This window comes from Pogoniulus pusillus, chromosome 37, assembly GCF_015220805.1.
Source record: "Pogoniulus pusillus isolate bPogPus1 chromosome 37, bPogPus1.pri, whole genome shotgun sequence".
Lineage (NCBI taxonomy): Eukaryota > Metazoa > Chordata > Aves > Piciformes > Lybiidae > Pogoniulus > Pogoniulus pusillus.
The window spans coordinates 2719691-2777502 of record NC_087300.1 but is presented as its reverse complement, the minus strand read 5'-3'; the positions used below and the strand labels follow the sequence as shown (position 1 = coordinate 2777502).

The window sequence follows — 57812 nt, the reverse complement described above, 5'->3', positions numbered from 1 at the left end:
AGCATCCGGACGCCTCCCTGAGCTCCGAAGGCTGCAGTAGCCTCCTCCACCCCCCCCCCTCCCCCAGGAATGGGAGCTGGAGCTCGGTTCCAGCTTGCTCACCCTCCCCAGTGGCATAGTGCCAGGGGTCTGGGGCGGGCTGCAAGGCTGATGCCACCGCAGAGGGGTCCACGTCCTGCATTTGGAGTCCAGGGCTGGTGACACAAAGTGCAGCTTGGAGAACCCAAGCATCCGGACACCTCCCTGAGCTCCGAGGGCTGCAGCAGCCTCCCCCACCCCCAGGAATGGGAGCTGGAGCTCGGTTCCAGCTTACTCACTCTCCCCAGTGGCACAGTGCCAGGTGTCTGGGGGGACTGCAGAGCTGATGCCAACGCAGAGGGGTCCACGTCCTGCATTTGGAGACCAGGGCTGGTGAGGAGGGTCTCTGCCCCAGGAAGAGTCGCTGCCCCAGAGGGGGTCGCTGCCCTAGGGTGGGCTGTCCCTCCTCTGCCTCTTCCGAAGTGTCACAGTGTGTCCCCAAGAGGGGTTAATGCCCTCAGTGCCACCCCGGGCAAGGTGAAGGTGCAAGACCACCTCCCCAGGAGCCACAACCCCTCAAGGGGTGGCAAAATCTTCACCCCTGTGTGCTGGGGATCCCACGGGGACAAAGAGTCCCCCAGGCTGCGAATCTTTGGCGGGGTGGGGGGGTGGGGGTGGGCGAGGGTTAGTCTCTTTCAGCACCACCCTGCCCCGGCGCTGCCTGGGGAGGAAGCCGAAGTTGGCCGCGGGTCAGTCCCTGCCTTTCCTGGCTGCTTCTGGTCAACAAACTCGCTCCTGGCTCTTCCCGGAACACTGCAGGGACTTCCCTGCCCCCACTGCCCCCACAGCTGCCCCAGCCTGCTGCGCTGGGGATCTCGGGACCACCTTAGCCCACTGGCATGTGGGGTGCCACAGCACTGGTGTGGAGTGGGGAGGGGGCTTTGGAAAGGGCAGCCAGGACATGGCAGCATCTGGAATGCCCAGAGTGAGTGCATGGCACTGCACCAACTTCTTGCCCAGCTCCTCCAGCCACCTCAGTGGCTTTCCAGGGTGGATTTGGAGGGGATGCCTCACCCCAACAGTGAGGTCTTCACCCTTGCATGGGGTTGGACCATGCCAAGGAAGCCTGTGGGGATGGCAGCACTGTGCAGTTGGGCACTGTGATTTCAGCAAAGCCTTTGGCACTGTCTGCCACAAGCAGCTCTTGGCACAGCTGGTAGCTCATGGCTTGGTCAGATTCACTCTGATATGGGACAAGAACTGGCTGGAGAGCTGGGCTCAGAGAGTGGTGGTGAATGGTGCCACAGCCAGCTGGCAGCTGGCACTGGTGATGTGCCCCCGGGATCAGTGCTGGGCACAGGCCTGGTCATTGTCTTCATTGATGATCTGGACCAGGGGATTGAGTGCAGCAGCAGTGAGTTTGCAGATGACACCAAGCTAGGAGCAGGTGTGGAGCTGTTGGAGGGGAGGAGAGCTCTGCAGAGGGACCTGGCCAGGCTGGATGGGTGGGCAGAAGCCAATGGGATGAGACTGAACAAGGCCAAGTGCAGGTTCTACACTTTGGCCACAACAACCCCAAGCAGCACTGAAGGCTGGGGGCAGAGTGGCTGAGAGCAGGCAGGCAGAGAGGGAGCTGAGGGTGCTGGGAGAGAGGAGCTGAAGAGGAGGCAGCAGTGCCCAGGTGGGCAGCAGAGCCAATGGCATCCTGGGCTGGCTGAGGAGCAGTGTAGCCAGCAGGACAAGGGAGGTTCTTGTGCCCCTGTGCTCAGCACTGCTCAGGCCACACCTGCAGTGCTGTGTCCAGTTCTGGGCTCCTGAATTGCAGAGAGATGTTGAGGTGCTGGAAGGTGTTTGGAGCAGGGCAGCAAGACTGGGGAGGGGCCTGGAGCACAGCCCTGTGAGGAGAGGCTGAGGGAGCTGGGGGTGTGCAGCCTGCAGCAGAGGAGGCTCAGGGCAGAGCTCATTGCTGTCTGCAGCTGCCTGCAGGGAGGCTGTAGCCAGGTGGGGTTGGGCTCTGCTGCCAGGCAGCCAGCAACAGAAGAAGGGGACACAGCCTGAAGCTGTGCCAGGGCAGGGTCAGGATGGATGTTGTTAGGAAGTTGTTGTGAGAGAGAGTGATTGGCATTGGAATGGGCTGCCCAGGGAGGTGGTGGAGTGGCTGTGGCTGGAGGTGTTTTGGCCAATCCTGGCTGGGGCACTTAGTGCCATGGTCTGGTTGGTTGGGCAGGGCTGGGTGCTAGGTTGGGCTGGCTGAGCTTGGAGCTCTCTTCCACCCTGCCTGATCCTGTGATTCTATGATCCAGGGACAACCCAGCTGGGGCTGGGTTCTTCCCATGACTGAACAACTGAGTGCCTGGTACCTGGGTGCTGGGAGCTGCTCCCTCCCCCAGCGTGGTGGCAGCAAGGACAGGGCTGCAAGCCTGCCAGCCCACGGCTCTCCGCTCCGCTTCCTGCAGCCGCATGTGCCCAAGGTGCCCTGGCTGGACTTTGTCCCCTGCCACCTTGCCTCCTTCACATGTATGAGAGGCTGGCACTCCCCAGAGCGGGGGCAGGCCTTGGGAGCAAGGACACGCATGGGAGGAGATACCAGCACCAGAGGGACAGAGTGAGCTGTGGCACTGCAGTGCCAGCTTGCCATGTCCTGCCAAGGGTGACGCCACAGGAAGGGGGTGAAGGGGGAGGCTTGAAAGCACTTGGACTGCTGCCACCCCTGCCTCCTTATCAGCTGGGGGGGGGGGGCGGCAGAAAGGGAGGTGGAGGGGGGATGGGGAGGGGACAGTCCTGCCAGCAGCACCCCATGACACCCTTAGGCACTGCCAGGGAGCTGCTTGGCAGGACAAGGGCTGGGAGCAGCGAGTGGGGAGATGTCCTTTTTGCCAGAGGCTTTTGCTTTGTCCCCGGAGGGTCCTGGGGAAACTGTGACTCACCCTGGGCTGTTGGCAGCCCAGTCATGGATAAGTACATGTGGCTGGACACAATGAGGCTCCTGACCGAACCCAGTTCCTTCCTGAGGCTCTCAGCAACCTCCAGGGTCATCCAGCTCAGCCCAAGGCCAGCAGGAAAAGCTCCTTCCGAGAGCACGGGGGGAGGGAGGGGGTCTCAGCCTATGTGGCTCTTGAAGGACCCTCATGTGGACACCCAGACCACCCAGGGCAGGGCAGGGAGCAGGCAACTCCATGGGGCTCTTGTAGCACCCTCATTTGGGCACCCAGGGAACAAACAACCCTCATGCCCAGCGCCGTGTGGTGCCCCTCAGCCCAGGCAGCCAGGGTGCAAGCACAGCCTCTCCAGGGGCTGCAGCCAGCATCCAGGAGCCCTCCAGCCCCTAAGGCTGGGCTCAGCTCCTTTCCTGGCTCCTGCTACCACCCAGGGAACCTCCCTCTGCCTTCCCTGCCACCCGTTCTGTCTGCCAGGAGGCATCTTCGGGGAGTCCTTTGGCAGCAGCCAGGAGATGCTGCTCCTCCTGGGCCAGAGGCAGGCAGGAGACCCTGGGCAGGCAGATGAAGCCCCGCGGTGGGTACTGGTACTGCAGAGGGGAACTGGGACCTGTGGGGTGGCCAAAAGTCCCCTGCAATAGGTGCCGAGCAGCAGGCTGGGTGCTGGCAGAGGGGATGTGGGGTGGCTCTAAGTGGCACTGACTCCGTGCCCTGTGCTGCGCTGGGTCCCCCCTTCCTCCTCTCTCCTTCCCACACCCTGGAAAGCCCCTAGACGGGGCAGAGAGAGCCGGGCAGGGCCGCCCGGACTCCCCCTCCGGTTTACAAGGACACAAACAAGGGGAGCAGGAACCTAAGAAGTGCCCCCGGAGCCCCCCGGGGATGGGGCGGTCGCGGTCTCAGTTCTTGCCCCCAGCCCCGCCGGCAGCCTTTGAGGCTCCGACCCCCGCCCGGCTGCGCTCTGCTCCGCCCGGGGAGGGGCAGCTGAGCCCGGCCGGATCGCGGTGCTCCCCCCCCCGCCTCCCGGGGCGCGGTTAAAAGGAGCGGCGGGGCCGGGGGAGGTGCTCGGCGGCTGCGGCGGCGCGGAGCAGAGCGGCGGCAGGTACGGGGCAGGGGAGCAGGAATGAAATGCACCGGAGGGGTTGGGAAGTGTCGGGGGGGGAGGGGAGAGTCCTACCTTGTGGCTTCCTTGGACCAGATTTCTACCCCCGAATACTCCTCCCGGGGTCCCCAGAGCTCCCCTCGACCCGCCGAGCTGAGACCTGGCAGCTCATCACACCGCCTGTGTCTCCACGGACTGGGACAGGGCACCCCAGGTGCCCTCAGCAGCACCATGCCGCTGGGGTTTGGGGTTTGCAGCAGGAAGTGAAGGTGTGGGTGGGCACTACTGGGTCTCCTTGGGCACCCAGGGAGTGGGCACCCAGCGAGGAGTGGGGGTTTTGGGGTGTCACTCTGCAGCTGTGGGCCCCCCCTTGCAGCCAGGATGGGGTGCAAAGGGAGTTAAAGACCTGAACATTTTGGGCATCCCGAGGCAGGGGAGGGTGGGGCTGAGGTGGGGCAGGGGCTGGTTTTGTGGGCAGCACGCTGGGTGCTGGCTGGGACGGGCATGGTGCCTGGGAGACAGCTCGGGGTCGTACTGGGTGCCTGCTGGGGTGGGCAAGGTGGCTCAGGGCTCAGTGGGCGAGGTGGCTTGGGGCTCAAAGGGCAGCACCCTGGGTGCTGGTCAACGGGGGTGACCCAGCAGGATGAGACTGGCATAAGGTGCAGAGCTCTCCTGTGCCCACAGGACCCCTGGGCTGTCCCCCACCCTGCTTAGTGCCCCCTCCCCCGCTCCCCCCGCAGCAGGTCTGGGGACATGGCCTTCATCACATGCCTGCTGCGGGTCCTGCTCTGCCTCTGGCTGCTGGCCCAGGTGGCCCTGGCCGCCCGGGTACGCACCCGCCGGGAGCTGGCACCTGGCTTGTACGAGCACGGAGTCTACGACGCGGGCGGCTCCTACTGCCAGCGGGGGGACGTCTGCTGCCACGGCCGGGACGATGCCTGCACCGTGCCCTACCACGACACCCTCTGCTACTGCGACCTCTTCTGCAACCGCACCGTCTCCGACTGCTGCCCTGACTTCTGGGAGTACTGCCTGGGCATCCCTGCCCCCTTCCCCAAAGCCGCAGGTGAGACAGTGCCCAGCTGGGCAAGCGCTCTGTGGGTGCCAGGGGGCCGGCCCTGGCGTGCCCGGTGTGGTACTGGTGCCTCTTTGGGTAGTGGATGAGGCCAAAGGTAGCAGCTCACAGCCCTGCCCTTTGCTGCTCTGAACCCCTTGGAGCTGCAGAAACTCAAACCAAGTGGCCAGGCTGGGGCTGGGGGCACAGAAGCTGGGCTGGGGGCAGCCTGTGGCCCTGTAAACTATGCCCTGAGGTACTTCATGGGCAGGGTTGTGGGGGGCAGAGGGGTCTGTAGCCCCTTAACCATCCCCTGAGCCACCCTATGGGCAGGGCTGAGGGGGGCAGGAGGGCAGAGGGGTCTGTAGCCCCTTAACCATCCCCTGAGGCTCCTCATGGGCAGGGCTGAGGGGGGCAGAGGGGTCTGTGGCCCTGTAACCATCCCCTGAGCCTCTCCATGGGCAGGGCTGAGTGGGGCAGGAGGGCAGAGGGATCTGTGGCCCTATAACCATCCCCTGAGCCTCTCCATGGGCAGGGCTGAGGGGGGCAGGAGGGCAGAGGGATCTGTGGCCCCATAACCATCCCCTGAGCCTCCCCATGGGCAGGGCTGAGGGGGGCAGGAGGGCAGAGGTGGCAGCTCCAGCTGCCTGTGGGGCAGAGCAGGGGCATGGTGGGAGAGTTTCATCCCAGCTTCCTCGGTCACGTCTGGGGCAGGCAGATGCTGGCCCTGACTTAACCCACCCAGCAGCTGGTGTGGGCAGGGTGGATGGGGGGGGGAGTGGGGTGAGAGGGGGGCATGGGCAGCCCCCACCAGGCAGCACAAGGCTCTCTAAGAAGTCCCTGCAGAGCAGAGCCAGCTCCAGGGTACAACTGGCCCCTTTATCCCTGTCCCGCCAGACTCTGCCTGGTGTTCGAGGCCAGCTCTGCTCTGCAGCCCTAGGGTGAACCCTCCTGGCACTGTGCCAGCCCCACTTTACCCGCCCCTCCACCCCCCCCATCCCCACCCTGCACCCTATGGCACAGGCTGGCTCCCTGTCATGCTTTAGACCCAACTCAGGACATCCTCATCCCAGGTCTGAAGGTGCCAAGATGCAGCTGGGCATCCTGCTTCGGCTTTCAGGACCACATTTGTTATCCCTTTGGTGGTTTATCTCCCCGGAGCCATGGGGGGTGCTGGTGGGACACCCCCAACCCCCCCTCTCCATATAGCCAGGGGCTCACTGGGGCTCTCCCTCCGTTTTTGTCCCCCCCTCCCCCCAGGCTGTGCCCGTGCTGGCCGCACCTACCCCACCGGAGCCACCTACCAGGAGAACTGCAACCTGTGGTGAGTGGCTCTGCACTCCCGGTGCCATGCGGGCACCACCAGCTTGGTGCCAAGGGGGCATCGAGGTGCCCGCAAGCAGCTCGGCAGGAGCACGGGGCCCTGGCTGGCTGGGTGGGGGCTGCTGCCAAATGCTTTTGTTCTGGCATCTTCCAAGCAAAAATTCCCCGAGGTTTTGAGCCACTCCCAGATTTCTGCACATGCCCTTTGTGGGAGCCAGGTGAGCACACGGCCAGGCTGGCTGCGAGCTGCCCACAAGGAGGTTTTGGCCACCTTGGTCCGAGCTCAGCTTGCCCAAGCTTGATGGGCCCTGCCTGCGGCTGGCAGCCCTGCCAGCTCGGTGCCAGGTGGGCTGAACCCGTCCGTGGTACGCAGCAGGAGCTTGGCTGTTCGTGTTAGGGAGCAGCGTGGGCTTGCTCTGAGGAGGAAGGGCTGGGGAGGTATTAATGGCATCCCAGAGGTGGGGGAAAGGGCACCCGGCGGGCACAGAGCTGCCCGCAGACGAGGAGGGAGCGCGGCAGGGCTGGCGGCGATGCGGCAGATAAGGCACATCAAAAGGCTGCGTCTGGGGCGTGGGTGAGGGCACCCACGGGTGTGTGCCCGCGGGTGCTGGAGCTGCAGCCGGCTGGCTGGGGGCACCTCCTCTGCGTGCAGAGAGTGGTTTAGGGTTGGAAGGGACCTTGAAGATCATCTTCTTCCCAACCCCTCGCTACGGGCGGGGACGCCTCTCACTAGAGCAGGATCTCCTCCTCCTCTTCCTCCTCCTGCCACCATCCCTCCCCATTCTTTCCCCCCGACCCTGTCCTTCCGTAAGGGAGTTTGGGATGTGCAGGCTGGAGAAGAAAAGGTTCCAGGGAGACCTTAGAGCAGCCTTCCAGGATCTGAAAGGGGCTCCAGGAGAGCTGGAGAAGGGTTTTTATCCGGAGCTGTGGTGATGGGACCAGGGGCAGTGGTTTGAAAGCAGAGCAGGGGAGATTTGGATGGGACATTAGGGAGAAGCTCTTTACCACGAGGGTGGTGGAACACTGAAAAAAGGCTGCCCAGAGAAGCTGTGGATGTTTCATCCCTGGATGTGTCCAAGGCCAGGCTGGATGAGGCTCTGAGCAGCCTGGGCTGGTGGGAGGTGTCCCTGCCCGCGGCAGGAGGGTGCAATTAGATGAGCTTTAAAGTCCTCTCCAACTCAAGCCCTTCTATGATGCTCTGAAAAGGCAGCCTGAGCCCTTCCTGAAGCCCTGATGGTTCTCCCTATGGGGCTGGAGGTTATCCCTGGGCACCAGGAGGAGGTCGAGGTGCTGAGGTTGTGTAGTGCCTCTGGGACAGCATCACCTCCCCACAGCACTCCAGGCAGGGAATGGTTTGGCTTGGAAGGGACCCTAAAGATCATCTACTTCCAACCCTTCTCCCCTGACACTTACAGCCTGGAGAGCAGCAGTTCCTGCAGCTCTTTGCCCCAGACCTTGCCTCTGCCTGGCTCCTCATCGGGGGTGGGGGGGGGGGGGGGCGAGGCTGGCAGGGGGCCAAATGCAGAGGGTGAAGCAGAGGGGACTGCTCTGGCTGGGCACCCAGCTGGCTGCACCCTGGGGTGCCCTCATGGGAGCCCCCAAGGTGTTCACAGCCAGGCGTAGGGATCACTGGGAGTGCTTGGGGCTGGGGTGAGTACTGGGGGGTGCAGGTGTGGGGTGGGGGCCAGGCTGGTGGGACACAGCTCCAGCCTCGCACGGCTCCTTAAAAGGGAAGAGCTCGCTGAGAGCTGTGCCGCGGGCAGGAGGGAGCATGCCAAGCATTGCTCACATTGCAGGGGGAGCACAGCCAGGGGCTCCCCAGGGGCACCCAGACCCAGCATTTCCCCCCCTCCCTTCACCCACCCCACCCATCCGATCTCCCCATGGGGGCTGCAGGGATCCCAGCTAAGCTGCCCAGGGTGGCTTTCCCCGGAGGTGGGGGGACGTGGCCAGCCCCAAATCCCCTCCCTGGGCTGCTGTCCAAGCCCTGCTCTGCTCTCTGCAGCCTGGCTGCTGTTCAGCTGCTTTTTCTCTCCCATGCTCTGTCTGCCCCCAGGGCTCCTGCAAGGACTGAGGCAGGGGGGGTGCAGCCTCCAGGGCCACGCAGAGAGCTGTCCCCGTCCCCTGTTCTCGTGTCACTGCATCCTGAGGTGCCAAGCTGGGATGTGACCCACCCCAAACCCTGATGCAGCTCAGCCCTGGCTGCCTACAACAGCAGCAGGTCCTTAGCTTGGCACGGGGGCAGCACCTACCTGGGGTCCCCTTTGTCACCTCAGCCCCACTGTCCCTCCCCAGCTGACTGTCCCCTCCGGTGCTGTCCCCTCTGCAGCACCTGTGGCCCCGGTGGGCAGTGGCAATGTGAGGACCATGCCTGCTTGATGGATGGGGACCTGATCGATGCTATCAACAGGGGCAACTACGGGTAAGGCTTGGGTGCTGGGGAGGCTGGGGTGGGGGGGGATGAGGAAGGGATGCTTCACCCCTCGGTGCTTTTGGGGACACCCTTAACCTGTGTCCCTTCTTGCCATGCAGCTGGAGGGCTGCCAACTACAGCCAGTTTTGGGGCATGACGCTGGAGGATGGCATCCGGTACCGCCTGGGCACCTTCCGCCCCTCTCCCACTGTCATGAACATGAACGAGCTGCAGGTGAGACCCCCCCCGGGCCGCTGGGGAAACTGAGGCACGCTGAGGGCTCACCCTGCCTGTCCCATGGCTTCAGCCAGCCTTTCAGCATCCCCTCACCTAGTGATGGAGCAGGTCTGCAGGAGGCCACCGAGATTCAGAGGGCTGAAGAACCTCCCCCACGGGGACAGGCTGGCAGAGTTGAGGTTGTTCAGCCTGGAGAAGAGAAGGCTCCAGGGAGACCTCAGAGCAACCTTCCAGTGCCTGAAGGGGCTGCAGGAGAGCTGGGGAGGGCCTTTTGACAAGGGCTGGGAGTGACAGGAATGGATTAGAGCTGGGAGAGGGGAGATTGAGAGTGGAGAGGAGGAAGAAATTCATTGCAGTGAGGGTGGGGAGACAGTGGAGCAGGTCACCCAGGGAGGCTGTGGATGCTCCCTGCCTGGAGGTGTTCAAGGCCAGGCTGGATGAGCTCTTGAGCACCCTGGGCTTAGTGGGAGCTGTCCCTGCCCGTAACAGGGTGGGGATGGAACTGGATGAGCTTTAAGGTCCCTTTTAACCCAAACCATTCTCTACATCTTTGTCCCCACAGTGTCCCCAAGGCCTGGGAAGGGGCCGGGCAGGGTGGGTGCAGGGGCGGCCCCTGTGCTTGGAGACAGCAGCTCAGCACATTCCCCCCGACAATCCCCGGGCTGCCGCTGTTGTTTTTGCCCCTCTCCTGCCGGCTGCGTTCCCATCGGAACGACAGCCCCGCGGCTGCTGACTCAGCAGAGCCGCCAGCGCTTGTCCCGGGGGCTACCCCTGCCTGCCCCCGGGCTGCCCCCGAAACCAGACCCCCAGCTGGGGTAGGCACTGATTTGAGCTCCTGTGGGTGCTGGTGGCAGCCCATAAGTGCTGGTGGAAGTAATCAAAGGTCCTGTGGGTGCTGGTGGCAGCAGCTGGAGGTTCCCGTGGGTGCTGGTGGCAGCAGCTGGAGGTTCCCGTGGGTGCTAGTGGCAGTGGTTGGGAGTCCCGTGGGTGCTGGTGGCAGCCCATAGGTGCTGGTGGGAGTAATCAAAGGTCTTATGGGCACGGGTGGCAGCAGCTGGAGGTCCAGCAATGCTGGTGGCAGCAGCTGGAAGTTCTCATGGCTGCTGGTGGCAGCAGCTGGGGGGTCCCATGGGCACTGATGGCAGCAGTTGAGGTCCTGTGGGTAATGGTGAGAGTAGTCAAAGGTGCCATGGCTATGGATGGCAGGGGTTGGAGGTCCTATGGGCATTAGTGGCAGGAATTGAATGTCCCACTGTGGTGGTGGCAGCAGTTGGGGCTACCATGGGTGCTGGTGGCAGCAGTTGAAGGTCCTGTGGGTGCTGGTGGGAACAGTCAAAGGTGCCATGGACATGGATGGCAGTGCCTGGAGGTCCCATGGGTGCTGGTGGGGACAGAGCATCATGCCCAGAGCCATGGCCTTGGCTCTTGGAGGGGTTTAATTTTAGAGGTGCTTCCTGTGCCAGGCTCAGCTGCATGTCACAGCCACCTCCTCCCCAGGAAGGTTGGGCTGGGCATGGCCAGGGTGAAGGCTCTGTGGCTCCCCCACCCCTGCAGTGGAAAAGCTGGGTGTGAGTTGGTGGCTGGATAAGAACCAGGCAGAGGCCACAGTGAGAGCCCTGAGGCACTCAGTGCTGAGATCCCACACACACCACTTGGGGTTCTTGCTGCAGAAGGAGCCACTGGGGCTGAGAACCCCAAATGTAGGGGGATTAGCTCATATTGGGAGGGATGTAGCTTGTCTGGGACAAAGGGGCACCCACAGCCTGGTGCTGCTCACCATGGGGCATGGCTGTCCTCCTGTCAAGGGGCCCTGCAGTGAGGCTGGGGGATGCTGATGGCTCCAAGGATGCTCTGGGGATGAGCTGCTCACCAGCTCAGGTGGTCCCCATGTGGTGCCCACCCTTGGGCTCTGTCTCCACAGATGAACATGGACTCCAACGAGGTCCTGCCTCGCCACTTCGATGCAGCTGCAAAGTGGCCTGGCATGATCCATGAGCCCCTGGACCAGGGCAACTGTGCTGGCTCCTGGGCATTCTCCACAGCTGGTGAGATGGGGAGAGGTGGGAGGGGGAGGCTGATGGAGAGGGGATGGAGATGGGGGGGATGATGGAGAGGGGATGGGGATGGAGATGGGGGGGATGATGGAGATGGGATGGGGAGGGGATGGCTGATGGGGATGGAGGGGCGGATGGGGAGGGGAGGTGGGAGGGGATAGGGAGGGGTGGCAGATGGAGAGTCAGATGAGGATGGAGAGGTGGCTGATGAGGAGGGGTGACAGATGAGGATGGGATGGAGAGGAGGTGGCTAATGGGGATGGGGGGGCTGACCAGGAGGAGAGATGGGAGGGGATGGGGAGGCTGCTGGGGATGGGGTGGCTGATGGGCAGTCTATGGGGAGGTGATGGGGGGGTAGCTACTGGGGAGGGGAGGCTGCTGGGCAGTCTATGGGGAGGTGATGGGGGGAGCTGCTGGGGGTGGGGTGGCTGATGGGCAGTCTACGGGGAGGTGATTGGGGGGGAGCTGACAGGGAGGGGAGGCTGCTGGGGATGGGGTGGCCAATGGAGAGTCTATGGGGAGGTGATGGGGAGGAGCTGACAGGGAGGGGTGGCTGCTGGGGATGGGGTGGCCAATGGAGAGTCTATGGGGAGGTGATGCGGAGGAGCTGACAGGGAGGGGAGGCTGCTGGGGATGGGGTGGCTGCTGGGCAGTCTATGGGGAGGTGATGGGGGGGAGCTGCTGGGGAGGGGAGGCTGCTGGGGAGGGGAGGCTGATGAGCAGTCTATGGGGAGGTGATGGCAGGGAGCTGCTGGGGATGGGGTGGCTGAGCAGCGGGGCAGGAGCTGTGGGAGCAGCCACCACTCCCTGACCACCTGCTTGCTGCCAGCTGTCGCCTCGGATCGCATCTCCATCCACTCCATGGGCCACATGACACCTGCCCTGTCACCCCAAAACCTCCTCTCCTGTGACACCCGCAACCAGCGGGGCTGCAGCGGGGGGCGGCTGGATGGTGCCTGGTGGTACCTCCGCAGGCGAGGGTGAGTGGGGCTGGCAGGAGCTGAAGGGGCAGAGGCTGCCCCAGTGTTGGAGTGGGATAGGAGAGTTCAAGGTTCTGGTTACCTGGGAAGAGCCCAGAGGTGCCCCTTGTGCGTCCTGTCCCCAGGGGGAGAGGTGAAGAAGAGGGTTTGGGGATTGAGGCAGGAATGGAGAGTGGGGAGAAGGGATGGGAGGAGGGAGCAAGGTGGGGATGGAGAGTGGGAATGGGGATCAAAGTAGGGATAGAGAGTGGGGTGTGGGAATGGGGGTGAGGAAAGGGATCAAAGTAGGGATAGAGAAGGAGGTCTGGGAATGGGTTTGGGAATGGGGATCAAAGTAGGGTTGGAGAGTGGGGTTTGGGAATGGGGATCAAAGTAGGGATAGAGAGTAGGGTGTAGGTGTGGGGGTGAGAAAAGGGATCAAAGTAAGGATAGAGAAGGGAGTCTGGGAATGGGTTTGGGAATGGGGATCAAAGTAGGGATAGAGAGTGGGGTGTGGGAATAGGGATGAGAAAAGGGATCAAAGTAAGGATAGAGAAGGAGGTCTGGGAATGGGTTTGGGAATAGGAATCAAAGTGGGGATGAAGAGTGGGGTTTGGAGGTGGCAAAGGGAGCGAGGAGCAAAGTGGGGATGGTGAGTGGCAGGGGGAGGCTTGGGGATGGGGATAGAAATGGAGATCAAGGTAAGGATGGAGAGTGGGGTTTAGGGAAGGGGTCGCCAGTGGGGGTCGGAGTGGAGATGGAGCTAGGTGGTCCTTCTCCTCCTGACGTCCGTGTCCCTCTGCTCAGGGTGGTGACAGACGAGTGCTACCCCTTCACCAGCCAGGAGAGCCAGCCGGCGGCACAGCCCTGCATGATGCACAGCCGCTCCACGGGCAGGGGCAAGCGCCAGGCCACCGCCCGCTGCCCCAACCCCCAGACCCACGCCAACGACATCTACCAGTCCACTCCTGCCTACCGCCTCTCCTCCAGCGTGAGTGCCCGCGGGACGCGGCCGGCCAGCAGGGGCACAGCCGCCGGCGTGGGCGAAGCAGGAGCGGTTCAGGCGTGGGGAGCAGGAAGGGGCTTGGCTCGGGGTGGTTTTGTTTGCCTGGGAATGCCAAGTTTGGGAATGAAGCTGGGAAAAACCCACTGTGGAGTGCCGCGGGGAGCTGCTTCTCCACCCAGCATCTCCACGGCACCCACCCCTGGCTGCCGAAACAGCCTCTGCCTGCCTCTCTGAGGGGTGGGGGAGGGCAGTGCCCAGGGGTGCCGCTCCTGCTGCCAACCAACTCTCTGCTTGCAGGAGAAGGAGATCATGAAGGAGCTGCTGGAGAATGGTCCTGTGCAAGGTAGGGAGCCAAGGTGGGCACCTCACCCACATGCCCCAGTACTGGGGGCATGAAGTGGATGGGGCAGGGAGCAGCCAAGGTGGGCACCCCACCTGCACACCCCAACGCTGGGGCTTGGGAGTGGGTGGGGGAAGCTGCCCTGCCCGAGGCTGGAGACCCCCCACAGACGCCTTGGCTGCTTGCCCTGCGTCGTGTTTAGCCACATGCCCAGGCAGTGCCCTGCTCTTGCCAGCCCCAGGGTGCCCGTCACGCTGCCCACACCCGCGGGCACTTGTTGCTCATTAACTCCCGAGATTTAATCTCCCTCTCAGCGGTTGGCACTTGGTTCCTTGATGAGTTTGCTTGGTTTAAGCCTCCTCTCACTCCTGTCTCACCGCCCGGGGGAGGATCCAGCTCCTGCTTTCCCTCCTCCTGGGTGATGCCCCCCTCCATGTCCCCAGTGCCTATGTTCCCCACCCCGGGGGACACGATGGGCAGCACCCTCATCCCCTGGGATATGGGCAGCATCCCCAGACCCTTTCCCTCTTCCCACAGCCATCCTGGAGGTGCATGAGGATTTCTTCATGTACAAGAGTGGGATCTACCGGCACACGCCGGTGGCTGAGGGGAAGGGACCAAAGCACCAGAGACACGGGACCCACTCGGTCAAAATCACTGGGTAGGTGAGGAGGGGGTGGTGTGGGGGCTGGGGGATGCAGAGAGCCCTGGTCTGGGGCGGGGAGAATCACTCTCTTGGGGGAGGAAAGATGTCCTCTGCCTTTGAACAGGGAGAGGAGGTGGGGAGGGAAGGGGAGTGCAGGGAGTGATGCTGGGGAGGGCTCCTGGGGGCCAATCAGAGAACAGGAGAGTTGGAAGGGACCTTAAAACTCATCCAGCTCCAACCCCCTGCCGTGAGCAGGGACCCCTCCCACCAGCCCAGGCTGCTCAAAGCCTCCTCCATCCTGGCCTTGAACACCCCCAGGGAGGGCACAGCCACAACCACCCTGGGCAACCTGTGCCAGTGTCTCTCCCCACCCTCACCGTCAAGAATCTCTTCCTACTCTCCACCTCCCCTCTGCCAGCTTCCATCCTTTGCCCCTCATCCACAAGCCCTTTAAAAAGTCCCTCCCCATCTTTCTGTGGGTGCCACGAGTGTGCAGTGCTCAGCCCCCTCGAAGGAGAAGGGAGGGGAGGCAGGTTGGAGGTGCAGAGCTGAAGGAGGGGGCTGGGGCCGAGCGGGGGAGCAGCTGCCCTGTGCCGGTCGCTTCCTTCCTCCTCCCGTGGCTAAATATCGCTGCTGTATTTCGGGAGCGGACGTAAATTCCTCAGGCTGGTCCTCGGGAGGGAGGAAACGAGCAGGGTTCAACACAGCAACCTGCCTGTCACGCTGCCAGGCACGGTGATGCCCACCCTGTGCCCCCTTACTCACCCCTCTGTCCTCCCGGCGCAGGTGGGGTGAGGAGCAGCTGCCCGACGGCCAGACCCAGAAGTACTGGGTGAGTGTCGGTGGGTGCCCACCGCCTGGGGCTGGCTGGCATGGGTGGGTTCATGCCACCGTGCCCAGGGAAGGGTTCGAGGCCAGGAGGTGAGCCGGCACTGACTCGTGTCTCTTGCCCCCCTCTCTGCAGACGGCTGCCAACTCGTGGGGCACAGCGTGGGGCGAGGGGGGGCACTTCCGCATCGCCAGGGGCATCAACGAGTGCGAGGTGGAGACCTTCGTGGTGGGCGTCTGGGGCCGTGTCAGCGTGGAGGACATGCCCCACAAGTGACCCCCTCGCTGCCCACGGCCCTCTCCCACTCTGCCCCCTCCCCGCCCCCAGCCCCACCGATGTCCTTCTCCTGCCCAGCGACCGCAGCCTCTCCCTCCCCTCCTTTGGGGGGGAGGCTGGGGGGTGTGTGTCACCCGTGGGGGGTGGGGGTGGGGGTGAGACGCCCCCTCCCCGCCCCCGTGCAGCTCCGTGCCGTCGGGCAGGGGGATGGGACTGCCCCCCGGGTGCCCGCGGCTGGGGGCTGTGTGCCCCCCACCCTGCTGACGTGGCGGCTGGGTGCAGTGGTGCGTGCGGGTGGGGGGGAGGTGCCGCGGGGGCTGGTCCCGCATCCCATGGGATTTAGCCGCTAATCCCCCTTTGCTCCAGGCTTGGCTGGCTTCTGGTGGCAGCTGGGGGGGCTCTTCGAAGGTAGCCACCTCCCCCCCTCCCCCCCACCACATAGAACTGGTGGTGGTGGCTTCACCATCCTCATCTCGCCACCCAGTACCAGGGGGCACTGGGCTGGGGAAGAGCTGCAGTGCCAGGGCTCATCCACCCCCATATCTGCCCACCCTCACCCCCCCTCATTTTGTCTTGCTCTGGAGTTGAGGGGGTTAAAATAACCCAGCAGTGCCTGGGGGGGGAGGAGGAAGAGGAGGGAGGGAGGGAGGGGAGAAGTTCACCGATGTCGCCGAGCCTGAAGAAGCCCCAAGTCTGAATGCTGTAGGCTGAGAATGGGGCTGGGGTCCTCACACCCCCCCCCCCCCCGCCCCTTGCCCGTCCCTATGGTGCTATGGGTCCTGCCACCCCAATTCTGGGGCCTTTGGGGGACAGGGAAAGGCTCAGTCCCACACAGTGTCCCTGTCCTGGTGGGGCCACAACTGGGGACCAGGCAGCAGCACAGCTCTCTCCACTGCTCCTTTCCTTCCCCCCCCCCCCCTCCAACCCCCTCCCCGGGGCTCTACTTTTAAGACCTGTTAATTTTTTGGGGGGTTTTGGTATTTATTTTGCTTTTTATTATTTGTAAATAAACTTTTGGAAGCCTCAGGGCCAGGAGGCTCCTTCCTCGGGTGGGGGGGATGGGTGGTGCGGGTGGCCCTGCTGGCCCCTGCCTGCCTCTGTCCCATGGCAAAGGGGGGAGCTGCCCTAGCAGTGGCCCCGGGAAGGGCTGGGGGGGGGTTGAGATAAGGTCCCCGCTCATTGTGCACCTTCCGGCCCCGCTGGCTTCTGCTGGCCGCAGCCAAGGGACACTCATCAGAAGCAGGCGCAGCCCCCCCAGGCTGTCGCCCGTCGGCTGGAGTGGCACTGTGCCCACCCTGCAGCCCGACGTGCCGCCACCAGGAGTGCCACTGCAGGCAGCAGTGCCACCGCCGCTGCCGCTGCAAGCCAGGAGTGTACCACTGCAGCTGGGTGTGCCACCAGGGCAGAGAAAGACACCGTGGTCATCCCACAGCCAGGAGTGCCACCCAAGTCAGGAGTGCCACCCAAGTCAGTCAGGTGTGCCACCACAGCCGCGTTGACCCACTGAAGCCAGGGGTGCCAGCAGGGGTGGGCATGCCAGATGTGCCACTCTAGCCAGAAGTGCCACCGCAGCCACACTGACCAACAAATGCAGTGGTGCCGGCACAAACAGGTGTGCCAGCACAGCCAGATGTGCCAGCACAGCCAGGAGTGCCACCGAGGTGCCAGCGCCCCTCAGCCTGACGTTGCAGCGCAGCGGGGCCAGGGCAGAGCCGCGGCCGCGGGGCAGGGCTGTGGGCACTGTTGCCGGTGCCAAGCTGTGTTCACCTCCTCCTTTCCTCCTGTTATTGCTCCCAAAGCCACCCTCTGCCCGGGCACCAGCCCGGTGCCACCAGCAGCACCCAGGCAGCGGAGGAGGTGCCCATAGGGTAGAGGTGTGGCGCCACCTGGTGGTGACAGGCGGTACCTGCCGGCCGCTGCGACAGCCAGAGCGGACAGGGGCGCGCAGGGGATGGACAGACAGACCAGGGGTGATACACAGACACCCAGGGGATGGATGGACAGACAGACACAGAAGGGATATACAGACACACAGGGGATGGACAGACAGACAGACACAGAGGGGATGTACAGACAGACAGACACAGAGGGGATATACAGACACGGGGGGGGATGGACAGACAGACAGGGGATGTACAGACAGACACAGAGGGGATATACAGACACACAGGGGGATGTACAGACAGACAGACACAACGGGGATATACAGACACACGGGGGATGGACAGACAGACATAGAGGGGATATACAGACACACAGGGGGATGTACAGATAGACAGACACAGAGGGGATATACAGACACAGGGGGGATGGACAGACAGACGGGATGTACAGACAGACACAGAGGGGATATACAGACACAGGGGGGATGGACAGACAGACAGGGGATGTACAGACAGACACAGAGGGGATATACAGACACAGGGGGGTTGGACAGACAGACAGACGCAGAGGGGATATGCAGACACACGGGGGATGGACAGACAGACATAGAGGGGCTATACAGACACAGAAGGCATGTACAGACAGACAGACACAGAGGGGATATACAGACACAGGGGGGATGGACAGACAGACAGGGGATGTACAGACAGACACAGAGGGGATATACAGACACACAGGGGATGGATAAACAGACAGACAGACACAGAAGGGATATACAGTCACAGGGGGGATGGACAGACAGACATAGTGGGGATACACAGACACACAGGGGGATGTACAGACAGACACACAGAGGATATGCAGCCAGACAGAGGGGATATAGAGACAGAAGTGATGTACAGACAGACAGACACAGGAGGGATGTACAGACAGACACAGAGGGGATATACAGACACAGAAGGCACGTACAGGAGACGTGCACAGGGGATATGCTGAGACACAGAGAGGATGTATAGACACAGAGGAGATGGACAGACACATGGACACACACAGGGGATACTGAAAGACAAAGAGGCTCTACAGACACACAGAGAAGATGGCCAGGCAGACAGATGGGTACAGGATAGATGCACACAGAGGATGTACAGACACATGCAGGGTATGGACAGACAGACACACAGCTACACATAGCTGTAACCTTCCCTTACACCTCCACTCATCCCTGCTGCTGCACATCAGCCCCAGCCAGGACAGGGACAGCCTGCAGAGGTGGCGATGGCTGCAGCACAGGTGTGGGGCTGCTGGCTCCCCACTGCCTCTTTTCAACTCCCCTCCAAGAGCTTGGGCAGCTCTGACTCAAGCCAAGAGCAGGAGAAACACTGCAGGGCTGCTTCGTGATGCTCCAGCACACAAAGTTCTGCCTTTGGCTGAAGCTGAGGAAACCACCAAGGGCTGCTTATCGCTGCTGGAAGGGGCAGATAAGGAGCTGGGGCATGGAATGGTTTGGGTTGGAAAGAACCTTGAAGAGGGAGTCCAAGCAATTAACCCAGCACTGCCAGGCTGCCACTAAAACCCTGTCCCTCAGCAGCACATCTCTATGGCTCTGAAACCCCTCCAGGGGATGGGGACTCCAGCAGCCTTTGTTTTCTTGCATCAAAGACTCCTCCAAACACTCAGCAGCTTCTCCAGAAGCCTCTCTTGAGGCCATGTTTGCTTTTTAATACCTTCAAACACAACAAAGCTCTGGGTTTGTGGTTTGTTGTTTTTTTTTCTGCTCCAAAAGCTCCTTCCAGGATTTGCACTTGATGAATTAGAAAGATGTTGAAAGAAAAGAAACAACCTCTTTAGGTTTGGGCAATGGCTACTGCAGTGCTTACCTTCTGTGCAGGGTTTGGAAGGCAGGAGCTGAGGATGCAAAGTGTCTTTGTAAGGTTTGGGTTGCTCTTTATGGAGCAAAACTAGAGGTGGGTAGGCTCACAGGCTCACAGGGGTTGGAAGGGATCCAATGAGATCATCCAGTTCAACCTCCCCCCCTGCCAGAGCAGGACCATCCAAGCTAGCTCAGGGCACACAGGAACACATCCAGACAGGCCTGGAAAGGCTCCACACAAGGAGACTCCACAACCTCTCTGGGCAGCCTGTGCCAGGGCTCTGGGAGCCTTCCAGGCAAGAAGTTCCCCCTTGTGCTGAGCTGCAACCTCCTGTGCTGCAGCTTCCATCCATTGCTGCTTGTCCTAGCCCAGGGAGCAGTGAGCAGAGCCTGTCCCCCCCTCCTGACCCCCAGCCCTCAGAGAGTTATCAACACTGATTTAATCCCCTCAGTCTTCTCTTCTCCAGACTAAGCAGCCCCAGGGCCCTCATCAGGCAGTGCTCCAGGCCCCTCATCATCCTCGTAGCCCTCCCTTGGGCTCTCTCCAGCAGATCCCTGTCCCTCTGCAACTGGGGAGCCCAAAACTGAAGGCAGTGCTCAAGATGAGGTCTCACCAGGGCAGAGTAGAACCTCCTACTACTACTGCCTACAACTACCTACAGGGAGGCTGTAGCCAGCTGGGGTTGGGCTCTGGTGCCAGGCACCCAGCAGAAGAAGAAGGGGACACAGCCTGAAGCTGTGCCAGGGCAGGTTGAGGCTGGATGTTAGGAGGAAGTTGTTGTCAGAGAGAGTGATTGGCACTGGAATGGGCTGCCCAGGGAGGTGGTGGAGTGGCTGTGGCTGGAGGTGTTGCAGCCAAGCCTGGCTGAGGCACTTAGTGCCATGGTCTGGTTGGTTGGGCAGGGCTGGGTGCTAGGTTGGACTGGCTGAGCTTGGAGATCTCCTCCACCCTGCTTGATTCTGTGACTCCCTTGATCTGCTGGACACACTCTTCTTCATACACTCCAGGATCCCATTGACCTTCCTGGCCACCAGGGCTCATTGCTGTGCCATGGATGTTATCCACCTGCACTCCCAGGCTCAGACTGGATGTTAGGAAGAAGTTCTTCACTGTGAGGGTGGTGAGACACTGGAACAGGTAGCTCAGGGAGGTGGTGTAAGCCTCATCCCTGGAGGTGTTTAAGGCCAGGCTGGATGGGGCTCTGATCAACCTGATCTAGTGAGGTGTCCCTGCCCCTGGCAGGGTGGCTGGAGTTGGATGATCCTTGAGGTCCCTTCCAGCCCTGACCATTCTGTGTTTCCTTCCTCAAGGCCCACTAAAGGATGATCATAGAATCACAGACCTGTCAAGGTTGGAAGACACCTCAAGGATCATCTAGTTCCAACCCCTCTGCCACAGGCAGGGACAACCTTCTCCTAGACCAGGTGGAAAACCACCACAACAAACCCCCCTTGTGTTGGCCAAATCTTTATCCAGACCTCAGCAGCAGACCCCAGCCCTCTGCTTTTCTCCAAGTGGCCATGAAATGTGTGAGAAGTCAGCCCAGGAGAGTGTCTTGAGCCCTGGAAGCAGCACCTAGAGCAGAGCTGCAGCACCTAGAGCAGAGCTGCAGCACCTAGAGCAGAGCTGCAGCACCTAGAGCAGAGCTGCAGCACCTAGAGCAGAGCTGCAGCACCTAGAGCAGAGCTGCAGCACCTAGAGCAGAGCTGCAGCACCTGATACATCTCCTGCCCACACCCCAGAGCTGCTGCTGGCTGCACAAAGGGGGTGCCTCACAAACACAAAGCAGCCAGGGACCAGTGCACGTTGCCTTTTATTCCAAAGCTGTAAAAATAAGCTCTAAACTGTGTCAGAGTTTGGCTTCAGCAGGCAGAGATGGATCTAGAAAGACGTTGGCATCAAGGTAGGGGTTGATGATCCTGCATGGTGGCACCTCCCAGGGGCTTGGAGAGAAAAGAAGGCTCAAAGCCTCAGAACTCCAGAGTGTTTCCAGCACAGCTGAAGGGTTTGACATGCTCTTGGTGAGGAAGAGCCAGCTGCAAGGTGAGGAAGAACAAGCTCTGCCCTCACTTGGGCCCTTCTTGGTGCTTTTCAGAGGAAGGCTCAGCTCTCAGTCACCAGAGAGTCCTCAAAAGCCTGTTGAGATGGAGCTGGTCCACCACAAACACCTCACCAAGCAGAGAGACAGCACAGGTAGGGGCTAAGTAAGATCTGTATCTGGCAAGGGATGATCCAAGCACTCCCTGGGAGGCATGGCACAGGCTGCTGCTTTGGCTGTCCCACCCCTAGGCTCCACTTTACCTTGGGACACAAGGAATGGAGGAGCCCCAGCAGGGCTCCTTGGGCACACCAGCCTGGAACGCCAGCCCCCGGGGCGGGGAGGGGAGGGGGATGGGGACAAATCAGGGGAGGAGGGGGGGATGGGGACAAATCAGGGGAGGAGGGGGGAATGGGGACAAATCAGGGGAGGAGGGGGGAATGGGGACAAATCAGGGGAGGAGGGGGGGATGGGGACAAATCAGGGGAGGAGGGGGGGATGGGGACAAATCCCGAGGCTGGTAGCTGTTCCAGGAGCCCAGCCCAGCGAGCTGGCAGCCCTCACATCATGCGAGTCACCACCATGGTGAGGAAGTCCTCGTAGCTGAGCCGGACGTTGCCCACCAGGCCTGTGTCCTTCTCGCGGAAGGCGTCGGTGGTGCTCTGCAGCTGCATGCAGATGTGGATGAAGCGGTCCAGCTGGATGCTGGGGTTGGAGGACCTCTGGCCGTAGCGAGCCAGCAGCAGCTGGCTGAACTGCGGGCTCAGGTTGTAGCCCATCTGGCTGAAAGCTGGCAGCAAGGAAACGGCAGGCTGAGGAGCGGCGAAGGGAAGCCTCCTGCCCTCCCTGCTGGCTGGCACCCACCGCGGCTCTGCTGGGGGTGGGCAGGGGCAGGGCTCTCAGCGGGGAGGAAAGCAAAGCAGGGCACAAATTCCTGACATTCTTCCCCTCCATCAGGCACAAACACACCCAAGTTCCTCCCGAAAAAAAACAAGCTTTAGCCACATGCCATTTAAGGGGGGGGGGGGAGGGTGGGAGTGGGCGGGGGAAGGCATTTTGGGTTTCCTTAAGGAAGGAAGTTTAGGTCACAGCCCTGCTGTAGCTCCTCGATCCCAAAGGAAGGCTCTCACCAGCTCTGTCACAGCCAGTTTGGCCAGCCCAGCGTGTCCCAGCTCAGTGGCAGGCATGGGCCACAGCTATGGCTGCATGGGAGGCACCCAGGAGCTTGCAGCCACCCAGCCCAGTGGCAGGCATGAACTGTAGCCATGGCTGCATGGGAGGCACCCACATGACTGTGTGAGAGGCACCCAGGAGCTCAGAGACACCCAGCCCACTGTGTCCCAGCAAAGCAACAGGCATGGGCTGCAGCTAGGCCCTGTGGAAGGCACCCAGGAGCTCAGAGACACCCAACCCAGCATGTCCCAGCAGGGTGACAGCTGTGGACTGCAGCTGTGGCTCTGTGGAAGGCACCCAGGAGCTCAGAGACACCCAACCCAGCATGTCCCAGAAGAGTGACAGCTGTGGACTGCAGCTGTGGCTCTGTGGAAGGCATCCAGGAGCTCACAGGCACCCAGCCCAGTGTGTCCCAGCAGAGCAACAGGCATGGGCTGCAGCCATAGCTGTGTGAGAGGCACCCAGAAGCTCAAAGACACCCAGCCCAGCATGTCCCAGCAGAGTGACAGCTGTGGGTTGCATCTATGGCTCTGTGGAAGGCACCCAGAAGCTCACAGACACCCAACCCAGCATGTCCCAGCAGGGTGACAGCTGTGGATTGCAGCTGTGGCTCTGTGGAAGGCACCCAGGAGCTCAGAGACACCCAACCCAGCATGTCCCAGCAGGGTGACAGCTGTGGACTGCAGCTGTGGCTCTGTGGAAGGCACCCAGGAGCTCACAGGCACCCAGCCCAGCATGTCCCAGCAGAGTGGCAGCTGTGGATTGCACCTATGGCTCTGTGGAAGGCACCCAGGAGCTCAGAGACACCCAACCCAGCATGTCCCAGCAGGGTGACAGCTGTGGACTGCAGCTGTGGCTCTGTGGAAGGCACCCAGGAGCTCACAGGCACCCAGCCCAGCATGTCCCAGCAGAGTGGCAGCTGTGGATTGCAGCTGTGGCTCTGTGGAAGGCACCCAGAAGCTCACAGACACCCAGCCCAGCATGTCCCAGCAGGGTGACAGCTGTGGATTGCATCTATGGCTCTGTGGAAGACATCCAGGAGCTCACAGGCACCCAGGAGCTCACAGGCACCCAGCCCAGCATGTCCCAGCAGAGTGACAGCTGTGGGTTGCATCTATGGCTCTGTGGAAGGCACCCAGAAGCTCACAGACACCCAACCCAGCATGTCCCAGCAGGGTGACAGCTGTGGATTGCAGCTGTGGCTCTGTGGAAGGCACCCAGGAGCTCACAGGCACCCAGGAGCTCCCAGGCACCCAACCCCGCTGCAGAGATGGTGCCAGAAGAAGTCACCAGGCTGGAAGTGAACACCAAGCAGAGGCAGACTGTGGTTCCCAGGATGCTCAGAAAGGGTCACGTTGGGGTCCCTGCTCTCTACCCACCTTGCTGGAGCTCGTTGAAGCTGATGGAGCCTGACTGGTCCCTGTCATACTGCTGGAAGAGGCTCCTCCACTGCTGGATGAAGCGCAGCAAGGCTGCGAAGCCGTACACGTCTATGCGCCCAGACCTGGTCTTGTCAAACATGTCTGGAGAGGAAACAGCAGAGATGAGGGAAGAGTGGAGTGAGAACACCCTGCAGAAACACCCAGAGAGCTCAGGATGTGTGTGGAAGCTCCTCAGCACCTGAAACCCTCCCTCAGCAGGACTGTGATCAGAAAGGACTGGCAAGAAACAGCAGCGAAAGCAAGCAGAGGAATGGAGCAGCTCTGGCTTGCTGCTGCAGCTCTGCCTCCTCAGCCTTCCAGGAGTGAGGTTCACTCAGCTTTGGAACCCTGCTCTGCATCTTGCCCCAACAGGATTTTGTGCCTTTAACTTGTGTCCTCCTCCAAAAGGGTGCTGGGAGCTGCAGCCTTTGCCCAGCTGCTCAGGTTGGTGATGCTGAGGCAACAGCAGGCTGGGCTGGGTTGGGCTTCACCCCACAAACGTCTCAGCTCAAAGGGATGAGAATCAGAGAGTGGCTCTGGTTGGAAAAGACCTCAGAGATCATCCACTCCAACCTCCCCACCGTGGGCAGGGACACTTCTCAACCAGACTCAGCTGCTCAAGGCCTCAGCCAACCTGGCCTTGAACACTCCCAGGGAAGAGGCATCCACAGCCTCCCTGGGCAGCCTGTTCCAGAGTCACAGAACCAAGCAGGGTGGAAGAGAGCTCCAAGCTCAGCCAGCACAACCTAGCACCCAGCCCTGCCCAACCAACCAGACCATGGCACTAAGTGCCCCAGCCAGGCTTGGCTTCAACACCTCCAGCCACAGCCACTCCATCACCTCCCTGGGCAGCCCATTCCAATGCCAATCACTCTCTCTGACAACAACTTCCTAACAACATCCAGCCTCAACCTGCCCTGGCACAGCTTCAGGCTGTGTCCCCTTCTTCTGTCCCTGGCTGCCTGGCAGCAGAGCCCAACCCCACCTGGCTACAGCCTCCCTGCAGGCAGCTGCAGGCAGCAATGAGCTCTGCCCTGAGCCTCCTCTGCTGCAGGCTGCACCCCCCCAGCTCCCTCAGCCTCTCCTCACAGGGCTGTGCTCCAGGCCCCTCCCCAGCTTCATCACTCTTCTCTAGATGTTTTCCAGTACCTCAACATCCTACCCTTGTACTGCAGAACTTCTTCCTCAGCTCAACTCTAACCCTGCTCTGCCTCAGCTTCGAACCATTCCCCCTAGTCCTGTCTCTAGACACCCTGATGAAAAGTCTCTCTGCAGCCTTCCTGTAGGATCACTTCAGGTACTGGAAGGCAGCTCTGAGGTCCTCCCTGGAGTCTCCTCCTTTCCAGGCTGAACAACCCCACAAAGAAAAGCAGCAGGAGGGCAAGGAGAGCCCAGACTCACTTATCATCAGCATGCAGGTCTCATCATTGAAAGTGGACCAGTTGGAGTTGACCAGAGCCTGCTTCAGCTCCTTAACAGAGATGTAGCCACTGTGATCTGCATCCACTGCCTGGAACCAGGAGAAGGCCTCTGGGTCCACACCTGGGGGGGCACTGCCTGCATGGGGAGAGACCACAGAATCATATCATAGAATCAAGCAGGTTGGCAGAGAGCTCCAAGCTCAGCCAGCCCAACCTAGCACCCAGCCCTGCCCAACCAACCAGACCATGGCACTAAGTGCCCCAGCCAGGCTTGGCTTCAACACCTCCAGCCACAGCCACTCCACCACCTCCCTGGGCAACCTCTGCCAGTGTCTCACCACCCTCAACCTGTGCCAATCTCTCACCACCCTCCCTTGTCAAGCACTTCACCCTAACATCCAGTTTCAACCTCCCCTCTGCCAGTTTAAACCCACTCCCCCTCATCCTCTCATGACAAGCATCTTAGAGGACTCTTCCAACCAAAACAATTCCTTGATCCTACAGCTCCCAGGGATGCAGCCAACACCCAGGGCCAAGTGAACACTTCTGCTGTGTGCAGCTCTTTTCTTTTTGTTACAGCCACATCACCCTGAGATAAGAGCTCAGCAATGCCCAGGGCTTGGGATGCAGCCAGGGAAGTAAATCAGAGCTTTCATGTAGCTTGGGAGCAGAAAGCAAACCATGGAGCTGCTGCCCCATAAAGCTGGCAGTGCCAGGAGATGGATGTCTGGCTGTAAAGTTTAATTGCTGGTGCTCAGGGCTGTGGCCTCCTGGAGCCTCCTTGGGATTCTACAATAACAAACCAGGATTCTGCCAGCTCCTTTACATGGTGATTTGATCCAAGATGGGTGAGAGGAAGCCACTAAGCCAGCTCCTCCAGCATGGCATGGGGCCAGGTGGGTGTCCTGGCAGGCTAAGAGGCCTATTAGCTGTCCTGGCTTGCTCCACCCTTCTGCTGATGGGGGAAGCAAGGGTTGGAGGAAAACAAAGGCTTGGGCCATTATGTCCCCTCCCAAAGTGACCAACAGGGACCCACAGGTGGTTGGGTACTTATCATAGAGCCATAGAATGGGTTAGGTTGGAAGGGACCTCAAAGCTCAGCCAGCTCCAACCCCCTGCCATAGGCAGGGACACCTCCCACTAGAGCAGGTTGCTCAAGGCCTCATCCAGCCTGGCCTTAACTTGTTGGTGTCTTGCCCAAATAAGGGTGAGCAAGCCCTGGGGTCACCTACCATGGTCAGTTTGGCAAATGCCACCTGATTGGTGAATCTCTGTGGCCAAAGGAGCCTTTGCACTCAGGCAAGTCATGGAAATGGAGCTAAGCTGCAAGCAGGTGTCCTGCTTCTGCCTCCCTGCCTCTGCCTCACTGCTCTTGGGCAACCTGCTCTGCTCTGCCTCATGGAGCTGCCTCTGCCTCACTGCTCTTGGGCAACCTGCTCTGCTCTGCCTCATGGAGCTGCCTCTGCCTCACTGCTCTTGGGCAATGTGTTCTGCTCTGCCTCATGGAGCTGCCTCTGCCTCACTGCTCTTGGGTGTGTTCTGCTCTGCCTCATGGAGCTGCCTCTGCCTCACTGCTCTTGGGCAATGTGTTCTGCTCTGCCTCATGGAGCTGCCTCTGCCTCACTGCTCTTGGGCAACCTGCTCTGCTCTGCCTCATGGAGCTGCCTCTGCCTCACAGAGCTGCTTCTGCCTCACTGCTCTTGGGCAACCTGCTCTGCTCTGCCTCATGGACCTGCCTCTGCCTCACTGCTCTTGGGCAACCTGCTCTGCTCTGCCTCACGGAGCTGCCTCTGCCTCACTGCTCTTGGGCAATGTGTTCTGCTCTGCCTCACGGAGCTGCCTCTGCCTCACAGAGCTGCTTCTGCCTCACTGCTCTTGGGCAACCTGCTCTGCTCTGCCTCATGGACCTGCCTCTGCCTCACTGCTCTTGGGCAACCTGCTCTGGTCTGCCTCATGGAGCTGCCTCTGCCTCACTGCTCTTGGGCAGTGTGTTCTGCTCTGCCTCATGGAGCTGCCTCTGCCTCACTGCTCTTGGGCAGTGTGTTCTGCTCTGCCTCATGGAGCTGCCTCTGCCTCACAGAGCTGCTTCTGCCTCACTGCTCTTGGGCAATGTGTTCTGCTCTGCCTCACAGAGCTGCCTCTGCCTCACTGCTTTTGGGCAACCTGCTCTGCTCTGCCTCAGCCTCACTGCTCTTGGGCAGCCTGCTCTGCTCTGCCTCACAGAGCTGCCTCTGCCTCACAGCTCCTGGACAAGCTGTTCTGCTCTACCTCGTGCTTCAGACCAGCTTAGCCCTGATGTTTGGGGCTTGAACTACCTGGAAAGTTCAGTGCCTCGAGTTTGCCAGGAGAAGGCATTTGAGTGCCTCACACCAAGGCAAGCAGTGCCATCCACATGGTGCTCTCTGCACAGCTGCCCTCACCTCTGCACCTCTGTCCCGGGGCCGCCCAGGGGCTCGGGGACCCCCCGCAGAAGGCACTCACCCATCCGACCCGCGGCCCTACTCACCTCCAGGAGCCCCTCCTCCGTAGGGCCCGGGCTGAGGACCACCGTAAGGCCCAGGTTGTCCATAGGGGCCTCCTCCGTAGGGAGCTCCGGGATAGGCTCCGGGATAGGCACCGGGCGGGGGCGCGCCGGGGGCCTGTCCTGCGCCGGGGAAGCCCTGGAGAGAGGACAGAACCTTTGTGTGCAGCCGGCCCCGAGCCGAGCCGGCCCCATCCCACTGCGCCCCGCGCTCCTCCGTGTCCCCTGCCGCCCCGGTCCCGACCCCCGCCCCGGCCCCACCTGCCCTGGGTACGCCGCCATGGCACCGCTTCCGCCCCCGCGGGGCCCGGCGCCTGACGTCACCAGCACGGCTCACGCCCATTGGACAGGAAAGGCATAAGTCCCGCCCCCGGGAGGCGATGGGCGGAGCCGGAGTGGGCGGGGCGGTGCCGGCGGGGGCGGGGCGGTGCCGGCGGGGGCAGGACGGTGCCGGCGGGGGCGGGGCGGTGCCGGCGGGGGCGGGGCGGTGCCGGCGGGGGCGGGGCGGTGCCGGCGGGGGCGGGACGGTGCCGGCGGGGGCGGGACGGTGCCGGCGGGGGCGGGACGGTGCCGGCGGGGGCGGAGCGGCCTTAAAGCGGCGATGGCAGCAGGAGGGACGGGGCCCGGGACGGGGCCCACCTGCCCCGCGGCCTCCTGCCGGGAGCTGCTCCAGGAGAAGCGTTTGGAGCAGCCTAGGAGTGCCGCTGGAATCTCCGCGGAAGCAGGACCGGGGATCCCTGGAGCTGCCTTCACAGCAGCAGGTCCAGGATCAGCCCAAGAGCAGGGCGGGGATGAGCCTGGCAGCTGGGCTGAGATCCCTCCAGAGGCAGGACTGGGATCTCCGGGGAGCAGGACTAGGATTCCCCCAGGAGCTGGGATCACCCCGTGACCGGTTCTGGGATCCCTCCAGAGGCAGTGAAGAGATCCGTCAAGACCCTCCGGGATCACGGCTGGGATCTTCCCGGGATCCCCCCTCTCCCCCCTCAGCCCCGGTGCCGAGAGGCAGGAGGATGCTCAGGGGCACCGTGCCCCCAGCTGGGGTGGTCTAAGGACAGGGTAGAGCAGCGTCCCTCGGGGACGAGGCTGGGGACAGTGGCAGGGCTGGGACAAGGTGGCGCTGCGGCCGAGAAAGGAGGCAGGAGGCAGGAGGGCACCAGCACGGGTGTATTGGGCCGGGCAGGATCCACCTGCCCTCACGATAGATCGCGACAGAGCTGTACAACACCCACCCTACCCCTGCCCCCCGCCCGGGACAGGCACAGCCCCCGGCACAGCGGGGAAACAATATTAACAGCAAAGGCGGGGGGCACGGCAGGCACGGCGGGCACGGCGGGCACGGCGGGCACGGGCACTCCTCAGCCGAAGGGACCCTTGACGTTTTTGGGCTGGAAGAGAGGCTGCTCCAGGGGCATGGCGCCCATGCACTCTGCCGGGCTGCAGTGTCCCGTCTTGCCCGGCTGCCCCGTGGCACCCGGGGGGCCAGGGATGCCAGGGATGCCCTGCTGCCCCACAGGGCCCGGGGGACCCATCTTCCCATAGCCTGGTGGCCCTTGGGGACCTGGAAGAGATGGAGAGCAAGAGGTAGGTGGCAGGGGGTAGGGCTGGCAGCAGCGGAGTCCGGCGTGGGGCTGGTGGCCAACAGAGGGAAGAGGCTCACCTGGGGGTCCCGGGGGGCCGCTGTCCCCCATCAGCCCCACGCCCTTCTCGCCCTTCTCTCCTTTGGCACCCGGTTCACCTGCGGGAGAGGTGGGGGGAGAAGGGTGAGACCTCGGCACAAGCGCCACGCTGCGGGGCACCGGGAGTGCCCCGGGGAGCAGCACCTACCCCGCATGCCCGGCACGCCCTGCCGCCCTTCTCTGCCAATCTGCCCTGGCATCCCCGGGGAGCCGGGGGGTCCCGGCCGGCCGGGCAGCCCGTCCTTCCCTGGGGGTCCAGGTCTCCCTGGGGATGCCACCATCTCCACCGGGAATTGCAGGCGGGAGGTGTAGTAAGCCATGCGCTCTGCGGGCACAGGGGGGCACGCTCAGTGCCAGCGGGGACGAGGCGATGCCAGGGTCGCGCCTGCACCAGCCCTCGGCCCCTCGGCCCCGTTACCGTCGAACATCTTGTTCAGCTCCTGCCGGATGAACCTCTTGATCTCATCGTAATTCACCAGGTCTCCCTGGGGGCACACAGGAGGAGCCATTGCCACCGTGCCCCGCGGAGGGCATGGGGGGCTGCGCCCCAGCCAGCGTGCCCACCCCCTCCTTACCATCATCCCCGGGGGGCCTGGCAGCCCTGGGCTGCCCGCGGGGCCCGGTGAGCCGGGGGGACCCCTCTCTCCCGCGGGTCCCCTTGGCCCCACGAGGCCCATGGAGCCACTTTTCCCTGGCCCTCCTGGCATGCCAGCTCTGCCCTTCTCGCCTGGGTAACCTCTCTCCCCGGGGGATCCAGCTTCACCCTGCAGAGAGGAAGGTCTTAGCCCTGGCACTCCCAGCACCGGGCACGGATGTGGGGTGCCAGCATGGCTGCAGTGGCACAAGTGGGCTCTCCCCTCACCTTCTGCCCAGCGGGTCCTGCAGTGCCAGGCTTTCCTGGGGGACCCTGGAGAGACAGAGAGGAGCAGGGTGGCAGAGATGCCTCCAGCGTGGGCACCCTGGAGACACCATGACCAGAGGATGCCACAATCCAGCCCTGGGTCCTTCTGGGCAGCAGAGTGGCAGAGCCCACCCTTGTACCTCTTTGCCAACTGGTCCATCTGGTCCCTGCTCCCCCTGCAAAATCAAAGTGGGGCAGCATGAGGCAGTGACTGGCACGGTGCCATCCTTCAGGTGCCTGCTGCATGGGCTCTGTGCCAGCACTTGTGCCTCGCTGCACTCACCGGTGGGCCCGGGTGGCCTGGGGGTCCTGGCTGCCCTGGCATCCCTGGCAGACCTCGCTCGCCCGCTGAGCCCCGCTCACCTTTCAGCCCCTGCAGGGAGGTGGGAGGGAGCCAGGAGCATTGGGGGGCAGCACAGGGTGGGGATGGTGACCCCCCCCCCCCCCCCCCAAAACCCACTGCCCGTGGCACCCACCCAGCCCCTCCATCCTGCACCTGGGGCTGTGGTGGGGCAGGGTCTGTACTCACCACTCCAGCCATGCCAGCAGGACCTGGCTGCCCTGGGCTGCCCGGGGGTCCCTGGGGGCAAAGAGAGGGATGTCAGCTTGGGGGAGTGGGCATGGGTGATGCCCCCCACTTCCCAGAAGGAGACTGATGGGCACCGTTCTGCTGTGCCATGGGGCACAAGTCCAACTTACAATGAGCCCTGGGGGTCCCTGACGGCCTTGGGGTCCCATGGGTCCTGGGTCACCCTGAGGAAGGCAGCATGATGAGGAGGGGCACATCCAGCTTGGGGTTCTGGTGCCCACCCTCCTACTTACTCACCTCTGCTCCCGGCCTGCCCATGCTCCCTGGGGGGCCAGGCTTGCCACAGTCACCCTAAAATGAGGAAAGGGCATCATAGAGACCCTGGCCCAAGACCAAGGTTCTTGGGCCTGGCACCACCCTGTCTCCCTCAGGGCACTCACCTTGGGGCCTGGCAGACCTGGGTGCCCTGTCTTCCCCTTGAAGCCCTGCAGGGACAGAAGAGCTGGGTGGGGGTGCCAGCCCCAGCAGCAGAGCCAAGGCAGGTGACCCCAATGCCAGCCTGGCACCTGGGCACCGCAGCTTGCAGCCCCTGGGGGGTGAGCCCTGGCTGCAGGGCTGTGCCAGGTACTGAGCACAGCAAGAGGTGGCAATGGAGGCTGGCACTTACCGGAGGCCCCATCATCCCTGGGGGCCCAGGGGGGCCAGGGTCACCCTGGAGAGAAAGAGACACAGGTTGGGGGTGCCCCTGGAGGGGAAGGGTTGCAGGGTGCCCAGCACCCAGGAGAGCCCCAGGGCCTCACCCGCAGCCCAGGCTTGCCATCCTTGCCATCCAGTCCTTCCAAGCCAGCAGGGCCCTGTGGGGGCAAGGTGGGGGTGTCACTAAGTGGTTGGCACCAAGGGGCTCTGAGCACCCCTGTGGGACATGCTCTGGGCAACAGGTCCTGTCCCCTCTGTCCCCAGGGGTGGCATAGGGCAGGTCTTACCTGGATGCCTGGAGGTCCAGGGGGTCCAGGTGGCCCTGGCATGCCAGTGGGGCCACGCATGCCCTCGCTGCCCTGCAAGGAGATTATGGGAGCTGCTAGGGCTGGGCACCCCTCTGCCATCCCACAGAGCAAACCCAGGCACAAATCCAAGGGATGCCAGCACCCCAAGGGTTGTCACCACCAGCCCAGGGGATGCCAGCACCCCAAGGGCTGCCACCACCAGCCCAAGGGATGCTAGCACCTGAAGGGATACCACTAGCATGCCCAAGGGATGACAGCACCCCAAGGGCTGCCACCACCAGCCCAAGGGATGCTAGCACCTGAAGGGATACCACTAGCATGCCCAAGGGATGACAGCACCCCAAGGGATGCCAGCACCCCAAGGGACACCACCACCAGCCCAAGGGATGCCACTATCAGCCCAAGGGATGCCAGCACACAGCCACGTCCTGCTGGCACCACCCCCTGGCACTCACCTTCTCAGCTGCAGGTCCTGGTGGCCCAGCTGGACCAACCTTGCCCGGGAAGCCTGGGGGCCCCTGCAGAGCAGAGTGGGGGGCATCAGCAGGGCAGAGCTGAGCCCTCAGCCCCATGCTGCCCACCCATGTCCAAGCTGGGGCTGCTTTCCCCCCCCCCCGCTCAAAGCCCCCACCCCTCTCCCTGCCTGGCTGCCCAGCCCTGTGGGCACATGGGGGACACAGAGCCAGGGCTGGGCACCATCTGGTGCTGGGGCATCCTTGTGCCATACTTACAGGTGGTCCTGGGAAGCCAGGCTGGCCCTGGAAGCCCTGCAGAGAAACCAGAGCTGAGCTGCACCCCAACAGCCTCACCCTGCCCGCTGCGGGGGGGGCATCCCTGTGCCCCCTGACCCCTCACTCACCTGCTCCCCCTTCTCTCCAGCACTGCCTGGCAGCCCTCGTTCACCCCTGGGTCCCTGCAGAGAGAGGGGGGGAGGTGGGTGGGGAGCACCCAGCTGCACCCACAGCCAGCAGGACCACTCCCACTCTCCCCAACCCCCCCCCCCCACAGCCCCCCAGGAGCCCGAGTGGGTACATACTGCTGGCCCCGTGGGTCCCACAGCCAGCAGGACCACTCCCACCCCCCTAACCCCCCTTGGAGCCCGAGTGGGTACCTATCACTGGCCCCGTGGGTGCCACAGCCAGCAGGACCACTCCCACCCCCCTAACCCCCCCAGGAGCCTGAGTGGGTACCTATCACTGGCCCCGTGGGTGCCACAGCCAGCAGGACCACTCCCACCCCCTACCCCCCCCCCCCTCCCACAGCCCCCCAGGAGCCCGAGTGGGTACCTACCGCTGGCCCCGTGGGTCCAGGGAGCCCATCCAGGCCAGGGGGGCCCTGCGAGGGGGTGAAGAAGCTCAGGTGGATGTGGCTGGAAGGAACCCCCAGTGCCAGCCCCCGTGGTGAGGGGGGCACCTGGGATGGCTCCCAACCCTTCTGCCCCTCCCCGGGCACAGCCTCAGGGACTCACCAGTTCCCCTTTCTCCCCGGGGGGGCCAACGTAGCCTCGGTCACCTTTGATGCCCTGAGGAAGGAAGGAGATGAAGTCCCTGAGCAGGGCAAGGGGCACAGAGGGCATGGATAGGACATGGGACATGGATGGGAGGCGAGGGACAGATGGGGCATGAGGAGGGCACCGATGGATGGGGCATGGATGGGGCCCCAGGAACGGATGGGGCAGGGAGATGGAGCAGCCCTGCAGGGACCCAGTGCCCGTTGGTGCCCTGGCAGTGAGGAGCAGGGAGGGATGTGGGGACACAGGAGGTGGCTGGGGGCTGGCACAGTACTCACGGGAAGGCCAGGGGGCCCTGTGGCACCAGGGTAGCCAGGCTGCCCGGGAGGTCCCTGTGCAGGAAGAAGAGGAGGAGGAGGAAGGCAATGCTGAGCCACCTGCGGTGCCCAGCTGGGTGCCCAAAGCCCACGGGGCACCAGAATCTCCCCTGCCCCTCCTGCCGTGCCACTCACCGGCTCCCCTTTGGCTCCAGCCAGCCCAGCAGGGCCACGATCCCCCTGCAGACCCTTCGGAGGGAGAAGAGAGGAGTTGCAGGAGGTCTCTTGCAGCCCCTGCCCAGGGCTGTGCCCACCTGGCAGAGCCTTGGAGGGCCAAGAATCCAGGCACGGCCCATGAGGTTTGTGACCTCTGCCAACTCATACTGCCCAACACCTCTGGGCACCAAGGAGGACCCACCTGGCATCCAGCTGGGCTCCCTGCACCCACAGTGCCAGCCATGTGCACTGGGTTCAGTGCCCAAGCGTGGCTGGGTAGACTTACACCAACACAGGTCACTGCTGCCTGTGCCCCCTGTGCCATGGGAAGCTCAGCACTGAGGTTGCTCAGCTCTTGGCACCTCAGTCCAGGGCACACTTCAGACCACAGCTCCAGCCTGGTGCCACCCACTGCCTCCCCATCCTCCCAGGGCACATCAGGCATGGGTGACACAGGTGGCAGTCAGGAGCCCCCAGGCTCTGTGTCCCAGGGGCACTGGGGTGGGTTAGTGGGGGGGATGTGGTGCCAAGGAGGTGGAGGCTGGACAGGACACACTGGCACACTGGCACACCGCAGAGCAACCCACAGAGCCCCACACAGACCCACACAGACCGTGGGGTTATTGTGACATTAGTGGACAAGGAGACAGGGACAGGACACAGTTGGCACAGGCAGGACCCTGCAAGAGCTGTTGGCACAGCCCCACCGCCACCTGGTGCCAGGAGCGAGCACGGGTGGGAGCCAGGAGGATGAAGATGGAGACGAAGACCAAGATGGAGATGAGGATGGAGATGGAGTTGGAGCCTGCCTGAGCCCAGGCAAGCCAAGGACCAGGCAAGGAGATGCCCACACAGCACAACTTGCACAGGGAGGACCCTCCCAGCCCCCATAAGTGCCACTGGTGCCACCCAGTGCACCCAGCCTGGCAGCTATCACAAGCTTTGGGCACCAAGTCCAGGCAGCACCTCCCTGGCACTCCCAGAGCAGCTGAGTTGAGCCAGCCTGGTGGTCGTGGGCATCCTTGGCACACTTGAATCCCACAGCAGTGAAGGACTCCGGGATGGGGCACTGGGCACAGCGAGTGCCAACTCCCTGAGCCCAGGAGGATCATTCCTGACCTGCAGACCCCCAGCTGTGCCCAGCCCCCTTGAGTGGTGTCGGAGGAGGTGGAAATGGGAGGATGAAGATGGTGAGGTGGAAATGGAGGGGAGCAGCTGGGCTGTGGCTGCTGCCAGTCGTGGGGGTGGGGGTGGGGAGGTGACGAGGACAGGGGGGCACAGCCAAACCAAGCGACAGAGGGCACAGAGCAGAGCCGTGCGGGGTCCTTACGGGCAGGCCGGGCGCGCCGGGCGTCCCAGGGAAGCCTGGAGGGCCCTGGGGGGGAGAAACAGGGAGGTCACATCCTGCAGCTGGCACCCAGGAGCCTGGGCTGAGCCCTCGGAGTGCCACTCAGCAGCCTGGCACGGTTCAGCTTGGCTCTGGTCTCCTGCCGTGCCAGGCTCCCGGCTCTGTCTCCATCTCCAGCCTTGGCGTGGCACAGCTCTGCCACCCTGCACCTCCTCCTCGATGCAACTTACAAAGTGCCTCCTTAAGTTGGCCCCTTGGCAACTTACAGAGGGGGGCAACCAGGCCCCCACCCCAGCAGGACCATACCATGATGCCCATGCAGCCTGGGCATCTCTCCAGCCTGGGCAGGGGTACTTACGATGGGCCCGGGTGGCCCTGGGGGTCCTCTCAGTCCGGGTGAGCCCTGGGGAGAGAAGATGAGTTTGGTGCCACCACGGTGGGGGACAAGGAGCTGGCACCACCGCAGCTCTGAGTGGCACCAAGGGGCCTGGCACAGCCCCTAAGAAGGGCTGGCATGGTGGCAGGAGGAGCAGGGGCAAAGAGGGCACCCACCTGCTCGCCTCTCTCCCCAGGGATGCCCGGAGCCCCTGGCAGCCCAGGGTCACCTGCACAGCCTGGGTCAGGGCTGTCACCCTGTGGGTAATGAGGACACATCAGGACCCGGTGCCAGCTCTGCCCTTGCAGTGCTGCCATGCCCTGCCAAGTGCCCCTCCTGCCCTGAAGCAGCCTCTGCTCCCCAGAGCCCCTGCTGCTCCCACTGCGGGTAGGCTGCTGGGTGCTGCCCCAGCGGGCACCATCCCTGCAGCACCCTGGGCACCAGGGAGTCACAGCTGGGTGGCAGCTCGGGCCCAGGGGCAGGGAGAAGGTGCCAGGTGGCACAGTTCACTCACCCGAGCCTCCTCCTCTCTTGGGAACTGGGCAAAGCACTGGAAGAGAAGCCAGGATCAGGTGGGCAGCTGAGCACGGGAGCCTGCTTGCACAGTGGGCAGGACCAGCGTACCCAGAGTGTGCCCAGAGCATGCCCAGAGCATGCCCAGCCCAGCAAGTGCCTTGTTTTGCACGAGTGCCACACAAGCTGATGCCTCAGGGGCTTGGGAACATCTTTGCACTTCACCCCCCAGGACTCACCAAGCCCATAAGGCTCTGGGCACTGAGATGCCCGCCCAGAGGTGGGCAAATACTCACCCGGGCACAGTTCTCGTTGCCAGGGGCTCCTGGCATGCCCCCGTCCCCCTTCTCACCGCTGGGGGCTTCCAAGGCTGCCTGCAGCTGGGCACAGTCCCCGCAGAGGGTCTGGGTAGAGACAGCAAGTCAGGGGCACCCTGGGGGGCTTGTGGTCCCCTGGGCATGACCCATGGCAGGAAGGTGCCCTGTGCCCACCTTCAGCACCTCGATGTTCCTCTCAGCCATGGCTGCCAGCGGCCCCTGGAAGAGATGCAGGAGAGCAGGGGAGGGTCACTGGGATGGGGGCAGCAGGATGGGTGCTCACAGGGTTGTGTGCCAGGCTGTGCCACGGCTGTGGTGGGCACTGCCACTACCCACCAAGTCTCCAGCTGGTCCTGGCAGTCCTGGCAAACCGTTGTGCCCTGGCATGCCCTGAAGCCAAGAAGGAGAATGACAACAGTGAAGCCTCACACCAGAAGCTGGGCAGGATGGGTGCCCACTTGCCCGCTGCCCATCTCCCACCTCTCACCTGGCGGCCTGGGGCCCCGGGGGGGCCTGGGGGGCCAGGGGCTCCGGGGGGACCCTGCAAGAGCCCAAACCACAAATGGAGAGAGGTTGGGGAGGTGTGGGGGGGGTGGGAGTGCAGTGCAATGTGGGCAGCACCCACCTGTGGACCCGGCTGAGGCTGCCAGGTGATGCCAGTCCACAGCCCTGGCGCTCCCTGGAGAGCAGAGAAGGGGGAGAGTGTTCAGTGGGGAGGGGGGCAGAGGATCTGGGAGGGCATGTGGGGGGTACTGGTGGTACTTACTGGCATCCCAGCATAGTTGGGGTCCTGGCGGGGGCCAGATGGGCAAGCACACTCCCCAGGGTCTCCCTGCAGAGAGAAGGGGTGAGGGGTAGGGAGGATGGCACAGGAAAGGTGGCATGGGAGGCACAGCTCGACCCAGACCCCCACTCACCTTCTCGCCCTGGGCACCCTTCTCCCCCTGCGAGGGGGAAAACCAAAGGTGGGCATTAGCAGGGGGGCACTCAGCCTCTCCACCCACAGCTGGGTGGGCACAGGGAGGGCCACAGCTTGGCACCCAGGTGTTGGCTTGTACCTACCGGCTGCCCGCTGGACCCGGGCACCCCAGGAAGCCCTTGCTGCCCTCTGGGGCCCTGCGAAGAAGAGGAGGGTGAGGAAGCTGAGCTCTGGGCTCAGCTCATGGCACAGCAGTGTTGAGGGGCCAGGAGAGGGTGGAGATGCCCATGCTGGAGGGCAGGACTCACCGGGGGCCCTGTGGCACCGCTTCCTGGTGGCCCGGGGGGTCCTGTGGCACCTTTGGGTCCCGGAGGTCCCTGCAGAGGAAGGACAGCAGGAGTCGGGGGGCAGGGGGGGGCAGGGAGGGCTGGGGGATGCTCCCTTACCTTGGCACCTCTCTCTGCTGCCATCCCTGGGGGTCCCTGGGGTCCGGGAGGGCCCTGGGGACAGGAGGGGACAGGAGGGGACAGGAGGGGACATTAGCTCCCCCCCGCCCCCAGCAGCCACAATCAGCCCCCTCTGCCCAGCGTGCCAGGGTGACAGCAGTGCCCCCAGGGTGGCCTGGCCGGGACGCTGCTGCCATCACCCACAGCGGTGCCCAGGGGGGTGATGCTGCAGGGGCACGATGCCCCTCGCCTGCAGGAGTTGGGGGCACTGCCACATCTCCCCGGGCTGGGCAGCCCAAGGCAGGTGACTTACAGCTGGCCCTGGTGGTCCTCTGCTCCCGGGCTCCCCCTGGGGAAAAGAGAGGCTGTGAGAGCTGGCAGCGCCACCTGGCACAGCCTGGCACGGCACAGCACAGCCTGGCACAGCACAGAACCGCCTGTGCCCCCCCAGCACACACCTGTGGTCCTGGCTGGCCGATTCCCTCTGGTCCTGGCTCACCCTAAGGAGGCAGAGGGGCAGTGAGTGGCACCGATGCCCGCTCGGTGCCCAGCTCCCTGCAGCCCCACTCACCTGCAGCCCCTTCAGCCCGGGGGGGCCCTGGACCCCTGGCAGCCCTGGCTTCCCCTGAAACACAGCAGCATCAGCACTGTGCCCTCAGCTGGGCGCCCGTGGCACCGCGGGGAGGGGGCACTCACGGGTCTGCCTGGCTGGCCGATGCCAGGGGGGCCCTGGTCCCCTTTGGCCCCAGGTTTTCCTGGGGTGCCAACCACGTCCGAGGCGTCCCCATGAGGAGCTGGACCGGGCACACAGGCGTCTCCCTGCAGAGGAGGGGGCACAGGGTGGGTGAGGGCCGGGGGGGGGGGGGGTGACACCAGGGTGACAGCATTTGGGTCCCCACACAAGCCTGGGGGGGGGTCCTCACCTTCTCGCCTTTAGGACCAGCTGGACCCCTGATGCCAGGCTCACCTGACAGCCCTGGCACACCAGCCATGCCCGGAGTGCCCGGATCCCCAGGGCTGCCTGCATCCCCCTGGCAAAGAGAGGGGACAAGGCTGGCACAGGGCAGGAGGGCACAGAGCCCAGCCCCTCGGGCCGGGGAGGAGCTGCAGCCCCCACTGCCACCCCCTGCCCCTCTCACCTTCTGCCCCTTCTGGCCAGTGGCACCAGGTCTGCCCTGGAGGAGCAGAGGAAGGGGTCAGGCTAAGGCAGCCCTAGAAAGGGGCAGCCCTGAGCGGGGTTGGCACTCACCACTTTGCCCGCGGGGCCAACCTGACCTCGCTCCCCTGGCGGTCCGGGCACAGCCAGCACTGTCGCTGCCCCTTCCAGTGCCTGTGGCACAGGAGGGCACTGCCCACACGGCTCACCCTGCAGAGGGGACATCCTGGTGGCATCAGGGCACTGTGGGTGCTGTCCTTGTGCAATGAGCTGCACAGGTCTCAGCTGGGCGGGGGGGGGGCGGGAGGGGGTCGATGGATGGGGCAGGGAGCAGGGTGCCAGGGGTGTCCCCAAGGCAGGACTCACCTTGTCCCCTTTGAGCCCTGGCACACCTGGCTCACCCTTGTCTCCTGGCAGCCCCTGCACCAAGAAGCGACAGCAGAGGTGGCACTGGGAGCCCCCCCCCAGCCCCCCACACCTCTGGGCTCCCAGTGCCAACTTTGGATTCCCAGCACCACCCCTGAGCCCCTGTACCCCCCACACTCACAGCTCTGCCCATGGCTCCTTCCTGGCCACCATCTCCCTGCAAGGCACCGTGGGCATGGGCATGGGCATGCCCCAGGAGCAGCTGAGGCTCCCCTGACCCCATGGGGCAAGGGGGCCACGGCTGCTGCCTTTGGGGGGTGGGCACAGGGGGTCACTCACCTTCTCACCCTTGATGCCAGCCAGCCTGGACAGCTCTGCTTCACCCTGCTGAACCCCAACATGGTTACACACCCAGCACCCCCACGCCCCCGGGGGGCTGGCCAGGGTGCCCCTCTGGTGTGGGGGATGCCACAGACTCACCAGTGGCACCGGTGCTGGGTCACCCTCCTGCCCCTCGGGGGGGGCCCGCAGCAGTGCGGCGAGGACGCGGGCATCACAGGACAGGCAGGAGTCCCCCTGCCAGGGCACAGAGAGGGCACAGCTCAGGGAGGGGTACCCAGGAGCTGCCCACCAAGAGGGTGGCTGGGATAGGAGGGCAGGCACCAACCTTCTCCCCTTTCAGCCCGTGGATGCCAGGATCTCCCTGGGAAGGAAAGGCAGGGCTAGGGCAGGGTGCTGCCAACATGGGCTGGAGGGCGCTTGGCATGCCCAGCTCAGCCCCATGGCACCTACCCTGTCCCCTTTGGGTCCTGCAGGGCCAGGTCTGTCCTGGGGAGGGGGACACAAAGAGGGAGAGTTAGGGGATGCTGAGCCCCTGCCCTGCCCCCACCCTGCAAGCCCCCCCGGGTTCAGACTCACCGAGACCCCATCCTTGCCAGGTGGTCCAGGAGCTCCCCTGGCTCCCGGCTTGCCAGGCAGCCCGATGGCACCCAGCGTGCCCTCAGAGAGCGTGGGGCACACCTCGCATGGCTCACCCTGCCCGTGGGGACAGTGAGACACAGTCCTAGGGCTGGGGGTCCTCATCAGGGTGGTCCCTGAGATGCCCCCAGCAGCCCCGAGCTCAGGAGATGGGCATCGTGGAGGAGCTGTGCTGGCAAGGGCTGCCATGGCCGTGCCACAGTGAGACGTGGCACAGCCCTTTGCCAGGCCACCCTGCCCTGCACTGCACCCACCTTGTCTCCTTTTGGCCCCAGCATGCCAGGGGGGCCCTGTGGGAAGAAGAGAGAAGATGAAGCAGCTTCGGGGAGGCTTGAGGCCAAGGTTTGCCCTGGCTGTGCCCTCTAGGATCTTCCAGCTCCTGCCACCAACCATGGCATGGCACAGTCCCAGTCCCAGAGGATGCCACCAGCTCTCCTAAACCCCTCTTGGTACCTGGGCTGGGATGCCACCACCCCTCCAGCCAAGGAACCCAGCCCTGAGCTGAGGGTACTCACAGGGGTGCCAGGCGATCCTCCAGGTCCAGGAGCTCCTGAGCTGCCCTGGAGTCAGAGACGGCAGAGCCTGAGCCCAGCCCCAGCCCTCTGCCCACCCCAGCACCTCTGTGCCCCTCCAGCCAAGCCCTGGACCACCCAGTGGCAGCACCACAAGACAGTGCCACAATGGGTCCAGTTCCAGTCGGGCATCCCTGGCACAAGCCACTGCCTGCCACACCCAGGTGCCCTCGGGCAGGACAGGGAGGGGCCAGGACCCCTTTGCCCCCAGCTCACCTTTTCTCCCTTTAGACCCGGGGGGCCACCAGGGTCACCCTGAAAGGAAGAGAGGAAAGTGCCAGCCCTGCCCAAGCACCTGGGCTGGCCAGCCCCACCGTGTGGCAATACCAAACCACAGGCACGGCATGCCAAGCCAGGGATGCCCCCTGGGCACAGCACCAGGGCACAGGGGGCCTCACCGGTTTCCCTGGCAAGCCAATCCCTGGAGGTCCTGGCTGTCCTGGGGGTCCTGGCTCACCAGCCAGCCCCTCGGGACCCACGATGCCAGGGTCACCCTAGAAGGTAGGAGTGGGCATCAGCGTTGGCACTGCCAGCAAGTACCCCAGCCCCCACTCGCCCCCAAGCCCCCACCTACCTTCTGGCCCTTGGGCCCCACCACACAAATCTCTCCAGGTCGGCCCTGCCAGGAGGAGAGCAGAGTGGGAAGGGTCCACATCATGCACACCAAACCCTGCTGCCCAATCGGTGCCCCAGGGGATGCCCAGGTACCACTTGGCACTACTCACATCGCGCCCTGGACGCCCTGGCTTGCCCTGCAGTCCTCCATCACCCTTCTCACCCTTCTGGCCCTGTGGGATAGATAAATGCCACCCATCTCACCTGCCATGCTTCTCAGGCTGGCACTGGCAGGTCCTGGCACCACTGCTGCCATCCTGGGAGCCATGAGATGAGGACCTATAGGTGGGCCAGACTTACCTTCTGCCCATCAGTGCCAGCTGCTCCTGGGAGACCCTGTGTGGGTATAGTAGGCAAAAGTGAGTGCCCAGGAGTGTCTCTGTGCAGGCACCCATGAGTGTACCTATGCAGGTGCCCATGGGTGTGCCTGTGCAGGTGCCCATGGGTGTCCCTATGGAGGTGCCCATGGGTGTGCCTGTGGGTGTGCCTATGCAGGTGCCCATGGGTGTGCCTGTGCAGGTGCCCATGAGTATCCCTATGGAGGTGCCCATGGGTGTGCCTGTGGGTGTGCCTATGCAGGTGCCCACGAGTGTGCCCGTGCAGGTGCCCTCGGGTGGGCTCCTGCAGAGCTCCCCTGCTGCTCACACCTCTGCTCCTCTCACCTCACCACCACCTGAGGAACTCTCTCCTCAGGATCAAACCCCCAAACTCCAGCCCGGGGTACCCACAGGGTGGGGGCACCACCAGGTGCCCCCTGGCACATCACTCACCGCTTCCCCATGCTCTCCCTTCTCACCCCTCGGCCCCTCGGCACACTAGGGAGGAAGAGGAGGGAGTGAGGCGAGCAGCAGAGCCAGGGAGGGGGTGACAGGGAGGGTCTGGGGGGGGGTCTCACCTGGATGGGGGCACCAGGGTGGGTTCGCACACAGTCAGCACCCTGCGGGAGGGAGGAGACAGCTCAGGGGCACTGCCCACACTGGGCATGGCCGGGGGGGGGCAGGAGGGGGCCACGGGGGGCACCTCCTCCAGGGCACACTCACACGTTGGCCTTTCTCCCCCTTGTCACCAGCAGTGCCAGGCAGCCCTCGCTCGCCCTTCCCACCCTGCAAGAGAGGGCAGGTGACGAGGTGAGGACAGCAGTGGCCCCGTGCCCATGTGTGTGCCCACGGCTCCCGGGCACAGCTGAGGGGCTGCATGGCCACATCCCACCTGCAGCTGGGCTCTGGGTGCCCCGGGGGGCGGGGGGGGGAGGTGACAAACCTACCTTTGGGCCCGGGGGACCGAGTGTGACCTATGGAGGGAGGAGAAAGGTGACCCACAGCACCCCCAGAGCTGCAGGGGGACCCTGCCCCAAGCAGCAGCAGGGACAGCCTCAGCCTTTCAATACCCTGTCCCCAAGTGCCACCCCGGGAGCTGCATGGGGCACAAGGGGTCCCAAACACCCACCCCACCCATCAGCCCCACACCTCCAGCCAGAGGTTGCCATAGGCACAGGGCAACATCTGGAGGGCATCAAGAACCTTCCCCCCAGCCAGATGTGGCTGGGGCCCAGCCCAGAAGGAGCTGCAGGTCCTGGGGGGCTGCTGGTGATGGCAAAGTGGTTGGTGACACCTTGGTGGCTTTTGCCATCCCAAGCTCACAGCTCAGCCTGGCAGTGGCTGGGTGCCCATCTCCTCCCACCAGCACAAGCCAGTGCTGCCCACTGGCACACTCACGTTTGCTGAGGGCATCTGTGTCGAGCAGGGTGGGCACTGGAAGAGAGAAGCTTGGCAGTTTGTACCAGCTGCAGCACTGCCCATGGCACCCACACACCCTACAGCCACTGCCCCACTCCCTTGGGCACCCCAAACCCATGGGGCTTGCCCAGCAGCACACCTCACACATCCCCCCGTGGGCACAGGGGGATGCCCAGGGTGGAGGAAGAGAAAGTCAGGAGAGCATTGCCCACCCTGGTCATATCCTTGGGCACATGAGGAGAGCCCTGGCCTGGCACCAAGCTGTCCCTGTGGCTTTGTGGCTTGCCCACAGCTCCTCCAGGCCAAACCAGTTTTGCTCCAGCAGGATGCCACGGGACTGAAGTCAGAAGGGGCTACCCAAACCCCATGCCCAGGTGCTGGTGCCAGCAGGGCTGAGTACAGCCCCCACCCAGGGGTCCCATCTCCTAGCCCCATACCTCACCCCCTCACTGGATGTCCCCAGCTGCCTCGGGGTGGGGGGGTCCCCATCACCCTGCACAGAAGTGGCATGGAGCAGAGAGGGTGGGAAGAAGAACCAGGCAGGCTCACAGCACCCCCCCCCAGCCCAGGCACCCAGGGATGCCCAGCAGGATGCCACCACGGCAGAGACAGAGGCATGCAGGGATGGGAGTCAGGAATGCTCTGGAGACGCTTCCCAGCTGCTGGCAGCGCTCCGGAGACGCTGGGAGGGAACAAAGAGGCTCTTGGCCGTGGCTGGGATGGCTCCAGCAGGGGCCAGGACTGCAGTGGAGCCTCAGTTCCTGCCCGGGGGGAGCAGAGCAGCCAATTCCGTGGGCGTCCCTGCAGCGCCGGCAGCGGCAGAAGCTTCCGGAATGCAGCAGGGACAGACCCAGCCCAGGGGGCAAAGGAGGCTCCCAGCACAGCCCTGGCACTGCCAGGGAGCCAAGTGTGCCAGGGCTGGGGCAGTTGGGCTCCTTTCCCTCCTCCTCTCACCTTCTCCCCAAGGTCTCCCTTCAGCCCAGTCCCCCCTGGCTTCTTGGCTGGTTCCTGTGGAGAGAGAAGAGCACCCATGGGTGCCACCTGTCTGTGCACCTCTGGGTTAGCTAACCTGCTTGGGCACACCTGGATGCCACCCCTCCATGTGCCATGGCTGCCATCTCTCCATGTACCCTGGGTTATCCCACCTTGGGCACCCCAGGGTGCCACCTCTCCATGTACCATGAGTGCCACCCCTCCACGTACCCTGGGTTATCCCACCTTGGGCACTCCAGGGTGCCACCTCTCCATGTGCCATGGCTGTCATCTCTCCATGTATCCTGGGTTGTCCCACCTTGGGCATCCCAGAGTGCCACCCCTCCATGTACCCTGGGTTGTCCCACCTTGGGCACCCCAGAGTGCTCTCCCTCCACATGCCCTGGGTTATCCTACCAGGGATACCCATGGGTGATGCCAGCCTCAGGCTCAGCACCAAGTTGGTAGCTTAGCTGGTGCTGGGGCTGCAGGAGCCATGCCCTCCCTCAGTGCCCAGCTCCCTCCCCTCACACCAAGCCTGGCACGATGGAAGAAGTGAGGCAGGACTTTTCCAGGGGCTGAGGCAAGGTAGCTGCTGGCTTGGCAGCACCAGGCACCCATCCTGGCAGCCAAGAGCTGCCCACCCCATGATGCTGGGAGCATGCTCGTCCAGGATGGAGACCTGTGCCAGGCTGCCAGAGGGCCGCTGGAGCTCACCATGCCCAGTGGCTCCTCCAGGCAGAAGCAGCGAGTGTAGACTCTGCCCTCAGGCTGTGGGGAGATCTCGATGAGGTTGCTGCTCTGCATCAGCTCCGCCTGCCGGCGAGTCTTGGGCGCTTCAGTGAGGCACTGCTGGCAGAGATGTGGGCACTGGGGGGTGCTGGAGTGACAGGTGGCAGCCCCAGCCCTGCCTCAGCACCTGGAGTGGTTCAGGAGGGGATGAATCCTGCACCATGCCCCCCGTGCCAGCCATTGAGACTCAGAATTGCCTGGTTGGAGAAGACCTTAAGGTCCTGCCAAGAGGAGTGGCTGTGGCACTCGGGGACATGGCCTGGTGGTCACAGAGGTGCTGGGCAGAAGGTTGAGCTTGGAGACCTTAGAGATCTTTTTCAACCTTGATGATTCTCTGATGATGGAGTCCAAGCCATAAGCCAACATCTCCCTGCACACAGCTCTCTGGCCATGGCCCTCAGCTCCTCATCCAAACAGCTGAGTCCCTCCAGGGATGGGGACTCCACCACCTCCCTGGGCAGTCTGTGCCAGTGCCTGGTGACCCTCTGGGAGAGGAACTTTGCCAGTCCCTGGTGATCCTCTGGGAGAGGAACTTTGCCTGTCCCTGGTGATCCTCTGGGAGAGGAACTTTGCCTGTCCCTGGTGATCCTCTGGGAGAGGAACTTTGCCAGTGCCTGGTGACCCTTTGGGTGAGGAACTTTGCCAGTCCCTGGTGACCCTTTGGGTGAGGAACTTTGCCTGTCCCTGGTGACCCTCTGGGTGAGGAACTTTGCCAGTCCCTGGTGACCCTCTGGGTGAGGAACTTTGCCTGTCCCTGGTGACCCTCTGGGAGAGGGAACTTTGCCTGTCCCTGGTGACCCTCTGGGTGAGGAACTTTGCCTGTCCCTGGTGACCCTCTGGGAGAGGGAACTTTGCCTGTCCCTGGTGACCCTCTGGGTGAGGAACTTTGCCTGTCCCTGGTGACCCTCTGGGAGAGGGAACTTTGCCAGTCCCTGGTGACCCTCTGGGTGAGGAACTTTGCCTGTCCCTGGTGACCCTCTGGGTGAGGGAACTTTGCCAGTCCCTGGTGACCCTCTGGGAGAGGAACTTTGCCAGTCCCTGGTGATCCTCTGGGAGAGGAACTTTGCCAGTCCCTGGTGACCCTCTGGGAGAGGAACTTTGCCTGTCCCTGGTGACCCTCTGGGAGAGGAACTTTGCCAGTCCCTGGTGATCCTCTGGGAGAGGGAACTTTGCCAGTCCCTGGTGACCCTCTGGGAGAGGGAACTTTGCCAGTCCCTGGTGACCCTCTGGGTGAGGGAATTTTTCCCATACCCAACCTAAACCTCCCCTGAAAAAGGTTTAGTTTGGGTATCTAAAGAGACATCCCAGGGCTGGCACCGACCTGCCCTGTGTCCCCAGCCACCATGGAGACCCACAGGAGACCTGCCCTCACCGTGCCTCAGTTTCCCCTCTGGGGAAGAGCCTGACTGTGCAGGGCAATGCCAGGACCTGACTGGGACTCGGGTGGGTGTTTGGGGGGGGACTCACCCCACTGGTTGAGATCTCACAGCACCCTTCTTGCCTGGCCAGCTCAGCGTCGCAGTAGATCTGAGCTTGCTGGATGTCAAACTGCAGCAGGGACAGGGCAGGGGGTCAGGGACAGGCAGGGACAGGTCCTGCTCCACAGAAGGGACAGGAGCTGAGGCACAGAAAGGGACAAGTCCTGCTCCACAGAAGGGACAGGAGCTGAGGCACAAAAGGGACAGGAGCTGAGGCACAAAAAGGACAGGAGCTGAGGCACAAAAAGGACAGGAGCTGAGGCACAGAAAGGACAGGAGCTGAGGCACAAAAAGGACAGGAGCTGAGGCACAAAAAGGACAGGAGCTGAGGCACAGAAAGGACAGATCCTGTGCCACAGGCAGAGACAGATCCTGTGCCACAGGCAGAGACAGGAGCAGAGCCACAGAAGGGAGAGATCCTGTGCCACAGGCAGGGACAGGAGCAGAGCCACAGAAGGGACAGATCCTGTGCCACAGAAGGGACAGGAGCTGCACCACAGGCAGGGACAGATCCTGTGCCACAGAAGGGACAGGAGCTGCACCACAGGCAGGGACAGATCCTGTGCCACAGAAGGGACAGGAGCTGCACCACAGGCAGGGACAGATCCTGTGCCACAGAAGGGACAGGAGCAGAGCCACAGGCAGGGACAGGTCCCTGCGCTGCTGGGGCACTCACCCGCACCGGGGTGCCACGCACAGCATCCAGCCCCAGGAAGGTGTTGCCCTCTGGGACCAGCGTCCTGCGAGGTGCCAAGGGCTTGGAGAAGATGGAGGCACAGTCGAGGTGGATGGAGATGGCATGGCTCTGCAGGGCCACCGCCACCTTGTGCCACCGCCCGTCGAAGAGGGATGCCACCGCCTTGCCCGCGAAGACAGCGCTGGCGAAGCCGCTGCCCATCGCCCTGGCCTGGAACTCCAGGCTCTTCTCAGGGCCATGCACAGCCAGGGAGAGCTGGGCAGAGAGGGGACAGCACCATGCTTGGGGACAGCTCATGGCTGTCCTCTTGCTGCCAGTGCGTGCCAGCACCCCGAGGTGGTACCTGGGGGTAGCCTTGTCGGTCGGTGACCTGGAAGAGGTACCACTGCTCCCCGGTGCTGTTCTTCTTCAGCAGCAAGGTGAAGATGAGGGTGAAGGCAGGGGGCAGTCCGTGGGGAAACACCTGCCTGTGGGGATGGGTATCAGGAGCAACCAAACCCTGCACCCAGCTGCACTGCTGGTGTTGGCACCAAGGTTGGCAGCAGCAATGGCTCCGACAACTCGCCCGCACGGCACCCCCTGGCAGCATCACTGCGACAGGCCCCATGGGACCTGCTGGGGTCTGTCCCCATCAGTGGCAGCACAGATGCCATCAGGGGGTGGATCCAGCCTGGACCTGGAGCTGCTCCTGTCTCAGCTGGACATGAAGGCTGTGGCTGCAGCAGGCACCAGAGCTTATGGCCCAGGAGCTGAGCGTGGGGCAGATGGCAGAGACACTTCTTCCCAGCCTGGCACGGCTTGGGCAGCTCAGATTGTGCCTCCAGAGCTCAGCCCCACATCCCTCATGGGCACCCATCCTTGGCCAGCTGGATGCACACTCGGTGGAGGGAACCAAACCCAGCCTGTCCCAGCCACCTCCAGCCCCATCTCTGCCTCACCTCCACCACACCCCCTTGGCCATGCACTCACAGCATCGAGTTTTGTCCCTGGGCAGCTGGGAAATGCATCCCTGCCCTCACAGGTGTCATGGGATGGATGCTCCCATGCCACCCTCCTCCCAGCAGCAGCCTGGTGCCCCTCAGGCAGCGGGCAGCATGGCAACTGGGCTGTTCCCCAGCAGGACTGTGCCCAGCTCACCCACAGCCCACTCAGCCACTGGAAAGATTTGCTGCAGGCTCTGCTCTGTTCCCAGCCTCAGCTCCACCATGCCAGAGATTTTTCCCAGCCACTGCTCTGGAGCTGGACCAAGGCATGGAGAGCAGGCCAGGCACGGTGGTGCCCTCTGCTCTCCATGGGGCACAGGGCTGTTCATCCTTGCTGGGCATTAAGGAGCAAAGCTAAGTTGGAGGGGCACCCATGGGTGCTTGCAACCTGGCTGCCAGGCCCTAACCCCATGCTAAGCACACCCCAGGGCTAGCTTTGGGCTGTCACAGGCACCCAGCCAAGAGCAACACCAGCCTGGAGCATCTGCCACCTCAAAGCCATCTGAGGACTTGGCTGCCCAGGTCAGGAGCCAAGGCTGGATCTCCTTCACCATCCATGTCCAGTGCAGCCATGTGCCAGCCTAAGCAACGTGGGGACAGCCAGGCTGGTGCAAACCACAGCAGCTTCCTCCAGGAACAGCTCCTGAGGACATGGACCTGCTCCCACCTTGCCACGCTGCAGCATCCCTGCCAGCTCCTGCCCCTTGGGCACAGCCAGGCAGGACGTGCTGGAGACAGCGTGGCCAAGGGCTGGTGTCTCTCTGTGCCTCTCCCCAGCAGGACCTCACAGCCCCAGCAAGCCCAGCAGTGCCTGCTTGGAGCTGTGCAGCATTTTGAGCTTGTCTAGACCCTGGTGAGCTCCTGCCAAGCTGGGGCCAGCAGCCAGAGCAGCCACAGAGCAACCACAGAGCTCTGTGGTTGCGTAAGGGTTGGCCAGGACCCAGCCTGAGCTGCTGCAGGCTGTGATTTACTTTCGAGGAGGAAGATGGTTTGGGCAGCCCTCCCCTCACCCCTCAGCACCCTCTGCATCCCCCAAGGGTGACACAGAGCTGCCTGGCATGAGCTTAAGCACAGAACTGCTGAGGTTGGAAGAGACCTTTGAGAGCACCAAGTGCAACAGCCTGCCCGGAGCTCACAGCCCCATGGCTGCTGCTGAGACACCACCACCACACCACAGCCCTCAGCACCACATCCTCTACCCAAAGGGGGCTACAGGAGAGCTGCAGAGGGACTTTTTGTAAGGACCTGTGGTGACAGGACAAGAGGCAGTGGTTTGAAGCTGGAGCAAGGAAGAGTTAAGTTGGACATTAGGAAGAATCACAGAACCAAGCAGGTTGGCAGAGAGCTCCAAGCTCAGCCAGCCCAACCTAGCACCCAGCCCTGCCCAACCAACCACACCATGGCACTCAGTGCCCCAGCCAGGCTTGGCTTCAACACCTCCAGCCACAGCCACTCCACCACCTCCCTGGGCAGCCCATTCCAATGCCAATCACTCTCTCTGACAACAACTTCCTAACAACATCCAGCCTCAACCTGCCCTGGCACAGCTTGAGGCTATGTCCCCTTCTTCTGTCCCTGGCTGCCTGGCAGCAGAGCCCAACCCCACCTGGCTACAGCCTCCCTGCAGGCAGCTGCAGACAGCAATGAGCTCTGCCCTGAGCCTCCTCTGCTGCAGGCTGCACCCCCCCAGCTCCCTCAGCCTCTCCTCACAGGGCTGTGCTCCAGGCCCCCCCCCAGCCTTGCTGCCCTTCTCCAAACACCTTCCAGCACCTCAACAGAAATTCTTCACCGTGAGGGTAGTGAAAGACTGGAACAGGTTGCCCAAAGAAGCTGTTGTGGGCACCTTCTGGAGGTGCTCAAGGCCAGGCTGGATGAGGCTTTGAACAACTCAGGCCAGAGGGAGGTGTCCCTGCTCATGGCAGGGGGGGATGGAGCTGGATGATCTCAAAGGTCCCTTCCAACTCAAGCCATTCTATGACTCTATCCACCTGCCTCTGCAACACCTCCAGGGATGGTGGCCCCAGCAGCTCCCTGGGCAGCCTGTCCCAGTGCCTGACAAGCCTCTCTGGTTAGAAATTCCATCCTGACCTCCAACCTAACCCTCCCCTGGCACAACTTGAGGCCATTTCCTCTCGCCCTGCCACTCGTTGCCTGTGAGGAGAGACGAAGGGCAAAGACCAGTGAGCTGCTCCACCAAAAAGCAAGGGGATGGTGGCCAGCAGTGCTTTGGCCACCAAAGGCCACCCCATGAGCTACCCACACTCACTGTGTGGGCTGGACCAGCGGCACAGCACCCAGCCTCAGCACCACGGGGCCCCTGGGGTTGCGGATTTTCTTGATGGAGGAGATCTTCAGCAGGTCAAAACGTTTGATCAGGTTAAAACCTGCAGGACAGGAGCAGAGGAGGTGAGAGCCAACCTGGCACGGGGCTGATGGTCTCCAGGCAGGGCACAGAGGCCACCCCTGGGCAGTTTGGGGCTGCATTTGGATCCCATTTTGCCTTACCTGTGACGTTTTCATACTTGGCCCCAACCAGATCCTCGTCCCAGAGCTGTGGGCACGGCTGCCCTGCAAGGCAAATCAGAGTCTCACCACCCTGTGCCCAAGGGCAGGGAGTGGCTGCACAAGCAGGGTTGGACCAGGCAGAGCCCCTCAAGCCCTGGGGAGGGCTCTTCTCACTTGCTCCCTGGGCTAGGACAAGCAGCAGTGGATGGAAGCTGCAGCACAGGAGGTTCCAGCTCAGCACAAGGGGGAACTTCTCGCCTGGAAGGGTCCCAGAGCCCTGGCACAGGCTGCCCAGAGAGGCTGTGGAGTCTCCTCCTCTGGAGTCTCTCCAGGCCTGTCTGGATGTGTTCCTGTGTGACCTGAGCTGGATTGTGTGGTCCTGCTCTGGCAGAGGGGTAGGACTGGATGATCTCTTTGGGTCCCTTCCAACCCCTGACATCTGTGAACCTGGGATCCTGTGGGGAGTCTTGAGCTGATGCCAGGAACTTGCCCCAGTCCCCCTGCCACACTGAGCTGGCTGGCAGCTGTGGGGCAGCACAGATCCAGCAATCCCTGCATGGATTCCTCGCCAGGAGCCCACCAGGAGTGAGGAAGTTTGGAAGGGACAAGTGGTGAGCTCAGAGCTGGCCCCAGCCACCTCCAGCAGCAAGGTCACCAGGTGAAAATGCTTTTCCCATTTGCTGCCTCCAAACGGCCCCGTGGCTGGAAGCAGCATCAGGAGACTCAGCTGGGTGCCAGGGACACCCAAGGCGAGGAGATGCCACCCAAAGCTGCCTGCTGCCCTTCCTGTCCCAGCCTGGTGACATCCTCAGGTCTGGTGGTCCCCGGGGAGGAGCGTGAGGGCTCAGCCAAGGGACAGTGAGAGGCTGAGGCACAGGAAATGCCATGTCAAGCTGTGGTCAGGGGGATGCTGGTGCTGTCTGACACCACCTTGATCTATGACTGCTCCAGCAGCATCAATCCACCTCCTCCAGATGCTGGGAAGCCTGAGATGGAGGAGGAAACGAGGGGCTATAGGAAGGGGAATTTGGTTTGTCTCCATGCACACCAGCCCAGGAGCAGGGATGACCCTGGATGATTCACCCACCTCTTCCCCAGCCCATTCCTGAGGGGCACCTCACTGCCCACCACTGCCCATCACTGCTCACCACTGCCTACCTCTACCCAGTCCTACCATGATGCTTCTCCCCAGGCTGACCCCCGGCTCACACAGGGACAGCAGCAGCACAGGGAGGTGTCCCTCATCCCCAGAACACTCAGCAGCAGTGGGGGTTGTGGTTCTGGAGCCATCCCTCATCCCCAGGACCCTCAGCAGCAGTGGGGGCTGTGGTTCTGGAGCCATCCCTCATCCCCAGAACACTCAGCAGTAGTGGGAGTTGTGGTTCTGGAGCCATCCCTCGTCCCCAGAACACTCAGCAGCAGTGGGGGCTGTGGTTCTGGAGCCATCCCTCGTCCCCAGAACACTCAGCAGCAGTGGGGGCTGTGGTTCTGGAGCCATCCCTCATCCCCAGGACCCTCAGCAGCAGTGGGAGCTGTGGTTCTGGAGCCATCCCTCATCCCCAGGACCCTCAGCAGCAGTGGGAGCTGTGGTTCTGGAGCCATCCCTCATCCCCAGGACCCTCAGCAGCAGTGGGAGCTGTGGTTCTGGAGCCATCCCTCATCCCCAGGACCCTCAGCAGCAGTGGGAGCTGTGGTTCTGGAGCCACCCCCACAGGCACCCTCTCGCTGGTGGTGAGATCATCCCCAGCAGAGGGCAGACAGTGAGGTACAAATCATCCTCGGGCATTTGAAGCCTTTCCCACCCCTCAGTGCTCTCCACTCATCTCCCCAAGCTCCACTTCCCCAGTCGGGAAGCCAGGAGGCCATGCCACGAAGAGAAGTGGGCATCGGTGCCCACCGCGGGATCCCACGCACGTGGGCAAAGAAGGGCAGCCCCTGGGCCCCCCTCGGGATGAGCCATGGCTCCACCCCCACGAAGACTGATGCAACCATGGGGTGGCTGCCAGCAGCTCCTCCCCACCAGCCGCCTCCAGCTCCCCCTGAGCTGCGGCCAGCTCTCTGCTGGGACCCACACACAACAGCCCCACAGCCGTGGGATGCCTCAGCAGAGACACCCTCCCCATAGCTCAGTCATGGTCCCCCAGGCCCCAGCTGCATGGGGGCAGCCCCAAGCTCTCCAGGACTGAAGTGCACCACGGCCAAACCTCTTCTGACCTCGCAGACAGAAGCCAAGATCCGCTCAGGAGCTCCGAGCATCCTTGGCACCGCCCGGAGCGCTCCCGGCTCACCCACAGAGCAGCCTCTGCTCCCACCCAGCTCCTGGACAGTGCCACCGCAGCTGCCAGCTGGCAGCAAGCACCCGGAGCAAGTCCAAGCCCTCTTGCTCCATGAGCATAGCCTGGGTTGGGGCTGAGCTACTGTGGGGGTGACCCCAAGCTGGTTCCCCATAGCGAGGCTCTCCCTGGCCCCCTGCCCGCACAAGATGCTGAGCGAGCTCCCAGAGCCAGGATGGCCAAAACTCAGCAGCAAGATGATGTCCACAGCCACTGCTCTGGCCACCAGCATGGCCCTGCATGTGGTCCTGGCATGGTGGGGGCAGAGCACTGCTCACAGTGTCCCCTGGGCACCTCTGCCCTGTGATCTCTGGGTCTAGCTTTGCCCTTCCCTGCCCAGGGACAAGCAAGGAGGGGGCTGCTGCCATGTAGACCCCAAGCTCTGACCCCCAGTGCCCCTTACCTTCTGCTGCTGGCAGCTCCTTCCCCTCACAGGCACTGATGAGCCCCACAAGTGTGAGGGCCCAGAGACCCCTCATGGTGCCCACAGCAGCAGCTTGGGGCCAACACGGCTGCCTGCAAGGGAGAGAGAACAGGCAGCAGTGGGGCAGACACACGGTGGGCAGTGGTCCATGCTGGGACACTGCCAGCAAAGCCACCAGCATGGAGCTGATGCTCAGCCATGGACTGGGGGCAGTGTGGTCCTCATCCACCGAGGGATCCCCTCTCTGCTCCACACCCATCCCAAGCACTCGAGGCAAGCCCTAGCACCCAATCATTGATGGGTTCAGTCCATCTCCAGCAGCCAGGTTTACTCTGGACCTTCAGATACACAGAGGCTGGGGGCACCCCAGAGCAGAACTGGGTGTCTCCTGCACAGAACCCCCCGGGAGGGTATTGCTCCCTCCTGTCTGACCCTCCAGGCCCTGCAGGTCAGCCTGACCTGGCCTCTCCCCTGCCTGTTTCCTGCCACGAAGCAAGGCAGAGCTGCAGGCAGGAGCCAGGCATGGTGACAGAGCTGACAAGCTGCTCTGGCATGCTTGGCATCCCTGCACCTCCATCCACACGCTCCACATTTGGGGACCCCAGAGACCAGTGGCCCTGCCTCTGTCCTGCCAGCACTTGGCACTCTTGTACCCCCCCAGCCCCCTTCAGGTCTTCTCTGCCTGCATTTCAGCTCTTCTCTGCCCTAAACCTCCTGCACAAGCCCTGGACCTCCCAGCTCCCCTGGCCTGGCACCCACGCTGCTCCTCCTGCACCCACCCATGCACCCTGTATTGCTCACCCTGCATCCACTCTGTCCCCTCTTCACTCACCCTGCCCCCACCTCTCTACCCACACTGCTCCCTACACTCCCCCTGCACCCACTTCTGCTCCCTCCTCATTCACCTCTTCTTTCCTTGCACTCACTCTCCCTCCTCTTCACCCACTCTTGCTCCCCCTGCACCCAACCTGCTCCCCCTACTCTCATTTCTGTTCTCCCTGCACCCGGTTTTGCTCCTCCAGCACCCACCCTGTTCTCTCTATACCCACTTCTGCCCACCCCTGCACCCCTCTCGCTCCCTCTGTACCTACTCTGCCCTCTCTTCACTCTCCTTGCTACCGCCCCTGCACCCACCCTGCTCTCCCTGCACCCACTTCTGCCCCCGCTTCGCGGCCCCCTGCCTCCCCTACTTCCACCCCTGCCCGCCGGCCGCTTCCCTCCTTCCCTACCCCGCTCCCTTCGCACCGGAGGGTCCCCGCGGCTCCGGGACGCCGCTCCCGTCCCTCCCGCCCCCGGGGGCGGTGATTAATGACGCCGAATTCCGGGGAATCCCCCACCCCAGCCCCCTCCCCTGCCCCGTCCCGCAGCTCTGCCCCGCTCCCCGCGCCCGGGACTCACTTGTTGGGTGCCCGCTGGGGCTCGGGGCTGCCCGGGGCGGGCCGGGGCTGGGTCCGGTCAGTTCGGGGCGGTGGGAGAGCAGCGGGACACCGGCAGCTCCTCCGCACCGCCTCCGCCGCCTTCCCCGCCTCCCTCCGGGGGGGAGCCCGAGCCGCCCCCTGGCTGCTGCCCGCCCTCCGTCTCTCCCCAGCCCGGGGTGGGGGCCGAGCCGTTCCCCACCTTCATCTCCTCGCCCTCTTCATCCTTTCCCTCCCTCACACCGGGCACCCCGCTACCCTGCTTTCTCCCTTCCCCCCACCCGCCCTGGGAGGAGGGGGCTGGAGGGTAGTGAAAGGGGACACCCCAATTCCCGGCATGAGAGGAGCCCCATCCCTTGGTCACCATTCCTGCAGGGACCAGAGGCAACCCCCGGGGCTGGAGCCGGTGGTGGCATCACAGGTCGGAATGGTCATGAGAAACGTCCTGCCAGGGATGCTCCTTCACTGGGGTGGCAGCATCCCCGGGCAGACCCCAGGGCACCAGGGCAGAGCCCATCATGGAGCAGGAAAGGAGCAGGCTGTGGAACAAGCAGACAGGGAACTAGCAAGTAACAGGCAAGGAGGCAGGCAAGGGAATAGGAATGGAGCAAGCAGGGGAGCAGGAAAGGAACAGGCAGGGAATAGGAACAGGAATAGAGCAGGCAGGGAACAGGGATAGAATAGACAGGGAAGCAGGAAAGGAAGAAGCAGGGAATAGGAATAGAGCAGGCATGGAACAGAGATAGAATAGGCAGGGGAGCAGGAAAGGAGCAGGCCAGCAATAGATACAGGGACCAGGAAAGGAACAGGCAAGGAAGCAGGCAGGGAATAGGAATGGAGAAGGCAGGGAAGCAAGAAAGGATCAGGCAGGGAATAGATACAAGGACTAGGAAAGGAACAGGCAGGAAACAGTCATGGAAGCAGAGAGAGAATAGATACAGGGAGCAGGCAAGTAAGAGGCAGGGAATAGGCAGCGAGCAATTAGAGAAGGAGGTGAGGAGGAGGCAAGGAACAGGCAGGAAACAGACACGGGAGGGTCGCAGAGTAGCCGTGGATGTCCCCCAGGTGCCCATCCCTGTGCCCTCCTCTCCGAGAGCTGCCCGGCGCGGCACCGCCGAGTCCCCACTCAGCCTTTCTCCTCCCGGGTTGTGATGGATCTGCCTCCTCCGGAGCTTCCGAGGCGGGTGCCGGGGACGTGTGTGTGTCTCAATCACCTCGCTCTAATTAACAACTGATATTTATTCAGCCCGCAGTAAACAAGCTGCGGCGAGCGGAGCAAGCACCGCAGCGCTCCGAGAGCGGCTCCACGCTGCCGTTGATTCATCCACAGGCCCCCGAGATGTGGTGAGGAAGCCACTCGAGCCTCCTGCGAGCTGCCTGCACGAGTAATTAAGGGCAATTAAAGCAAGTGGCTACGAAACACGGCGCAGCTTTCGTAACTCCTCATTGTCGGGCAATTATTCACCCGGCGGCAGCCCCAGCAGCACTTGAAGCCCGGGAGTGAGCGTTGAGAGGGGTTTGAGCATCTTGTGGGCAGGTGGAAAGCTGCTTTTGCCCCCCCCGCCCCCTACCCAGCACCAAGTGTAGCCCCATAACCTGGCTCCACAACCCTCTATAACCCAGCCTCACCCTACAACCCAGCCTGGCCCCACAACCCACCCCTCAGCAGAGCAGGGTGATGAAAGGAAGCTTCATCCCTTCCTTATCCCTTCCTTATCCCTTCCATGGGTTGTGGGGCTGAGTTATGAGGTTCTGCCTGGTCCTGGGGACCAGAGCAGGTCCAACCCACCCATGAGATGCAGAAAAGCCAACCTGACCAACAGCTGCCAGGGCCCTCAACCAGCTGGGAATCGTTTTGGAGAGGGGTGGGCGGTGTTGCACCCATCCCTCCTGCTGCTCTCATTTGTGGGGTGCTCTCTTGGGGAGGTTGTCCCCAGTCCCGTGGCACAAAGGGACCTAGGCAGCACTGGGATGGCCACGGTGTGGCTCCTGCTTCCCTTTGCCGTGCCCGTGCCTGGGATCGCTGTCTGCAGGGAAAGCAGGCTGGATCCTGCTCCCCTTACTCCGCAGGGGAGGCGCAGGGAGCAGCTTGTCTCCAGCCTGTTCCGGCATCCCCTGGAGTGATGCCAAGCGGGAGGGGGATGGGAAACAGGATCCTGCCCACCGACCCGGCACGGAAAAAGTGGAGGCAAGTTGAGCTTCCAAGAAACTGCCACCACAGCTGCCAAGAAACACGAGCAGGAGCAGAGCCCAGCAAGTTTTTGGGGGCTGGAGACAATTTGCTTCCAGGCTCCAGCGCCAAGGCTGCATTACTGTGGGGCTCCCCACCCCCTGCACCCAGCTCAGCACCTCCTCCAGTACCACTCTACTGCTGGGGGGTTGTGAGGCTTAAGGCAATGCCAGTCAGATCGCACCACTATGACCAGCACTCTGGTCTGAGCAGCATCCAGCAGGGAATCCCTGGGGGGAGGATTTTGGTGCTTCAGCATTTCTTTCTACCCCCATTTGGGCACAAACTCCTCACTTCCAGCTCAGATCCAGTGCTGCCAGCACAGACTCCCTCAAGAACCACCCTGCTGCTTTGGGGTGAGGGTTAGGGCAGTGCCAGTCAGACCACACCACTATGACCAGCACTCTGGCCTGGGCAGTACTCAGCAGGGAATTCCTGTGGCAAGGATTTTGGTGCTTCAGCATTTCTTTCTACCCCCTTTTGGGCACAAACTCCTCACTTCCAGCTCAGACCCAGTGCTGCCAGCACAGAGCCCCTCAAGAACCACCCTACTGCTTTAGGGTGAGGGCAATGCCAGTCAGCACTCTGGCCTGAGCAGCACTCAGCAGGGAATTCCTGGGGGGAGGATTTTGGTTCTTCATTATTTCTTTCCACCCCTATTTGGGCACAGACTTCCCAATCCCAGCTCAGCCTCAGTGCTGCCAGCACAGACCCACTCAGGACCCACCCTACTGCTTTGGGGTGAGGATTAGGGCAGTCAACCCACACCAGTATGACCAGCACCCAAGAGGGAATTCCTGCGGGGAGGATTTTGGTGCTTCAGCATTTATTTCTACCTCAATTTGGGCACAACCACCCCCACTCCGCCTCCAATCCCAGCCTTCCCCGGGAAGGAAAAAGCCCGCAGGGATTCTTTCCAGCTTGCCGGGGCCCCGTTTGTTTCCGTGCTCTTAGGGCAGCAGTTCTGCCTCTTTGTGGAGGAAATACTTCTCCAAAGAGTCAAGGGAGAAAGGAGCTGAGTAGCCAAGG

The 57812-nt window shown here is 62.9% G+C and overlaps 3 protein-coding genes across 4 annotated transcripts; 1 reads left to right on the top strand and 2 right to left on the bottom strand.

Annotated features, from left to right (window-relative positions):
* The first annotated feature begins 4000 nt into the window (after positions 1-4000).
* Positions 4001-16216, top strand: TINAGL1 (tubulointerstitial nephritis antigen like 1). 2 transcript variants are annotated; one of them, XM_064172730.1, is made up of 12 exons: positions 4001-4053; positions 4794-5119; positions 6368-6431; positions 8760-8852; positions 8963-9077; positions 11002-11125; positions 11964-12114; positions 12901-13084; positions 13397-13442; positions 13977-14100; positions 14872-14917; positions 15050-16216. In XM_064172730.1, exons 2-12 carry the CDS (start codon positions 4807-4809, stop codon positions 15188-15190), a joined length of 1401 nt encoding a protein of 466 aa, XP_064028800.1. In that variant the 5' UTR covers positions 4001-4053; positions 4794-4806; the 3' UTR covers positions 15191-16216. The 2 variants fall into 2 exon arrangements, with proteins under 2 accessions (XP_064028800.1, XP_064028801.1); XM_064172731.1 differs by having other exon boundaries at positions 4032-4053; positions 4797-5119.
* Positions 16217-21400: 5184 nt separating this feature from the next.
* On the bottom strand, positions 21401-27859 carry PEF1 (penta-EF-hand domain containing 1). The gene is made up of 5 exons (XM_064172743.1): positions 27781-27859; positions 27505-27658; positions 24979-25134; positions 23536-23679; positions 21401-21773 (listed from the first exon to the last, which is right to left on the bottom strand). The coding sequence occupies exons 1-5, from the start codon at positions 27799-27801 to the stop codon at positions 21544-21546; spliced, it is 705 nt and encodes a 234-aa protein (XP_064028813.1). The 5' UTR covers positions 27802-27859; the 3' UTR covers positions 21401-21543.
* Positions 27860-28661: 802 nt separating this feature from the next.
* Positions 28662-54695, bottom strand: COL16A1 (collagen type XVI alpha 1 chain). Its single transcript, XM_064172744.1, has 70 exons — positions 54537-54695; positions 53118-53230; positions 50382-50444; positions 50143-50260; positions 47237-47360; positions 46873-47148; positions 46186-46266; positions 44644-44775; positions 43909-43962; positions 42934-42969; positions 42483-42509; positions 42259-42321; positions 42114-42155; positions 41989-42033; positions 41519-41554; positions 41329-41391; positions 41178-41222; positions 41002-41097; positions 40820-40858; positions 40547-40591; positions 40286-40321; positions 39972-40088; positions 39846-39881; positions 39721-39756; positions 39534-39629; positions 39393-39440; positions 39235-39270; positions 39054-39107; positions 38781-38897; positions 38671-38706; positions 38455-38562; positions 38228-38350; positions 38103-38156; positions 37990-38031; positions 37845-37880; positions 37532-37585; positions 37394-37462; positions 37229-37282; positions 37084-37110; positions 36933-36998; positions 36792-36845; positions 36654-36707; positions 36503-36556; positions 36341-36385; positions 36146-36253; positions 35851-35886; positions 35513-35593; positions 35319-35363; positions 34943-34987; positions 33592-33645; positions 33418-33471; positions 33098-33151; positions 32920-32964; positions 32489-32542; positions 32361-32396; positions 32085-32147; positions 31609-31680; positions 31426-31479; positions 31293-31337; positions 31066-31110; positions 30923-30976; positions 30796-30849; positions 30380-30676; positions 30237-30272; positions 30058-30102; positions 29771-29959; positions 29614-29680; positions 29344-29520; positions 29177-29254; positions 28662-29077 (listed from the first exon to the last, which is right to left on the bottom strand). The coding sequence occupies exons 2-70, from the start codon at positions 53191-53193 to the stop codon at positions 28875-28877; spliced, it is 5004 nt and encodes a 1667-aa protein (XP_064028814.1). The 5' UTR covers positions 53194-53230; positions 54537-54695; the 3' UTR covers positions 28662-28874.
* Positions 54696-57812: the final 3117 nt, after the last annotated feature.

Bases quoted from the DNA above. Each gene is read 5' to 3' on its own strand.
- TINAGL1 (XM_064172730.1), top strand. From the start codon at position 4,807: ATGGCCTTCATCACATGCCTGCTGCGGGTCCTGCTCTGCCTCTGGCTG. The intron at 6,432-8,759 runs GTGAGTGGCTCT...TCCCCTCTGCAG, and splicing joins CAGGAGAACTGCAACCTGTG to CACCTGTGGCCCCGGTGGGC. The intron at 11,126-11,963 runs GTGAGATGGGGA...GCTTGCTGCCAG, and splicing joins CTGGGCATTCTCCACAGCTG to CTGTCGCCTCGGATCGCATC.
- PEF1 (XM_064172743.1), bottom strand. From the start codon at position 27,801: ATGGCGGCGTACCCAGGGCAG. The intron at 25,135-27,504 runs GTGAGTAGGGCC...CTCCCCATGCAG, and splicing joins CGGAGGAGGGGCTCCTGGAG to GCAGTGCCCCCCCAGGTGTG. The intron at 21,774-23,535 runs GTGGGTAGAGAG...CCTTGCTGCCAG, and splicing joins CTTCAACGAGCTCCAGCAAG to CTTTCAGCCAGATGGGCTAC.
- COL16A1 (XM_064172744.1), bottom strand. From the start codon at position 53,193: ATGAGGGGTCTCTGGGCCCTCACACTTGTGGGGCTCATCAGTGCCTGT. The intron at 42,034-42,113 runs GTGAGACCCCCC...CTTCCTCCCTAG, and splicing joins ACCCTGGTGCCCCCATCCAG to TGTGCCGAGGGGCCGAGGGG. The intron at 29,960-30,057 runs GTGAGGGGAGAG...TCCTCTCTGCAG, and splicing joins CAGGACCCGCTGGGCAGAAG to GGTGAAGCTGGATCCCCCGG.